Here is a 72,089-nt window from a genome sequence, read left to right on the forward strand (position 1 = left end):
CTCCTTTATAAACTGTAGATTATGAGACACTCAACAAGGTCTGATTTCATTATTACTGAAACAGGATCCAAGTGGTAAAAATAAAGATCCAGTCCATTGAAAAAAATGGAGTCCTCTTATACTTAAGTGTTGGGATGCAAAAATTCTAGCAAAATGCTTAGCACATATAATTAAAAAGTTATTGTTGGGTATTATTAATCCTAATAAGACAGTTTTTTTGCATGGACGATACACTGGCGATAATATAAGACAAGTACTGGAAACAATAGAACACTATGAAAAATATGGGAAACCAGGCCTGGTATTCATAGCTGACTTTGAAAAGGCCTTTGAATATTTCAATTTTGGAGAATCTCTTATAAAATGGGTTAAAGTTATATATAAGGAACCCTATGTGTAAAATAGTAAATAATGTCTACTTGTCAGAAAGTTTTAAATTGTCAAGAGGAGTAAAACAAGGTTGCCCACTATCGGCATATCAATTTATTATGGCCATCGAAATGTTAGCTGTTAAAATCAGATACAACAATAATATTAAGTGGTTAGAAATCCATGGTTTGAAAACCAAGTTGTCATTGTATGCTGATGATTTATGTTTTCTTTTAAATCCACAATTTGGATCCCTCCACAGCCTCATAGTTGTGGTCACTAGTGGTCAGTTGTTGTGGTCAGTAGTTTTATGGCTGTGGTCAGTAGTTGTGTGATTGTGGTCAGTAGTTATGTTTAGGAGTTGTGTTCATGAGTTGTGGTGAGTAATTGTAGTCAGTAGTTATGGTCTGTAGTTGTGTTGTTGTGGTAAGTAGTTGTGGTCAGTAGTTGGGTGGTTGTGATCAGTAGTTGTGGTCAGTAGTTGTGTGGTTGTAGTCAGTAATTGTGATCAGTAGTTATGTTTAATAGTTGTGTGGTTGTTGTCAGTAGTTGTGTGGTTCAGTAGTTGTGTGGTCAGTAGTTGTGTGGTTGTTTTAATTGTCTAAACTACAGCTGTTGCATGTCAAAACTGAAAGAAATGTGATGAGAAGTGATCAGGTGAAATATTAAGTGATTGAACAGAGACAGGTTTGCTCTATCCAGCCAGAACAGCAGTATCAAAGTACAGCCACCGTTCTCTTTACAGACAGACAAACCAGCCAGTTGAGATATTTAGAGCACGGGTCACGATCCAGAGAAGGAGGACGAAGCTAGTGATCATTAGAAGTCTTCTCTGTATCATTCCAGGTCGTCCAAACCAGGGTAGCATTAAAAAAAATTAGGGCTCGCTGTTCGGTCCAAAACAGATTCACAAATCATGGGAATTTATTGCCCATGAAGAAGTTGTCTCCCTCTGAGGCATGTGGCGCTAGGCAACAGTTGCCTTGGCAACCCGGCTCCCTCCTTGGCTAAAGCCAGTGTGAGACACATGTTAACAAACATTTGTGCAATGAAAGTAAATACTGCACATTGACCCACAAAAAGTGTTTGCTAGATTCCTGATAGTGGGTTAGACAAAGCAAGGAAAGTGAACTTCAAAACGTGATGTAGTTTTATTGGAATTTGTTGGTAAGTATTGTATCTGCTCGCTTCGGACATGATTTACTGAATCGATGAAGAAAGCAGTTGAGGATTGCTAAAACAGCTTTCCCATTGATTACTTATTAGAAGTGATGTCATAATGGGGCCTTTAGAATGCTGAAAAAAATCCCATGAAAGTGAATGAAGATTGACAAAAAAGACCAAAAAGCTTAATAGTTTAAAACGTATAAAATATATATTAAAAAAAAAAAATTAAGAAACTCGATCCACACCAGTCTACACATTTGTAAATTTGAACAGCATTTCTAGATTAAACGGTGTAAGAGGAGTAGCATTCCAAATAATAACAATAAGAAGTATGTTGAATATTTAAAAGTGGGGCTCTTGCTTTGCAAGCCCCATTAATTATGAAAGTCGTTTTTTGTTGTTGGAGCACGTGCTCCCTGAAAGGTCTGTACATGGCCTTGTAACACAGCCAGAAAGGAAACAGAAAAATAGGTCAAACACTGAAAATCTTTATTTTCTACCAAAGATCATAACAAATCACATTGTCAGAGGAGAAGTAACATAAGTCCATTCCACATAATGCAAGGAGAGGTTTGTCATAAAATACAGCATTGCTAAATGAAAATGTTTGTGAGCAAGACAGGCTACTGCTGGCTATAGCTGGCTTGTGCCTTTGCGGGGCACTGAGACACATAACAAAAGCGTTGAAAGTCTGAAACAAGATATATCATATTAACACACACAAACGAAAACTCATAGTTTCTATCTAATTTCACATCTCTCACAGTTTAACATCATAGCTCAGTTTATAGATTTTATTATAAACTTTAGTTGAAACTTTCAAAACTTTATTTTACAAACTCTTCTGTATGACCATATTTTTACTGTTATTACATTTTTTCTTACTGTATTTCAAAACTTTAATGATAAATGTTAACATACAAGATGTGAGGATATACATACATGTAATTGGTATATAAAATTTTATTGCGTTAAATCCTTTTTGGAATAGGGGGCAGCATTTTCACTTTTGGATGAATAGCGTGCCCAAACTGAACTGCCTCCTACTCAGTCCCATATGCTAATATATGCATATTATTAGTAGTATTGGATAGGAAACACTCTAAAGTTTCTAAAACTGCTTGAATGATGTCTGTGAGTATAACAGAACTCATATGGCAGGCAAAAACCTGAGAACAAATCCAAACAGGAAGTGAGAAATCGATTTTCAAAACAGTGCCTATAGAAATCACATTGTGATATGGGTGAGGTTGCACTTCCTAGGGCTTCCACTAGATGTCACCGTCTTTAGAAACAGGTTTGAGGATTCTACTATAAAGGAGTGGTCTGTCAGAGAGCCTCGGTCTCATGACGTTCACTCCCGACAGAGTTTGCTCTCGTTCCAATGCTTTTCTTCAGACAATGAAATTTTCCAGTTGGAACCTTATTGATGATTTATGTTAAAAACATCCTAAAGATTGATTGCATACATCATTTGACTTGTTTCTATGGACTGTAACGGAACTTTGAGTTTTTGTCTGGAGGAAGTACTCACGCTTCATGAAGATGGATAACTGGGCTGAACACACTAACAAGTGGCTAAATTATGGGCTTTATGGAACAAATCAGTAATTTATTGTTGAACTGGGATTCCTGGGAGTGCCTTCTGATGAAGATCAAAGGTAAGTGAATATTTAGTGTTTTTTCTAGCTTCTGTTGACGCCAAAATGGCGGCTATTTCTTTGGCTGGATTGGGCTCTGAGCGCCGTTCTCAGATTATGCTTTTTCCGTAAAGTTTTTTTTTTAATCTGACACAGCGGTTGCATAGAGGATAAGTCTATCTTTAATTATGTGACTAACACTTGCATCTTTTATCTATGTTTATTATGAGTATTTGGAATCAAGACATTACTGCACGTAAGGCGCCAATGTAAACTGAGATTTTTGGATATAAATATGCACATTATCGAACAAAACATACATGTATTGTGTAACATGATGTCCTATGAGTGTCATCTGATGAAGAGCATCAAAGGTTAGTGATTGATTTTATCTATATTTCTGCTTTTTGTGACTCCTATCTTTGGCTGGAAAAATGGCTGTGTTTTTTTGACTAGGCTATGAGCTAACATAATCATATGTTGTGATTTCGCTGTAAATCATTTTTGAAATCAGACACCATGGGTAGATTAACAAGATGTTTATCTTTAATTTGCTATATTGGACTTATTGTGTGAAAGTTACATATTTAAAAATATATATTTTTGAATTTCGTGCGCTGCCTTTTCAGAGGAATGTTGTCGTGGGTAAAAGGTTAATACAGGAACAACATCCTTTTCAAATTACAAACTGAAATGGTATACCTCGTCGGCTCAGTGAGGTAACATTTTAGTGTGTATTTAGTAGTTTTTTTACACTAAATATGTTCAAAGTGTACCAAATGTTTCAATACACACAAAATGTAACACAATGACACAAAGTGTTGACATTAGATATTTCAAATGAAGAATTGTGTCGAATAAAATGTGATTTTATATCCTGAGTTCTGTTGAAATCATTTGTATAATGGGTAAAAATGTAAGCATTCCAAATTTCCACAAGAAATGTCACTGACGTGTAGAAAAAATGTAAATAAACAACTTGCTTAAAAAATGATGAATAATCTTATAACAAAGGGGAGCTGTTGTATTGTTTTTGTGCATGTCTGAGCAATGTCCTTTCGATTGCCGTTTTTATTTTTATGTTTTCATATGTATCTGCACTATTGTAGATATCAATATTTCATATTTTCTAAAATATTCCAGATTGAGCATGGAGCCTGGTGGCCCTAAATATTTTCTTAATGACGATTAGTGCTGGTGTGTCCCAATGTAACTACATTTGTTTTTAAAAATATATATATTTATTTACAGGCTTCTTGATTCTTATTCGAGGAGACACCGTTTGGCATTCGGAAGTTAGGATTATTTTGAGCGAATAAATGTTGTTATAGCCAATCATGGATGTAGTATTTTGAGGGAATAAATGTTGTTTTAGCAGATTATGGATGCAGTATTTTGAGGGAATAAATGTTGTTTTAGACGATTGTGTCCAAACCAAGGCTGAAACGCATTGTGTTACCAGCCACTAAGGTCAACAAAAAAACTGTTCACAGACTTGTGGTTAAATGCAAAATATATATACAATATGAAAAGATATCAAATAAACTACATATTGACTTTCAGAAAAATTACATAAAAATGTTAAGTGATGTATGTTTTTTTTCTATTTTTCTATTTATAGAAACTTACAAATAGATAGAAGAAAACAATCTGGTCTAATATGAAATCTTCACTAAATAGATTCATTTTTTAAAACTGAACCAAAAAAACGTTCTCCACAGTCTAAGTTCTGCTGCGGCGCATGGATCTGCGAACAGGTGTTGGTTCCATGCTTTTTCTCTTCCGGAGGTTTCTCTTTTCCACAGGGCTCTCTTCCTGCTCTTCATCTGATGAAAGCATGCCCACCTCAGGCTCGACCTTCTCAGGTGTAACTATTTTGCTGCGTTTTGTGGATGTACGCTGCTGTGGTGTGGGTTTGGCCATGGGCGTGGCAGTTAACCTCACTCTCAGAACTCTCGATACCACAGGCTGCTTCTCCGTCTCCATGACAACAGCAACCTCAGGCATCGGGGCCCCTTCCTCCTCTTTTTCTTTTTTCTCCTCCTCTACTACGCTCGCCTCTTCTGCCACTACATTATCCTCCCCTTCTACCACTGTGGGTTCATTTCCTGTTTCCTCTTCCTCTGCATCCTGTTCCTTATAATCCACAGAAGACTTGCTTCGTAAGGACTTTCGTTTGGGTGTGACTGGTGCAACTGTTTTTGTCCTGCTCCTCATTGCTCTAGTTTCCACAACTGGAGGAACTTCCACAACTTCCTCAAGGCTCTCTGCTACCACTTCCTCTTGGCTTGTTGTTGTCGTTGTGCCCTCTTCCTCAACAGCTTTGTCCTGGACTTTGTCTTCTACTTCCTCTGTCGTTTCTTCTGTTTTCTCTGCCTCTTCCGCTTCCACCGCCAGAGTTTCTCCCTCCTCGTCCTCTGAAGCTTTACCAGCTACTTCCTCTTGAGTAGCAGAAGTTACTGTTGCCTTGTCAGTATTTTTTACCACATTGGTGGTGTCTCCTTCTTCCTTCTCTACTGCTTTATCTGTTTCTTCATCAGCTACCTTTTCTTCTTCTGTTTCAGCAGTGTTCTTTACTTCTTCCTTCCGCTCTGTTTGCTCTGCCACCACCTCTGGCTGCTGTGCGATGACTTCTGCCTCTTTTGTCTCTGAAGCAGCACTCTCTGCTGGCTCTTCAACCTTTTCTTCTTCCTCCATCTTATTCTCCTCAACCACCATTTTCTCCTCCAATGTGTTTTCCTCCTCTACATTTTCCTCATTTTCCTCTTCTTCAGGTTCTTTGCGGGCTCGTTTGGATTTGCGTCTTGGTGTGGCAGGGGCAGATCTCCTTCCTCTCCACAGAACATTGGCTTCCACTAATGGTGCCTCATCTTCCTCAGCTGCCACCTCATTTTCCTCCACAGCTTCCGGCACATGCTCAGCCACCTTCTCCTCCTGCTCCTGTTCCTCCACAGCTTCCGGCACATGTTCAGCCACCTCTTCTACTTCTTCTTCCTCCTCCTCATTTTCCTCAGCTTGCTTGCCTCTTGGTGTGAACCTACGTTTTGGAGGATTAACAGGTGTGTTTTTTCCCCCTCGCCTTAGGACCCTTATTTCTACAACAGGAGTCTCTGCTTCTTCCTCAGGTCGTGAGGTCTTCTCTTCCTCAACTGGCTTTTCGACTGCAACACTTTTCATCACTGTTGCCACCTCCTCCACTTGTTCAGCCTCCTCTACCACAGCCCCCGCAGTTGTTGCTTCTTCCACCTTTTCTTCTTCCTCAGTGGTTGCTTCTTCCACCTTTTCTTCTTCCACAGTGGTTGCTTCTTCCACCTTTTCTTCTTCCACAGCTTTTGTTTCCTCTTCAACCTTTACTTCTGCCTCCAGTTCATTCACTTCCTCCAACTTGTCTTCCTCCATACTCTTCACTGTTGCAGCCGCAGCTTCCTCCAACTTTTCTTCATCCACACTCTCCACTGTTGCAGCCGCATCGTCTACCTTTTCCTCTTCATTGTCCTCTTTCTCTTCTTCAGGTTCTATGCGGGCTCGTTTGGATTTGCGTCGAGGTGTGGCAGGAGCAAGGACAGATTTCCTTCCTTTCCTCGTAACTCTGGTTTCCACTACTGGTGCTTCTTCATCCTCTGGCTCCTCCATGCTTTCCTCTTCCTGGACTTGTTTGCCTCTTTTTGTGGACTTAAGTTTTGGAGGAGAAACTGGAACACTTTTTCTTCCTCTCCTCAGAACTCTTGTTTCTACAACTGGAGCCTCCTCTTCCACCTCAGGTAGTGAGGTCTTCTCTTCTTCCTCAGGGGGTGAGGTCTTCTCTTCTTCCTCAGGGGGTGAGGTCTTCTCTTCTTCCTCAGGGGGTGAGGTCTTCTCTTCTTCCTCAGGGGGTGAGGTCTTCTCTTCTTCCTCAGGGGGTGAGGTCTTCTCTTCTTCCTCAGGGGGTGAGGTCTTCTCTTCCTCCTCAGGGGGTGAGGTATTCTCTTCTTCCTCAGCAGGTTCCTCAACTGGATTTTCTACCACTTCATCTGCAACACTTTCCACTGCTGTTACCTCCTCCACTTTTTCTGCCTCTAAAACAATCTCTGCTAGTTTTTCTACAGCCATTTCAACAATTGTTTCCTTTTCTGCATTCATCTCTTTCTTCTCTTCCTCAACTTTCTCCTCTTCCTCAGTTGTTTCCTCTTCCACCTTATCCTGTTCAACTGGTTCAGTTTCAGCTGCAGCTTTAGCTTCTTGAACCTTCTCTTTTACCACAATCTGCAGTTCCTTCTCGTCCTCCACAATTTCTCCTTTCTCCTCCACTGCTTTTACTTCCTCCACCTTTTCTTCTGCAACACTCTCCTCTTCCACCGGTGCTGTTTCAGCTGCAGCTTCCTTTTCCTCCTCCATAGCTTTTTCTTCCTCCACCTTTTCCTCCATCGCTTCTAGTGCAGGTTCAGCAACTGCCTCCACATCCTCCTCTTCCTCAGGATGCCTGCTGACTCGTGTGGATTTGCGTCTAGATGTAGCAGGGGCAGTTGTAGGGGCAGATCTCCTTCCTCTCCTGAGAACTCTGGCTTCAACTATGGGTGCCTCTTCTTCCTCCACAGCTGCCTCTTCCTCCTCTGGCTCCTCCAGCTTCTCGTCTTTCTCAGGCTGTTTACCTTTTCCTCTCAACTTGCGTTTTGGGGGAGAAACTGAAACACTTTTTCGTCCTCTCCTCAGAACTCTTACTTCTACAACTGGAGCTTGTTCTTCCTCATCTACCTCTTCCTCCTCAGGGGGTGAGGTCGTCTCTTCTTCCTCAGGGGGTGAGGTCTTCTCTTCTTCCTCAGGGGGTGAGATATTCTCTTCTTCCTCAGGGGGTGAGATATTCTCTTCTTCCTCAGCAGGTTCCTCAACTGGCTTTAATGCCACTTCATCTGCAACACTTTCAACTGCTGTTGACTCCTCCACTTGTTCTGCCTCTTCACCTACATCTGCTAGTGTTTCTACACCCATTTCAACAATTTCTTCCTCTTCTGCTTCCACCTCTTTCTTATCTTCCTCAACTCTTTCCTCTTCCTCAGTTGTTGCTTTTTCCACCTTTTCTTCCTCTGTGGGTTTTGCTTCTTCCTCCACTTTTTCTTCTGCAACACTCTCCTCTTCTACTGGTGCAGTTTCAGCTTCAGCTTTCTTGTCCTCTTCAACCTTTTCCTCTTTTTCGGGTATTTTGTCTTCCACCCTTTCTTCCACAGTAGCAGTTCTCTCTTCCTGAGTCGTTTGTCCCTCCACCACCTTTTGTTCAGCAACACTCTCCTCTTCCAACGGTGCAGTTTCAGCTTCTGCTTCATCCACTGCTTTTTCTTCCTCCAATTTTTCCTCCACAGCATCCTGAACAGGTGCAACCACCTCTGCCATCTTTTGCTCATTTACCAATTCTGCCTCCACCTCCTCATCCTTCTCCTCAGGCTGTTTGCGGGATCGTGTGGATTTACGTCCGTGTGTGGCAGGGACAGGAGCAGAACATCTTCCTCTGCCTCCTCTCCTCAGAGCTCTGGTTTCCACTACTGGTTCCTTTTCTTCCACAGCTGGGTCTTTCTCCTCCGCTTGCTTGTCTCTTCTTGTGGACTTGCGCTTTGGAGTCGGAGTAGCTGGAATACTTTTTCTTCCTCTCCTCAAAACTCTTGTTTCTACAACTGGAGCATCCTCTTCCTCCTCTAATGGAGCTTGCTCTTCCTCCTCAACTGGCTTTGCTTCATCTTTCTCCTCCACTTTTTCTGCCTCTATCACAGAAACTTCCTCAGATAGTTGTTCTACAAGTAGTTCAATAAGTGTTTCCTCTTTCTTCTCTTCCACTTTTCCCTCTTCCTTTTTCTCCTCTGTGGCTGCTGCCTCCTCCTCCATCTTTTCTTCCACACCAATAGTTTCAGCTGCAGCTTCCTCAATATTTTCTTGTTCCACTCTCTCTGCTTCCTTCTCTTCCTCCACTTTTTCCTCTTCTTCAGTTGTTGCTTCTTCATCCACATTTACTTCTGCAACACTCTCCTCCTCCACTTTTGCAACTTCAGCTTCCTCTTCCTTCTCTTCCTCTACCTTTCCGTCTTCCTCAGTTATGGCTTCCACTGCCACCCTTTCTTCCTCCACACTCTCCACTGTTGCAGCTTCCTCCGCCATGTCCTCTTCATCCATTAGTGTGGCTTTCTCCTCTGCCCTTACCTCCTCCACTGATTTCACTTCCTCTTTTTTATCCACAGCTTCCCGAACAGATTCAGCCAACTCCTCCTCTTCAGGTTCTTTAGTGGCATGTGTGGATTTGCGTCTAGGTGTGGCAGAAGCAGATTTCCTTCCTCTCCTCAGAACTCTGGCTTCCACTACGGGAGCCTGTTCTTCATCTTCCTCAGCTGCCTCTTTTTCCTCTGGCTCCTCCACATTCTCTTCTTCCTCATGCTGTTTGCCTCTTCTTTTGGACTTGCGTTTTGGAGTCGGGGTAAATGGAACACTTTTTCTTCCTCTACTCAGGACTCTGGGTTCTACAACTGGAGCCTCCTCTTCATCCTTAGGTGGCGAGATCTCCACTTCCACAGCAGGTTCCTCAACTTCGTCTTCATCAGTTCCTGCCACATCCTTTGGAGCCTCCTCCTTCACCTCCTCTATCTCTGAGGCCACATGTTCAATCCCCACTTGTGGTTGCAAGATTTGTTTCAAGTCCACCAGCACCACAGTGGCTTTCTGAAGCTTGAGTGTCTGTGTTGTAATAGTTTCTGCAATCTCCTTTTCTTCCTCTACCTTTTCCTCTTCCTGAATTGTTTCTCCCTCCACCACCTTTTCTTCTGCAACACTCTCCTCTTCCACTGGTACAGTTTCAGCTGCAGCTTCAGTTTCCGCTTCCTTCTCTTCCTCCACCTTTCCCGCCTCCTCAGTTCTTAGTTCCTCTGCCCCCCTTTCTTCCCCCACACTCTCCACTGTTGCAGCTGCTGCTTCATCCACTACTTCCAAAGCTTCCTGAATAGGTTCAGCCACCGCCTCCATCTTTTCCTCCTCTTCCTTTTCTACCTCCAACTCTTCTTCCTCCTTCTCCTCTTCCTCAGGTTTTATGCAGGCGTGTGTGGATTTGCATGTGGGCGTGGCAGAAGGAGGGGCAAGAGCAGAAAATCTGCCTCCATTATCGCTCTTCAGAACTATGGTTTCCACTACTGGTGCATCTTCCTCCTCAGCTGGCTCTTCCTCCGCATCTTTCTCTTCTTCAGGTTGTTTGCCTCTTCGTGTGGACTTGCGTTTTGGAGGCGTTACTGGAATGCTTTTTCTTCCTCTCCTCAGGACTCTTGTTTCTACAACTGGTGTCTCTTCTCCATCCTCAGGTAGTGAGGTCTTCCCTTCCTCAGCAGGTTCCTCAACAGGCTTTAATACCACTTCATCCGCAACACTTTCCACTGCTGTTACCTCCTCCACGTGTTCTGCCTTTTCAACTACCTCTGCTAGTTTCTCTACAGCCATTTCAACAATTGTTTCCTTTTCTGCTTCAACCTCTATCTTGTCTTCCTCAACATTTTCCTTTTCCTCAGTTGTTGCTTCCTCATTTTCATTCACTGGTGCAGTTTCTGCTGCAGCTTCCTCAACATCTTCTTCCACCATCTCCGTTTCCTTCTCTTCCTCCACCTTTTCCTCTTCCAGAGTTGTTCCTTCTCCCTCCACTGCTTCCACCTTTTCTTCTGCAACATTCGCCTCTTCCACTATCTCCACTTTCTTCTCTTCCTCCATCGCTTCTGGTGCAGGTTCAACAGTTGCCTCCACATCCTCCTCTTCCTCAGTTTGTTGGCAGGCTCTTGTGGACTTGCGTCCGTGTGTGGCAGGGGCAGGAGCAGACCATCTTCCTCTGCCTCCTCTCCTCAGAACTCTGGCTTCCACTACTGGTTCCTTTTCTTCCACAGCTGGGTCTTTCTCCTCCGCTTGTTTGTCTCTTCTTGTGTACTTGCGCTTTGCAGTCGGAGTTGCTGGAATACTTTTTCTTCCTCTCCTCAAAACTCTTGTTTCTACAACTGGAGCATCCTCTTCCTCCTCTACTGGAGCTTGCTCTTCCTCGAGTGAAGTCTTCTTCTCTTCCTCAACTGGCTTTGCTCCCTCTTTCTCCTCCACTTTATCTACCTCTTCTATCCCAGCAACTTCTTCAGCTAGTTTTTCTACAGCTAGTTCAATAACTGTTTCCTTTTTCTTCACTTCTTCCTCTTCCTTTTCTTCAACTGTGGTTGTTGCTTCGTCCTCCACATTTTGTTCCACACTAATAGTTTCTGCTGCAGCTTCCTCAATATTTTCTTCTTCCACTCTCTCCGCTTCCTGCTCTTCCTCAGTTGTTGCTTCTTCATCCACATTTTCTTTTGCGACACTCTCCTCCTCCACTGTTGCAGTTTCAGGTGGAGCTTCAGCTTCCTCTACCTTTCCATTTTCCTCAGTTATGGCTTCTGTTGCTACCCTTTCTTCCTCCACACTCTCCACTGTTGCGGCTTCCTCCACACTCTCCACTGTTGCAGCTTCCTCCACACTCTCCACTGTTGCAGCTTCCTCCACACTCTCCACTGTTGCAGCTTCCTCCACACTCTCCACTGTTGCAGCTTCTTCCACCATGTCCTCTTTATCCATCAGTGTGGCTTTCTCCTCTGCCCTCTCCTCCTGCACTGGTTTTACTTTCTCCTTATCTTCCACAGCTTCCCGAACAGATTCAGCCACCTCCTCCTCTTTAGGTTCTTTAGTGGCATGTGTGGATTTGCGTCTAGGTGTGGCAGGAGCAGAAGCCGATTTCCTTCCTCTCCTCAGAACTCTGGCTTCCACTACTGGTGCCTCTTCTTCTTCTGGCTCCTCCACATTCTCCTCTTCCTCATGCTGTTTGCCTCTTCTTTTGGACTTGCGTTTTGGAGTCGGGGTAAATGGAACACTTTTTCTTCCTCTACTCAGGACTCTGGGTTCTATAACCGGAGCCTCCTCTTCATCCTCAGGTGGCGAGATCTCCACTTCCACAGCAGGTTCCTCAACTGTTGGCTGCTCCTCTTCCACTGTCTCCTCAGCCTCAACAGGTTTTGTGATACGAGTGGATCTTGGTCTGCCTGTTTCTTCGTTGTTCTCTCCTTTGTCTTCATTGGTTCCTGCCACCTCCTTTGGAGCCTCCTCCTCCACCTCCTCTATCTCTGAGGCCACATTTTCTACCTCCACTTGTGGTTGCAAGGTTTTCTTCAGGTCCACCAGCAACACAGTGTCTTTCTGAAGCTTGAGTGTCTGTTTTGCAACAGTCTCTCCAATCTCCACTCCAAGCTCAGGCTCTACTGCTGTGTCCTCTGTGGCTGTGTGAACAACATCCTGTCAATTATTGAAAAAAGAAAAGAGTGTGTCACTTAAGACTCTTTACTCCTGGACACTTGAAAAACAAATATGTTTACCAATAGTATGAATCACATACATTAGGATTGTGACAAATGAGCAATTTTGTTTTTACGTGTAAGATAACTTTTATTTTGTTTTTCAAAAAAATCCATGTGTATTCACAAAACAGATGGTCTACATCACGCTTTCCGTGGATAGATTACATTTGTGACCGACTCAGTATGTCGCAAGTCACGACTTCACAGGAGAGCTGTTTGAAAGTGATTTTTATTTTATTCATATCAAAATGTGTTTTTTGGGAGAAATTCCTTCTCGAACATGTGAACTTCCATGTGCCTTAACATCAAACTTGTATGCCATCTGTAAGTACAAATAACATCATTAAATTATGAGCCTAATTGGCCACAGAAAAAGAGAGCAACCTTCCGACTAGCCATGATTGGCTGAGATAATGAGTGGGCTGGCCATGCCAAGAGATGAGTTTGGATTGGTCTACCATATAGCAAGCATCTGTCTATTGGAGCTGGTCAGTATGTTTAGGTACTCATGTTGAACACAGCTTTTTTTTATGTATTGCGTAGTAAAACTGCATAAGTTAAAGTGTACTGTTAGCTAACTAACGTTAGCTGGATAGCTCACTAGCTAACGTTGTGTGTATGCTCTCCACTTTCTGGAGGACCTAGTTTTGAAAATCAGTGGAATTTGAGTATGATAGCTAAGGAGATGAAGAAAACACCAGTCTGGATTACATCGTCAAACTAAGGCAACCATGCATGGCATCAGACAGGAGACGTGTCCAACCATGTTGTATACTGGTAAGATTACACGTTTCTAATTTTGACAGAAAGTGGCTTCATTTCAAGTGTACTGTTAGCTAGCTAACATTAGCTGGCTGGGTCGCTAGCTAACGTTGTGTGTATGATCTTATTATTTGTATCTCAGACACATTTGCTTGACTAGTTATAGCCATATAACCTGGTTGGTTAGCTACCTGCAGATTCATGCAGGGTATGAGTTGTGATTATGGTCCATTGTTTAACTAGCTAGCTGGATGTCTTTAAACAAAAGACAACTGAACACTGGAACAAAATAATAAACGTGAAGAAATGAAACAGTCCCGTGTGGTGACAAACACTGACACGGAAGACAAAAACCCACAATCCAAAACTGAAACCCAGGCTACCTATGGATGATTCTCAATCAGGGACAACAATTGACAGCTGCCTCTGATTGAGAACCATACTAGGCCGAACTCAAAAACCAACGTAGAAAAACAAACAGACTGCCCACCCAACTCATGCCCTGACCATACTAAAACAAAGAGAAAATAACAGAACTATGGTCAGAACGTGACAACTTTTAACGATTCATCCTTTAAAAGTTGTCGTACTGCAGCACACCTTGTGGGCTGCCTCAGAATTCTATGGCACGTTATTTAAGTGTCAGCCATTGTTGCCATTAATGCTAGTTAGTGCTAGTTTGACCACCAAAGGGCATCTTTGAGAAGCATTTAACTTTTTTTAATATTGGCTGTTGGAGAGAATTTAAAACATTTTTTTGTAAGAAAATAGTATACGGGATTGATTTTAAGAAGTGTAGCTTAATTAATTTGATTAATATTATGATGTTTCTATTCCAAGAAAAACAAAACCCCCATAGTATCAGTTAACCTCTTGATGCTATGGGGGCGCAATTTCATTTTTGGATGAAAAACGTTCCCGTTTTAAACAAGATATTTTGTCACAAAAAGATGCTCGACTATGCATATAATTGATAGCTTTCGAAAGAAAACACTGACGTGTCCAGAACTACCAAGATATTTTCTGTGCGTGCCCTAGAACGTGAGCTTCAGGCAAAACCAAGATGAGACGGCATCCAGGAAATGAGCAGGATTTGAGGCTCTGTTTTCCATTGTCTCCTTATATGGCTGTGAATGCGAGAGGAGTAAGTCTGCCCTTTCTGTTGTTTCCCCAAGGTGTCTGCAGCATTGTGACGTATTTGTAGGCATATCATTGGAAGATTGACCATAAGAGACCACATTTACCAGGTGTCCGCCCGGTGTCCTGCGCCGAAATTGGTGTGCAAAAGTCAGCTGCAAGTATTTTTCCATGGAATTTAGAGAAGAATGCAAGCTTCCACGAACGATATATCAATGAAGAGATATGTGAAAAAACACCTTGAGGATTGATTCCAAACAAGGTTTGCCATGTTTCGGTCGATATTATGGAGTTAATTCGGAAAAAGTTTGACGTTGTAGGTGACTGAATTTTCGGTTCGTTTCGGTAGCCAAATGCGATGTACAAAACGGAACGATTTCTCCTACACACAGACGCTTTCAGGAAAAACTGCGCATTTGGTATGTAACTGAGAGTCTCCTCATTGAAAACATCCGAAGCTCTTCAAAGGTAAATGATTTTATTTATTTGGTTATCTGGTTTTTGTGAAAATGTTGCGTGCTAAATGCTACTCAAAATGCTAAGCTAGCTTAGCATACTCTTACACAAATTAGTCAATTTCTATGGTTCAAAAGCATGGTTGAAAATCTGAGGGTTAAGAAAATATGGCACTGTACAACGTGACCGGTCGGGAGTAGGCTACTGTACTAAGAGCAAAATAATCCTAACATTTACGCACCCTCCTTTTTTATTTTACCCTTATTTAACTAGGCAAGTCAGTTATTTTCAATGACGGCCTAGGAACAGGGGGTTAACTGCCTTGTTCAGGGGCAGAACGACAGATTTGTATTTTGTCAGTTCGGGGATTTGAACTTGAAACCTATCGGTTACTAATCCAACGCTCTAACCACTAGGCTATGCTGTAGTCGATCCAATACCCAAACGGAGATTCCGTGAAAATAAAATCAATACCAGTCCCCATTTTTGCCTCGGTGCTGAAACAGTTGACCACATTCCCATAGTAATTCGTTATGGATCCATAACGAAATAAACATCTGCATTACAATTATAATGCATTTATATATTTGTAAGGGTTTATATATTTGTAGGGGTTGATGCATTTTTTTGTTGGGGCAAATCTGGTTTTAGAGTACTTAAAACAGTGCATATGGTGGACTCACTGATGGTTGAAGATGCTGAGCGATCGGCAAAGGCAATCAACATCGCTCTAATCACAGTCAGAAGACAGCTGAAGACCGGTCGGGAGTAGGCCTAGGCTACTATCAACTGCGAGTGAAGAGCAAAATAATCCTAACATTTCCAAATAAAAATCTGATTGATTTATCAAGACCAGTCCCCATGCGATGTCATTCAGTGATATTTATTCCCTATTGTCCTGCTGATAGTTGAAATAAACAGCTGCATTTTGAAAGAGTATTTTTACCATTATTTTATTAAGGAAAGCATAAATACTGTACAGTATGTGCTTTATCTGACATTTTGCAGTTGAATGAGGTTTGGAGATATAAATGTAGAGTACTTAATAATGTACATTGCAAGTTGGGGGGGGGGGTTCACACCTACAGTAGCCAAGCTATTAGACTATTCTTTGTAAAGGTTGAAGAGTCTATTGTCCTGCTAATAGCCCATTCGAGAAATGTGGTTTGCAGAATTCACAGCCTGCTACGTTTGTTTTCTCTACCTGTTTTTACCATAAGCCTACCGCACCGAAACCATAAGCCCACCGCCCGCCCCTGTGCGGCGCCTCATGGGTCTCCCGGTCGCGGCCGGCACGGTATCGAACCAACATCTGTAGCAACGCAGTTGCACTGCGATGCAGTGTCTTAGACCGCTGTGCCGCTCGGGAGGCCCCATCCAAAGTTTTTAATGCTGATTAATTGCCTTGGATAAAGTATCAAAATACTAAAATACAACTTTAACAGGACTCTTAAAGAATTTAATTTAAATGTTCATTTGATATTTTGATCACAGAAACATTGAGAAAATATGGAAAAATAAATAATGTAATGTTGATTATATCAAGCAGGCCGTGAAATCATCTGCCAGAGAGTCGCCACAATCGGCCCGAGCCCCAAGTGATACATTTGTGCCAGATAACTCCCACCGGAATCGGCCCGAGCCCAATCATCATCAAGAGACAAGCTGGACCCTGTCAGAGGGGTGTTTTTGGAACCACATCATGTCTACTGTCCTGCTAATAGCCCTTGTGAAAACATCTTTTCCAGGGCCGACAGAGAAGTTCCTTACTCCCCCCTTTCACTGCCTCTTCCATTCATTCCCATAGTCATTTCTTATGGTTTGCATTGCAAATGAGGGCATAAACTGGGTCAAGACGCCAGCAAAGTAAGTGGACCTTTACGTAGTAGAAAAGGTTAAATAAAAATAAGACCTACAACACTTTTAACAGCACATTACTCAACACTAGTGAGACTCATGTCGCCTATGGTTAGGCCTACAGTATATCTAAAAAATATTTGTTTCATCTCTACATGGTGTCCTTATTTGAACCCGATCGAACTTGTTGCAACTAAAATGTAGTTGAAATAATCATCTGCACGTTTGCCTGGCATGGATTGTGACTCCATTTCGTTCCTCACCCTCTTCAACTCCGCCAATGCTGCCTGACTTTCCAATGAAGTGGGCCTTCGCCAATAATTACATTTAGAGGATTGGAGGATTCTAAATTAATTTCTAAGGGGCATTTTTTGTTATGGGAAATCTGATCTCTGAGAATATCTAAGGGGCTTTTATATAATTATAATGCAGGGTTAATAATAATAATAATCGCTATGTTTAAAAAATAATGATATTGGAGATGATTTAATTTCAAATAACCAAAAGTGAGCGATTGTAATCTGAATAAAGGGAAAAAAGCCCGTTTGGAACATGTGGTGAGTCATTCTTACTCATTTGTAAATAAAGCCAGTTTGTTATTGAGAATGATTTATTTCTGTTTTTAAAGGGAGAGAAACCAAAAGTCCACCGTGCCTATTTTATTTTATTCTCAATCCACATGTCAAGTGATATTCCCCCATTGTATTACACAAGTTCTCGCGTAACTCCAGGACCACCAACAGTTTTTGCCGTTCTTGCCTGATGCAGGACTCTAGTGCCAGTGGAGAGACTCTCAGACTGAAAACGCATCCATTAATTGCCACAGTTTAGACTACCGATAGATCAGGGTTCTAACTCCCCCTTGTGATGCAATGACAGAATGCCACCATCTACCACTAACAGTCGCAGCATAAAACTCTGAACTTTTAAAGGAAGAACCACTGTACCTGTTCCCTGACACCCAAAAGTACTTGTTACAGTTTGAATGCTGGACTGGAAATTGTCCAATTCACACACATATCAACAGAACATCCCTGGTCATCCCTACTGCCTCTGATCTGGCAGACTCACTAAGCACAAATGCTTAATTTGTAACTGATGTGTGAGTGTTGGAGATAGTCCATGGCTATCTGTAAATTAAAATAACATGGAAAATGGTGTCGCCTGGCTTGCTTAGCTATCCAGCAAGCTAGCGCTATCTTAACTAGCTTCTCTCGGTTTGATGAAGTCAAGACAGGTACTATGTAAATACATGATACGTTAAATAACTCACAATAAGTTAGCGCGAGTCGACTTGGTTTCTATCTCTCCCCCTAATCAACAGAGCTGATGCTCTGTTTGGAGACTTTCACACTCCCTGGTGCATTACAACTCTGGTTAACAAAGTAGCTCAAAATAACCTTTTTTCCCTCCTACCAACGTTACCACATTGTTGCCTTTAGGTATTTGTTTTAATTGAAATTTTCACTTCATGATGATGATGATCGGGACAAGTTAGTTGTTGTTTTGTGATAACTGCACTGTGATTCGAATTTTGTGAGGAAAAATATTATATTGTTTATCGGTTAGGGATTTTGTCTTATTAACTAAGGAAACCCAATTTCGTTGAAATGTTTGAATGTTTAAACGTTCACCACCCATAGTATACATACCTCAGCTAACTCCTCTTTGTCGGATTCAGCAGCAGCAGAAGCATCTTCTTCTTCTTTATTCTGTTGCTGATGCTCTGCCTTCTCTTTAGGAGTCTCCCCCTCGATCCTATACCACACAGAAAGAGACTTATTTCCCTCACCAACTTTAAACATCTGCTATCTGAGCACCTAACCGATCGCTGCAGCTGTACATAGTCCATCTGTAAATAGCCCACCCAATTTACCTACCTCATCCCCATACTGTTTTTATTTATTTACTTTTCTGCTCTTTTGCACACCAGTATCTCTACTTGCACATGATCATCTGATCATTTATCACTCCAGTGTTAATCTGCTAAATTGTAATTATTCACCTACCTCCTCATGCCTTTTGCACACAATGTATATACTCCTCATGCCTTTTGCACACAATGTATATAGACTTTTTTTTCTACTGTGTTATTGACTTGTTTATTGTTTACTCCATGTGTAACTCTGTGTTGTCTGTTCACACTGCTATGCTTTATCTTGGGCAGGTCGCAGTTGTAAATGAGAACTTGTTGTCAACTAGCCTACCTGGTTAAATAAAGGTGAAATAAAATAAATAAAAATATATATCCTCAATCTTAAACCACCCAGACATGCCAAAGTGAATTACCTTAAATTAGACAATAGCTATTTAACTGAAATAGCTATGAACACAAAAAAAGCAATATTCCCATTCTCTGTTACCTGATGACTTTCTCTGATTTGTGTTCCTCAGGCTGCTTCTCCGTCTCCTCAACAACAGCAACCTCAGCCACCGGGAACCCTTCCTCTTTTTCCTCCTCCTCTACTACACTCGCCTCTTCTGCCTCTACATTATCCTCCCCTTCTTCCACTGTGGGTTCATTTCCTGTTTCTTCCTCCTCTGCATCTTGTTCCTTATAATCCACAGAGGACTTGCTTCGTAAGGACTTTCGTTTGGGTGTGGCTGCTGTGACTGTTTTTGTCCTGCTCCTCTTAGCTCTAGTTTCCACAACTGGAGGAACTTCCACAACCTCCTCAAGGCTTTCTGCTTCCTCTTCCTCTTGGCTTGTTGTTGTTGTTGTTGTAGCCTTCTGCTCCTCGTTCACCGTCTCCTCCTCAGCCTCTACAGGTTTTGTGAGATGAGTGGATCTTGGGCATCCTCTTCTTTTCTTTTCCTCGTCAGAGGGATCTTTGGCTGTTTCTTCTCTGTCTTCATCGGTTCCTGACACCTCCTTTGGAGCCTCGTTTTCCTCCTCTATCTCTGAGGCCACAGTTTTTTTCAAGTCCACCAGCACTGCAGTGGCTTTCTGAAGCTTGAGTGTCTGTGTTGTAATAGTTTCTGCAATCTCCTTTTCTTCCTCTACCTTTTCCTCTTCCTGAATTGTTTCTCCCTCCACCACCTTTTCTTCTGCAACACTCTCCTCTTCCACTGGTACAGTTTCAGCTGCAGCTTCAGTTTCCGTTTCCTTTTCTTCCTCCACCTTTTCCTCTTCCTCTGTTATTGCTTCCTCTGCCCCCTTCTCCTCCCCCACACTCTTCAATGTTGCAGCTGCTGCTTCATCCACTGCTTTCTCTACCTTTTCTTCCAAAGCTTCCTGAACAGGTTTAGCCAACTCCCCTTCCTTCTCCTCCTCTTCCTCAGGTTCTTTGCAGCCTTGTGTGGATTTATGTCTGGGATGAGCAAGAGCAGAAAATCTGCCTCTCTCTCTCTTCGGAACTATGGTTTCCACTACCGGTGCATCTTCTTCTTGCTCAGCTGGCTCTCCCTCCCCCTCCTTCTCTTCTTTGGGTTGTTTGCCTCTTTGTGTGGACTTGCGTGTCAGTGTCAGTGTAGCTGGAACACTTATTCTTCCTCTCCTGAGGACTCTTGTTTCTACCACTGGAGCCTTTTCTTCCACAGCTGGCTCTTTCTCTTCCTCCTCATGCTGTCTGTCTCTTCGTGTGGACTTGCGTTTTGGAGTCGGGGTAGCTGGAACACTTATTCTTCCTCTCCTCAGGACTCTTGTTTCTACCACTGGACCTGCATCTTCCTCGTCAGGTGGTGAGATCTTCTCCTTTCCCTCAGCAGGTTTCTCAACCGCTGGCTGCTCATCTTTCACTGTCTCCTCCTCAGCCTCAACAGGTGTTCTGAGATGAGTGGATCTTGGTCGTCCTCTTCTTTTCTTTTCCTCCTTAGAGGGTTCTTTGGCTGTTTCTTTTTCATCTTCATCGGTTCCTGACACCTTCTCTGGAGCCTCTTCTTCCACCTCTACCTCCACTTGTGGTTGCAAGGTTTTCTTCAGGTCCACTAGTACCACAATGGCCTCCTGAAGCTTGAGTGTCTGTGTTGTAACAGTCTCTCCAATCTCCTCTCTAACCTCAGGCTCTACTGCTGTGTCCTCTGTGGCTGTGTGAACAACATCCTGTCAATTATTGAAAAAAGAAAAGTGTGTCACTTAAGACTCCTTACTCCTGGACACTTGTTTACGAATCGTATGAATCTTATTTGTACCTCAGCTAACTCCTCTTTGTCAGATTCAGCAACAACGTCTTTATTCTCTTGATGATGCTCTGCCACTGGCTTCTCTTTGGGAGTCTCCACCTCGGTTTCAATATCCTCAATCCTAAACCATACAGATATGCCAAAGTGAAAGACCTTAGTTTAGGCAAGAGTTACAATACCTTCAGAAAGTATTCACACCCCTTGACATTTCCAACATTTTGATGTGTTAGACTCAATTTAAATTTGGTAACACTAACCTAACTGACTGTCACACCCTGATCCGTTTCACCTGTCTTTGTGATTGTCTTCACACCCCTCCAGGTGTCGCCCATCTTCTCCATTATCCCCTGTGTATTCATACCTGTGTTCTCTGTTTGTCTGTTGCCAGTTCGTCTTGTTTGTCAACCCAATCAGTGTTTTTGTGTCAGCTCTTGCCTTTCCCCAGTCTCTTATCTCGTCCTCCTGGTGTTTGACCATTGCCTGTCCTGACCCTGTACCCGCCCACCTGACCACTCTGCCTGCCCTGACCTTGAGCCTGCCTGCCATCCTGTTCCTTTGCCCCTGTTGCTGTAATAAACATTGTTACCTCAACACGGTCTGCCTCTGGGTCTTACCTTGATTCCTGATTCTGACAGAGTGAAAAGAAGAAAGCAGGTACAGAATAAAAAATATTCTGTTTACAACAAGGCACTAAAGTAACACTTAAAAGAATGTGGCAAAGCAATTCACTTTTTGTCTTCAACACAAAGTGTTATGTTTGGGGCAAATCAAATACAACATATTACTACCACTCTGCATATTTTCAAGCATAGTGGTGGCTGAATCATGTTATGGGTATGGTTATAATTGTTAAAGAACTGGGGAGTTTTTCAGGCAAAAAAACTGAATGGGGCTAAGCACAGGCAAAATCCTAGAGGAAAACCTGGTTTAGTCTACTTTCCACCAGATATTGGGAGATTAATTCACCTTTCAGCAGGACAATAACCTAAAACACAAGGCCAAATCTACAATGGAGTTGCTTACTAAGAAAAAATGTGTATGTTCTTGAGTAGCCGAGTTACAGTTTTGACTTAAATCTGCTTGAAAATATATGGCAAGAATTGAAAATGGTTGTCTAGCAATGATCAAAAAACAATTTGACAAAGCTTGAAGAATTTTTAAAACCACAATGTGCAAATATTGTACATCCAGGTGTGCAAACCTCTCAGAGACTTACCCAGAAAAAGACTCACAGCTGTCATCACTGCCAAAGGTGATTCCAACATGTATTGACTCAGGGGTGTAAATACTTATATAAATTAGATATTTCTGGATATAATTTTCCATAAATGTGCTAAAATATCTAAAAACATGTATTCACTTTGTCATTATGGGGTATTATGTGTAGATGGGTAAGAAATGTTTTTATTTAATACATTTTGAACCCAGGCCGTAACATAAGAACATGTGGAACAAGTCAGCAGGTACGAATACTTTCTGAAACCACTGCATTTAACTTTTCATATGTTGTACTGTATTCCATAAACACTTGAAACAAATCAATATTCCAATTCTCTGTTACCTGATGACTTTCTCTGATTTGTGTTCCTTAGGCTGCTTCTCCGTCTCCTCAACAACAGCAACCTCAGCCACCGGGAACCCTTCTTCTTCCTCTTTGTCTTCCTCCTCTACTACGCTCACCTCTTCTGCCACTACATTATCCTCCCCTTCTTCCACTGTGGGTTCATTTCCTGTTTCTTCCTCCTCTGCATCTTGTTCCTTATAATCCACAGAGGACTTGCTTCGTAAGGACTTTCGTTTGGGTGTGGCTGCTGTGACTGTTTTTGTCCTGCTCCTCTTAGCTCTAGTTTCCACAACTGGAGGAACTTCCACAACCTCCTCAAAGCTTTCCACTTCCTCTTCCTCTTGGCTTGTTGTTGTTGTTGTAGCCTTCTCTTCCTCTTCGCTTGTTGTTGTTGTAGCCTTCTCTTCCTCTTCGCTTGTTGTTGTTGTTGTTGTAGCCTTCTCTTCCTCTTGGCTTGTTGTTATCGTTGTAGCCTTCTCTTCCTCAACAGCTTTTTCCTGGACTTCGTCGTCTACTTCCTCCTCTGTCGTTTCATCTGGTTTTTCTGCCTCTTCCACTTCAACAACAGTTGGGGTGGATTTGCGTCTAGATGTGGCAGGGGCAGGAGGAGGGGCAGATCTCCTTCCTGTTCTCAGAACTTTGGCTTCCACTACAGCTGCCTCTACTCCCTCAGCCAACTCTTCCTCATTCTCCTCTTCCACAGGTTGTTTGACTCTTCTTGTGTACTTGCGTTTTGGAGTCGGGGTAGCTGGTACACTTTTTATTCCTCGCCGAAGGACTCTTGTTTCTACCACTGGAGCTACCACTTTCTTTTCAGGTGGTGAGATCTTCTCCTTGACCTCAGCAGGTTTCTCAACTGCTGGCTGCTCTTCTTTCACTGTCTCCTCCTCAGCCTCAACAGGTTTTGTGAGGCTTCTTTTCTTTTCCTCCTGAGAGGATTCTTTGGCTGTTTCTTCATCGGTTTCTGCCACCTCCTCTGGAGCCTCCTCCTCCTCCACCTCCTCTATCTCTGAGGCCACATTTTCTACCTCCACTTGTGGTTGCAAGGTTTCTTTCAGGTCCACCAGCAACACAGTGTCTTTCTGAATCTGAAGTGTCCGTGTTGTAACAGTCTCTCCCATCTCCTCTCCAAGCTCAGGCTCTACTGCTGTGCCCCCCATGGCCGTGTCAATGACATCCTGTCAGAAACATTTTGAAAAGAGAGAGTGTGTCACTTAAGACTCCTTACTCCTGGACACTTGAAAAACGAAGACGAATTGTATTTGTACCTCAGCCAACTCCGCTTTGTCAGATTCAGCACCAACGTCTTCATTCTCTTGCTGATGCTCTGCCACTTGCTTCTCTTTGGGAGTCTCCCCCTCTGCTTCAATATCCTCAATCCTAAACAACACAGACATGCCAAAGTGAGTTGCCTTCATTTAGGAAATATCTATTTAACTGTTCATGTGTTTTACTGTATTCCATGAACATTTGAAACCAAGCAATATTCACATTCTCTGCTACCTGAGGACTTTCTCTGATTTGCTTTCCTCTAAGATCTTCTTGCGTTTGAGGCCGCTGCTCCTTGCTCTGGTTGTAACCGGCATTTCTTCATTCTCTGAAAACATTCACCACAAATTGGCATTAGGAAGAGAAGTCTATTGTTAGATTTTGTATGTTATCGCGAAGATCCAGTAAATGACTCCAACCAATACTTGCCTTTTGGCACCCTGACCAGTGTAACTTCCTCCTATGAACAGAGAAATGTGATTGTAGACCATGTGTTAAGAGTGAATAAGGTATCATTTTATGAAAGAAAAACATAATTCCATTGTACACATTGATGTAGTGGTACAAAAATATATATGTGTGGGTTAACTCGGATCGCCGGACGCAGCAGAAAATGTATACCCCCTGTAACTTTCAATGCACTTTTTCCCCAAAAGGTGGGTAAACTGTCTTGTAAAAAAAAAGTGGGTACTCTGAGTTTACATTTACATTTAAGTCATTTGGCAGACGCTCTTATCCAGAGCGACTTACAAATTGGTGAATTCACCTTATGACATTTACCATGCGTTTACCCTCCACTACACTAATTGATTGTACATAAGTAAATAATACAATACAAAAATTAATACTGAACAAAATACAGAATATTAGCACAATATTTTATTTTTTTTAAAGGTAAGGATGCCACACAGTTTGCTCACTATCGCCTTATCTTTGATAAACACTGATATTAAACTGGGTTTTTTTTGTCGTCCCATCTCGAGATTTAATTACTGAAAATTGGTCCACACGGACTCAAGCGGGTTTTTAAAAAGCATTTATCCTTGGAAAATCTCTGACTATTACATATCTTAGATGCCTCATCAGAAACAACAGCTGTTATTATCTCTCAATGCTTTTTGATAGACTAGAATAGACATATCTCTTGTCTGTCTTGGAACATATGAGTATTGGTTCCAACTTCATTAGAATGATTAGAATTCTATATGCCAATCCCTCAGCCATGGTTATAACAAGCAATATCTGCTCTGCTCTGTTCAGAACCACTAGAAGCAGCAGAAAAGGCGATCCAATTTCACCTTTGCTTTTCTTATTATACCCATGCCCAGGCAATTCCTCAATCAAAGGAAATAACACCAGTGTACAGATCACTTCATCTCATTATACGCAGACAATATTTGACTAAATCTCTACTGGTGCAGGGTGCTATACCGTATTTGACTATATCTCTACTGGTGCAGGATGCTATACCGTATTTGACTTTATCTCTACTGGTGCAGGATGCTATACCGTATTTGACTATATCTCTACTGGTGCAGGGTGCTATACCGTATTTGACTATATCTCTACTGGTGTAGGATGCTATACCGTATTTGACTATATCTCTACTGGTGCAGGATGCTATACCGTATTTGACTATATCTCTACTGGTGCAGGGTGCTATACCGTATTTGACTATATCTCTACTGGTGCAGGATGCTATACCGTATTTGACTATATCTCTACTGGTGCAGGGTGCTATACCGTATTTGACTATATCTCTACTGGTGCAGGATGCTATACCGTATTTGACTATATCTCTACTGGTGCAGGGTGCTATACCGTATTTGACTATATCTCTACTGGTGCAGGGTGCTACACCGTATTTGACTATATCTCTACTGGTGCAGGATGCTATACCGTATTTGACTATATCTCTACTGGTGCAGGGTGCTATACCGTATTTGGCTATATCTCTACTGGTGCAGGGTGCTACACCGTATTTGACTATATGCCAGTGTTGAGGTATGGAACTGTTGTTTTTACTCTACCTTCTATAACGGTATTTGAATGTTTGGTTTGTTAAATGTGATACACAACTGTGGCGCATATATTGTCCGTTTTTATACTTTACTCCATTTGCTACTTGAGTCATCTCTCTCCCTCTTGCTGCTGCATGCCCACTACAAACCACACCAAGCCCTGCCTCCTGTCACTCAAGGGGAGAGAAGTTGTTCGCCCACGGAGTCACGAGTACCTTCTTGCCGTTCACTCTGCATGGTCAGTTGGATGCAACGATGCTGGCATGCCTCTGCTCCCACTATTCCTATTCCCCCCCAGCGCTCAAGGGCACCAGGCTGCCCTGCATTACGCACTCCTGCCACCATCATTACGCACACCTGCCTTCCCTCGTCATGCCCATCAGCTAATTATTGGACTCACCTGGACTCAATCACCTGTTTATTACCTCCCCTATATGTGTCAGTTCCCCAGCTCTGCTCCCCACTGCTGTACTGATTGTCTTACGTCTGTGTTTTACTCTGTTCTGACGCTGTTCCTGTCCTGTTTTCATGTCTGTTCTGATTAAACGTTGACTCCCTGTACCTGCTTCTCTTCTCCAGCGTCATTCCTTACAGATGCTAGTTTGTCTTTTCTTTCATTTTGTTATCCTGTCAAACAACAATGTATTCTATGTGCTTCTATAGAATTAGAACAATCATTCTATTTTCATGATTCCAACAGTAAAATATTGTGATATGTCCATATCGCCCAGCCCTAATCTCTTTCTTCAAATCAATTGAATCCAACCTCAGTAGATGGAATAATATCCCAGTTTCTTTAACCGGCAGAATATCTATTGTCAAAATGAACATATTGCCACGACTGTATTTCTGTCGTTCAACGCTTCCCATGGCTCCCCCTTCTGGCTATTGGGATACAATTCATAGTGCGGTTTCAAAATGTATATGACAAGGTAAACCATCCCGGATAAAATTAACACATTTACAAAGAGGGAAAGATGTACAGTAGGAGGACTATCGTCCACCAAACTTTTAAATTGTATTTCCAGTCACACTTTTGGACACAAATAAACTGTCTGGGCTCCCCAAAGGACTGATCACTATAATATATAAACAACTTTTGTATTTGCTCATATTCTGAGATTCTGAGCCATTAAAACAATATGGTCAACATATCTAATTGAATCTGAATAACCCTTCAAGTGGAACAGAATCTGGAAAAACATGACCTTGGCATCCCGTAATCCAAACCATCAACATATACATTTTAAATTTGCTCACAGGCTGTAATTAACACCAAGGAAACGTTTTATGATGAAATTGGCCCCAACTCCCACTGTTCACCGTGTCCTCTACATCAGGTAGGCACATTCCTTCATATGATGAGATAGTACCCTGCAGTTAAATGCTTCTGGGGCAAAGGTACAAAATTCATTTAGAAATGCATTGATTTAGGCCTCCCGAGTGGTGCAGCGGTCTAAGGCACTGCAGTGCTTGCAGTGCTTGAGGTGTCACTACAGACTGGAGTTTGATCCCTGGTCTGTAGTGAGCAGTTCATGATCCTAGGGTAGCAACACATACATTATGTGATTTCAATCTGGCTTTCTCCTTTCTGTTTTGTTTTATTCCTTTCAATCCAACTTCAAACAAAAAAATAAGCATTTTCATGAATTTCTGCATTTCATGCACTTTTGTTATCATTTCCACACTGTGCTACACAGGGCTGCATGATATGGGCAAACAAATATAGGGCTAGGTAATTGTGAACTTCTGGAATCATGGAAATAGAGTGATTATTCTAATTCTATAGTTTGAATATAGTGGGCAGCACCTTGAATACATTGTTGTTTGACATGACAATGAATGAATTAGCCAATTATTGACATGGTAGGAACCAAATTGTTGGTCTGTGTTTCCACATGACCGTAATTAGATGTTGCTTTACATGTTTTCTTACCTCATGTAGCTAGCTAACATTTTCATGCTTTGCCTATTTCTCTTTGACTTCGAAGACAGTGTTGTATAAACAAAATGCTTATCTATGCCTACACCTGCATTGGTACAAGGCTGTATTAGATAGCTGTGTTTGCTCTGACTCTAAGTACATTTAGCAAGCCAGCTAATTAGCATTAGGCTAACAATATTTATTTTAGACACAACTTGCTAATAAAAGACAAACTAGCAGTAAAAAAAAATAATAGTGTAATTATAGAACACATGTCACCAACATCTTGTTGCATCTATCCGACCATGCATACTGACTGCGCTGCAGAGTGAACTGCAAGGAGGTGCTTGTGACTCCATGGTTGAGCAACTGTTCTCTCCTTGAGTGACAGGGGGCAGGGCTTGGTGTGGGAAGTGGCGTGCAGCAGGAGAAGAGGGAGAAAGACGACTCAAGTAGCAAAACGGAGTAAACTATAAAAAGTAGTAAACTATAAAAAATGACATTACACATGCTGGAGTTGCATATCACATTTAACAGACTAAACATTGACATAACATTATAGGAGTTCAAATGAAAACCCAAAACGGTCCGTGCATCAATACCGATATAAAGTAAAACGGTATACCGCCCATCCCTACTTATTTACTTGAAATCTTTTGTTAGATTTATAAAACATACCACAATTTCAACGGTGTACTCCATGGCTTCCTGTTCCTGTAAGTGTGAAGTCACTTCCTCCATAATCACCTCGTTTTCAACCACGTCACGGTTCACTACAGAGTGCTCCGTAAAAGACAGGTTCTTGGATAAGGCTGAGGGAAGAAATTCCATTGTTTTGTTGAGAATTGTCTATGTTTAAGGCATATAATGAGGAGCCAATCTAGCCACCTAAATACAGAAATCAAGACACTTAGGGGACGTGCACATCTTCCATTTGAAATCTGTGATAAACATACTGCTCATGGCCATGGCTTGGATCTTGTTGGCTATGTTGGTCCTCTGGCTGGGTCCTCCAACACTCTCCACTTCCCACAGTAGGTCTCTGTGGGCTGGGTACAGGCTCAGATACTTCCCACACACTGGAGAACAATACAGAGCAGTTGTTAGGAAAGTGGACTTGTATTGTAGGCTGATGGCCGCAAGTTAGGGAAGTCTGGGAAGTCTGGGAATTCTGGGATGTTAGAGAAGTCTGGGATGTTAGGGAAGTCTGGGATGTTAGGGAAGTCTGGGATGTCAAGGACGTTTTGAGATCTTTTATTTTATTTTATTTTTATTTCACCTTTATTTAACCAGGTAGGCTAGTTGAGAACAAGTTCTCATTTACAACTGCGACCTGGCCAAGATAAAGCATAGCAGTGTGAACAGACAACACAGAGTTACACATGGAGTAAACAATTAACAAGTCAATAACACAGTAGAAAAAAAAGGGGAGTCTATATACAATGTGTGCAAAAGGCATGAGGAGGTAGGCGAATAATTACAATATTGCAGATTAACACTGGATTGATAAATGGTCATGTACAGGTAGAGATATTGGTGTGCAAAAGAGCAGAAAAGTAAATAAATAAAAACTGTGGGGATGAGGTAGGTGAAAATGGGTGGGCTATTTACCAATAGATTATGTACAGCTGCAGCGATCGGTTAGCTGCTCAGATAGCTGATGTTTGAAGTTGGTGAGGGAGATAAAGGTCTCCAACTTCAGCGATTTTTGCAATTCGTTCCAGTCACAGGCAGCAGAGTACTGGAACGAAAGGCGGCCGAATGAGGTGTTGGCTTTAGGGATGATCAGTGAGATACACCTGCTGGAGCGAGTGCTACGGATGGGTGTTGCCATCGTAACCAGTGAACTGAGATAAGGCGGAGCTTTACCTAGCATGGCCTTGTAGACGACCTGGAGCCAGTGGGTCTTGCGACGAATATGTAGCGAGGGCCAGCCGACTAGAGCATACAAGTCGCAGTGGTGGGTAGTATAAGGTGCTTTAGTGACAAAACGGATGGCACTGTGATAAACTGCATCCAGTTTGCTGAGAAGAGTGTTGGAAGCAATTTTGTAGATGACATCGCCGAAGTCGAGGATCGGTAGGATAGTGAGTTTTACTAGGGTAAGCTTGGCAGCGTGAGTGAAGGAGGCTTTGTTACGGAATAGAAAGCCGACTCTTGATTTGATTTTCGATTGGAGATGTTTGATATGGGTCTGGAAGGAGAGTTTGCAGTCTAGCCAGACACCTAGGTACTTATAGGTGTCCACATATTCAAGGTTGGAACCATCCAGTGTGGTGATGCTAGTCGGGCAAGCGGGTGCAGGCAGCGATCGGTTGAAAAGCATGCATTTGGTTTTACTAGTGTTTAAGAGCAGTTGGAGGCCACGGAAGGAGTGTTGTATGGCATTGAAGCTCGTTTGGAGGTTAGATAGCACAGTGTCCAATGACGGGCCGAAAGTATATAGAATGGTGTCGTCTGCGTAGAGGTGGATCAGGGAATCGCCCGCAGCAAGAGCAACATCATTGATATATACAGAGAAAAGAGTCGGCCCGAGAATTGAACCCTGTGGCACCCCCATAGAGACTGCCAGAGGACCAGACAGCATGCCCTCCGATTTGACACACTGAACTCTGTCTGCAAAGTAATTGGTGAACCAGGCAAGGCAGTCATCAGAAAAACCGAGGCTACTGAGTCTGCCGATAAGAATATGGTGATTGACAGAGTCAAAAGCCTTGGCAAGGTCGATGAAGACGGCTGCACAGTACTGTCTTTTATCGATGGCGGTTATGATGTCGTTTAGTACCTTGAGTGTGGCTGAGGTGCACCCGTGACCGGCTCGGAAACCCAATTGCATAGCGGAGAAGGTACGGTGGGATTCGAGATGGTCAGTGACCTGTTTGTTGACTTGGCTTTCGAACACCTTAGATAGGCAAGGCAGAATGGATATAGGTCTGTAACAGTTTGGGTCCAGGGTGTCTCCCTCTTTGAAGAGGGGGATGACTGCGGCAGCTTTCCAATCCTTGGGGATCTCAGACGATATGAAAGAGAGGTTGAACAGGCTGGTAATAGGGGTTGCGACATTGGCGGCGGATAGTTTCAGAAATAGAGGGTCCAGATTGTCAAGCCCAGCTGATTTCTACGGGTCCAGGTTTTGCAGCTCTTTCAGAACATCTGCTATCTGGATTTGGGTAAAGGAGAACCTGGAGAGGCTTGGGCGAGGAGCTGCGGGGGGGCCGGAGCTGTTGGTCGAGGTTGGAGTAGCCAGGCGGAAGGCATGGCCAGCCGTTGAGAAATGCTTGTTGAAGTTTTCAATAATCATGGATTTGTCAGTGGTGACCGTGTTCCCTAGCCTCAGTGCAGTGGGCAGCTGGGAGGAGGTGCTCTTGTTCTCCATGGACTTCACAGTGTCCCAGAACTTTTTGGAGTTGGAGCTACAGGATGCAAACTTCTGCCTGAAGAAGCTGGCCTTAGCTTTCCTGACTGACTGCGTGTATTGGTTCCGGACTTCCCTGAACAGTTGCATATCGCGGGGACTGTTCGATGCTATTGCAGTCCGCCACAGGATGTTTTTGTGCTGGTCGAGGGCAGTCAGGTCTGGAGTGAACCAAGGGCTATATCTGTTCTTAGTTCTGCATTTTTTGAATGGAGCATTCTTATCTAAAATGGTGAGGAAGTTACTCTTAAAGAATGACCAGGCATCCTCAACTGACGGGATGAGGTCAATGTCCTTCCAGGGTACCCGGGCCAGGTCGATTAGAAAGGCCTGCTCACAGAAGTGTTTTAGGTAGCGTTTGACAGTGATGAGGGGTGGTCGTTTGACTGCGGCTCCGTAGCGGATACAGGCAATGAGGCAGTGGTCGCTGAGATCCTGATTGAAGACAGCGGAGGTGTATTTGGAGGGCCAGTTGGTCAGGATGACGTCTATGAGGGTGCCCTTGCTTACAGAGTTAGGGTTGTACCTGGTGGGTTCCACCCTTGTATTTCTATGTGTGAACAACTAGTATAAAAGGTTGATGATTACCTTTGTACATAGCTTGTGAAAGGGGGTATCTCAACCCAAGGTATTCCTCTTTGAAACTGTCAACGAAGTTCTCCAGCATCTGGAGACCCAGACCGTTGCCACGGTGACACTTCCTGACAAATATGGAATCCATGACAGGAATGTGATAGCATTGGGTTAAGAAGGAACTGCACAAGCTGCCTATAGGGAAAACAAATGGAGATGACATGTCAAGATAGCCAGACATACAGTATGTATAGAAGTACAGACAGCATACATACAGTCAGTGGTATTGTTACAGTGACAGGTATCCCGTGTGTGTATTTCTTTTCTCTCCTTATCCCCTCCTCACAGGTGGCAATCATCATTCCCTAATCAGTCACCAATCAGTCGCTAATCAGAAGACACACCTCCTATTTCATTACCCAATCACATCCCCTTTCCCTTGGTTTAAAAACCCTGTCAGTTGTTTTCTCTAGAGCTCAACCTCTCTGTCATGCAATTGCTCTGTAAATTTCACTTTTCTTTTAACACCTGCATATCACTTTGTCCCCACCTGTGAGTATTGTTGTTATTTTGTTGTTGTGGTGCCTGTTTGATGGTGGGAAAAGGGGGAACCAAGACAAGTTGAACATGGGCATACATTACCAGTAGGACTACTTTGTCTAAGAACACTAGTTAGAACTGGGCGGACCTTCCACTTTTTGGTTAGTTAGTTAGCTGTAGGCTAGTCTAACTTAGGGGTGTTTTTGGATATTTTGTCCCCCCCCCCCCCTTACCGCGTGTTTTCATATAAACCCTGAGTGTTTGACGGTAATTAAGTTGTCTGTGGGTTTTTTTTGTTCGCGCTGTTACTTTGTCACTACACTTTGCATGAGTTATGTTACGGGTCTTGTTACCACCCCCCCCCCCCCTAGACTGCTGGGCCAAAGGGATTTGTAATGGGTATAGTGTTCTTATTTATTTTAGGTGAGGGGGGGCCTTTTTAATTAAATTGTCAGTTCTCAAAGGTTGTACCAACAGATGTAACCTATTGAATATCATTCTAGAATAGGTCTATGCATAAAATGCATCCTCCAATTGCAACCGCTTTCTATTCCCACACCGATTGCCAGCAGAAAATGTTATATTTTTAATACCCTCAAACACCAAGTTTGGCATACCTCATTTCAAAATAGGCCGTCATCACTGTCAATTGTGAATGATAATTCTTCATGTTTTACCGGTGAAAATTATTCACTTTTCTTGTAGGCCTATTTAGTTTCAATTAAAACAGGCCTGATCAGTGTTGCATGCTATTGAGGTTTGGCCACATGAGTGTTATGTGGTTCTGTTATTGATTCATTAGTTGGCCTATTTTCATTCTGATCTTGCGAGATATTGATTCGGCTTTGAACTTTATTAAAGGAGCACCAGTGTGAGAAGTGGGGATCTTCTATTTGTAATAAAACTAATAAGTGATGAGTATGACTATTAAACGTAGGCAGCAGATCTTGTTGAGGGTTATATTAAGCGATTTAAGCACCCTTTAAATGGTGGTTAAAGGACAACACCATTAACCAAGTGTCCTGTCCCAGAATGCAGTGTGGGTCACATTGTTCTGGGTTCCACTGCACAAGAGGAGGTCCATGGAGTTTTATAAACATCAAGGCAGACACATGGTGAATTTGGATCCTAGATCTCGTTGGTGTGATAAGGTTCATGCAGGGAATCAGTTTGTCTGCGTACGCTATAGAGTGGGGTACGTTTCTGTAAGCCAAGCACTCGGAGAGTAGGGCAAGTGATCTCTAAGTCCATTACAAATTGTTTTTGAAGACAAGACATTTTAGAAACCGACCTCTAGCATAGGTATTTACAGTATTTAGTATGCCGTTCTATCGTTTTGATTGCATTTGAGTGGTAATGAAATGTAATTTATTTAGAATTGATCAGAGCACATTATCCAGAAACATCTCTACCAGCTCCATGTCTGTAGCACCGTCCCCGCGGGCTACAGCAGCACTACAGCCCTGCATACAGTACGTACGTAGCCAATGTTCACTTCTCATAGATATTTCTATGTGAGTTAAGCATTATCTGTGTTATACAACGCACACACATGATCTTCAGTATCTGAAAAATGAATTAACGGTCAACCATAGTTTATTTAACAGCACCATAACTAACACTTAAAGTACATAACCTCAGTGCTACCATGTAATATCGCATAAGTGATGAGGATTCTAGCCTAAGATGGGTGCCATGCATCACCCAGAAAGGTGGTACTTAGTGGAGGTGGATGATGGTTCGTTACTCACAACAATAAAAGCTGTTTCGTACCTGAAGGTTTGACTGAGTAGAAGCCGACAGCCTGTCCGTCTTTCCAAAGGATCTTGGCGTAGTCGTTCTCTCCGTGGCACAGGAAAGGCAGTTCGCCTGAACTGATCTCCTTGACTCTGTACACCACACGGTTCAAAACGTACAGAGCTATCCGCTCCCCTATGGTCTCCACCTGAAGATAAACACACTTAATGGTGCTGACATGGTTGTGTTTTTCTGTGCATCTTAATTCACTGACCCATACTGTCACATTCTCCAATAAGATATGATCATATATATATATATATTTTTTTTTTTGAGCTATCTTGGATGCATCTTATTTTCAAACTATTTAACTTTTTATAATTGTAACTTATACAAAATGGCACGTGCATCAGTTTTCACTATTGTTGTAAATCTCTACAACCGGGTCGTCTAATTCCAACAAACAGCAGTTATTTTGTTTTCAAAGGAGAGGTAACTAATCATACCTTCACAGCTCCATCTTTGGCAGAGTTTGTTGTTTTTAAGATATTCTCCAGTGACCACCATTGATCCAACAGGTACAGCCCCACCGCTAAGAGAAAATACATAAACAGTAGATAAATACAACATATCAACTATATATAAACTCCTTTTAAACATTTGGGGTGGCAGGTAGCCTAGTGGTTAGAGCGTTGGGCCTGTAACCGAAAGGTTGCTCGTTCAAATCCCGGAGCTAACAAGCTAAAAATCTGTTCTGCCACTGAACAGGCAGTTAGCCCACTGTTCCTAGGCCGTCATTGAAAATAAGAATTTGTTCTTAACTGACTTGCCTAGTTAAATAAATGTGTATATATAAAATAGTTAATTATTCAATTTGGTAAATAGTTAGGTCCACAATTATTTGCACCCTTGATAAAGATGTGTAAAATGGAGAGAAATATATTTGTCCTAACGCAATTGCTCAGAAAATGAGCTTTGGTTCATTGGCAGCACACCTTGCAAGGAGCCTTATTCTAAAATGTTTTGAGGTTGGAGAACACATTGGGAGGGATCTTATACCTTGATATCCTTTGTCTGTGCTTATGGACTGCCCTCTTCAATTCAAACCACAGGTTTTCAATGAGGTTCAAGTCCGGAGACTGAGATGGCCAAATGTTGATTTTTTTTTTGTGGTAAATTAACCATTTATTTGTGGATTTTGATGTGTTGCTTAGGATTATTGTATTGCTGGAAGATCCACTTGCTGCCAAGTTTCAGCCTCCAGAGACAACCAGGTTTTTGGCTAAAGTGTCCTGGTACTGGGTCAAGTTCAACAAGGGCCCCAGGACCAGTGGAAGCCCCATAACATCAAAGATCCACCACCATATTAAACGGTAGGTATGGGGTTATTTTCTGCCTAAGCATTCCTTCTTTCAACGTGAAACCCATCACTGGTGTGCATTGCCAAAGAGCTCTATTTTCATGTCATCTGACCATAGCGATGGTTCCATTGCCATTTAGCAAACACCCAAGGCATTTACATTTTGTTGCATGATAGGAAAATAGCGCTATTTGGTTTTTCGTTGAAAGAAGAATGTGATAAGCATAATGTGTCTCCATACCTACTGTAAAATATGGTGGTGGATCTCTGCTGTTATGGGGCTATTTTACTCAGTATCTTTGCTGTTATGGGGCTATTTTACTCAGTATCTTTGCTGTTATGGGGCTATTTTACTCAGTATCTTTGCTGTTATGGGGCTATTTTACTCAGTATTTCTGCTCCTCATTTGTCAAGGGTGCCAATAATTTTGGGCGTGTGTGTGTGGCAAGTTGTTCCTGAAGACACAAAACATAGATTGGGTCATTACACAATTATTTGTTAGGAGAGAAGATTTGAACAAACCATGTTTCAAACTAAACTAGCCCAGTTTAACCATGAGCATTTTGTGTCAACACCAGCAACACTTTCCCCATAAAACAGTGTGAGTGACTCAGTCACCTGTAAACTGGTCCTGTTGGGAGAACAGGGCGAGGACTTTCTGTCTCATGTTGTCTCCATATAGAGGAACGAAACCCACATTGGAAAGACCAATGGGCACCTGGGAGAGGACATGAGCACAAGGTCAAAGTTCAATCATTAGCTTATAGTATCAACGTGACAGAATATTTCAAATTACATGAATTATATCATATTATATTTGCCACTCCTGTCCCTGAATGTCTACAGCTGGTTTCAAGACAACATACCCTTCTGTTGAATCTGACAATTAACCTTGATGGTTGTACAGCCGTCTCAAATAAAACTGTGAAGGACCTCTGTGTTACTCTGGACCCGGATCTCTCTTTTGACGAACACATCAAGACTGTTTCAAGGACAGCTTTTTTTCCATCTACATAACATTTCAAAAATCAGAAACTTTCTGTCCAAAAATGATGCAGAATCTAACGCTTTTGTCACTTCCAGATTAGACTACTGCAATGCTCCACTTTCCGGCTCCCTGGATAAAGCACTGAATAAACTTCAGTTTGTGCTAAATACGGCTGCTAGAATCTTGACTAGAACCCAAAAAAGCCTCCCTACACTGGCTTCTGTTAAGGCAAGGGCTGATTAAGGTTTTCCTGCCGTACTTACACACACGCTACGGTCACAAGAAGCAGGTCTCTATATTGTTCCTAGAATGTCTAAGTAAACAGCTGGAGGCGGGGCTTTCTCCTATAGAGCTACATTTTTATAGAATGGTCTGCCTACCCATGTGAGAGACGCAGACTCGGTCTAAACCTTTTAAGTTATTATTGAAGACTCATCTCTTTAGTAGGTCCTATGATTGAGTGGAGTCTGGCCCAGGAGTGTGAAGGTGAATGGAAAGGCACTGGAGTGACAAACCGCCCTTGCCGTCTCTTCCTGGCTGGTTCCCCTGTCTGCACTGGGGTTCTCTGCCTCTGACCCTGTTATGGGGGCAGAGTCACTGGCTTACTAGTGCTCTTCCATGCAGTCCCTAGGAGGGGTGCGTCACTTAAGTGGGTTGAGTCACTGACGTGATCTTCCTGTCCGGGTTGGTGCCTCCCTTGGGTTCGTGCCGTGGAGGAGATCTTTGTGGGCTATACTCAGCCTTGTCTCGGTAGTAAGTTGGTGTTTTGAAGATATCCCTCTGGTGTGGGAGCTGTGCCTTGGCAAAGTGGGTGGGGTTATATCCTGCCTGGTTGGCCCTGTCCGAGGGTATCGTCGGAGGAGGGGTCGGGGGACACTGTGGCCTCTTGTCTCAGTATTTATGCTGCAATAGTTTGTCTTGGGGGCTAGGGTCAGTCTGTTTTATATTTGGAGTATTTCTCCTGTCTTATCAAGTGTCCTTTATGAATTTTAGTATGCTCCCTCTATCTCTGTCTCTTTCTCTCTCTCGGAGGACCTGAGCCCTAGGACCACGCCTCAGGACTACCTGGCCTGATGACTCCTTGTTGTCCCCAATCCACCTGGTCGTGCTGCTGCTCCAGTTTCAACTGTTCTGCCTGCGCCTATGGAATCCTGACCTGTTCACCGGACGTGCTACCTGTCCCAGACCTGTTTTCGACTCTTTCGACTCTCTCTCTCTACTGCATCTGCTGTCTGATCAGCTAAGAAAAGCCAACTGACATTTACTCCTTAGGTGCTGACCTGTTGCTCCCTCTACAACCACTGTGATTATTATTATTTAACCCTGCTGGTCATTTATGAACATTTGAACATCTTGGCCATGTTCTGTTATAATCTCCACCCGGCACAGCCAGAAGAGGACTGGCCACCCCTCATAGCCTGGTTCCTCTCTAGGTTTCTTCTTAGGTTCCTGCCTTTCTAGGGAGTTTTTCCTAGCCACTGTGTTTTTACATCTGCATTGCTTGCTGTTTGGGGTTTTAAGCTGGGTTTCTGTTTCTGTAGAACTTTGTGACATTGGCTGATGGGGGGGGAATAAAGGGCTTTATAAATACATTTGATTCGATGTTGTGCAGCACTGGATCCAAGCTTCTCAGCCACAGCACAGGACTTTGTTGTGACTATGGAATTGTTAGCTAGCTAGCTTTAACTGTAACACATGGAAAACACGAAACAGATATATTATCTGTTTCATCTGGTTTAGTTACCGGTGTTAGAGTGACAGTGAGGGTTTATTTACATGTGTAGTCTGACAGTGAGGGTTTATTTACATGTGTAGTCTGACAGTGAGGGTTTATTTACATGTGTAGTCTGACAGTGAGGGTTTATTTACCTGGGTAGTCTGACAGTGAGGGTTTATTTACCTGGGCAGAGTGAGGGTTTATTTACCTGGGCAGAGTGAGGGTTTATTTACCTGGGTAGAGTGAGGGTTTATTTACCTGGGTAGAGTGTGGCAGAGTGAGGGTTTATTTACCTGGGTAGAGTGAGGGTTTATTTACCTGGGCAGAGTGAGGGTTTATTTACCTGGGTAGAGTGAGGGTTTATTTACCTGGGCAGAGTGAGGGTTTATTTACCTGGGTAGAGTGAGGGTTTATTTACCTGGGTAGAGTGAGGGTTTATTTACCTGGGCAGAGTGAGGGTTTATTTACCTGGGTAGAGTGTGGTAGAGTGAGGGTTTATTTACCTGGGTAGAGTGAGGGTTTATTTACCTGGGTAGAGTGTGGTAGAGTGAGGGTTTATTTACCTGGGCAGAGTGAGGGTTTATTTACCTGGGCAGAGTGAGGGTTTATTTACCTGGGTAGAGTGAGGGTTTATTTACCTGGGCAGAGTGAGGGTTTATTTACCTGGGTAGAGTGTGGCAGAGTGAGGGTTTATTTACCTGGGTAGTGTGGTAGAGTGAGGGTTTATTTACCTGGGTAGAGTGTGGCAGAGTGAGGGTTTATTTACCTGGGTAGAGTGTGGCAGAGTGAGGGTTTATTTACCTGGGTAGTGTGGCAGAGTGAGGGTTTATTTACCTGGGTAGAGTGTGGCAGAGTGAGGGTTTATTTACCTGGGTAGAGTGTGGCAGAGTGAGGGTTTATTTACCTGGGTAGTGTGGCAGAGTGAGGGTTTATTTACCTGGGTAGAGTGTGGCAGAGTGAGGGTTTATTTACCTGGGTAGTGTGGTAGAGTGAGGATAAAGACTGAAGAACAGCTTCTATCTCAAGGCCATCAGACTGCTTAACAGCCATCGCTAACTCAGAGGCTGCTGCCTACATGGAGACCCAATCACTGGTCACTTTAATAAATGGATCACTAGTCACTTTAAACAATGCCACTTTAATAATGTTTACATATCTTACATTATTCATATCACATGTATATACTGTATTTTATATCATCTTTCACCTTGCCTATGCCGCTCGGCCATCGCTCATCCATATATTTATATGTACATATTCTCATTCACCCCTTTTTAGATGTGTGTATACGGTAGTTGTTGTGAATTTGTTAGATCACTTGTGAGATATTACTGCCGTGTCGGAACCAGAAGCACAAGCATTTCGCTACACTCGCATTAACATCTGCTAACCATGTCTATGTGACCAATCAAATTTGACTTGATTTGATATTTACCTGTGTGGAGTGTGGCAGAGTGAGGTTCTATTTACCTGTGTGTTGTTTGCGAGGGTGAGGTGTTGGGGTGAGTCAAGGGGGCTGTGGAGAAGGCTGTTCATGTAGTCCTGGGCTGACCTCTCCAGGATCTCCTGGCTCACGCTGACCAGGCCGTCCACAGGGAACTCCATCCCTACAGGAACACAGAGCTCCGTTCACAGACAAGCAGAGTGTGAAGACACGCACACATTTTTGTCCTTTTATATAATCCTACATTTCGTTGTCATGGGACTGGGGGACTTTGAAAAAGGCAGTGACACGGGCATGATGCTTATTTTGGGAGTACACTAGTTCAACTGTTTGGAACTGAGCAATACGTCCTTTTCATATATGCAAGTTGCAGATTGACATGCAGCTCTAATGGTATCAGGCAGTACAGGGTATCATTGATGTGACCTGCCTCCATCCCTGCAGGCATAAACTGTGTGCCAGTGTGCAAAACATGCTCTTTCCATGACACAGCCTGACCAGATGAATCCAAGTGAAAGCTATGATCCCTTATTGATGTCACTTAAGTCCACTTCAAATCAGTGTAGATAAAGGGGAGGAGACAGGTTAAAGAAGGAACTGCAACGCTGCTGGGTTTTTCAAGCTCAACAGTTTCCCTGTGTGTATCGAATGGTCCACCACCTAAAGGACATCCAGCCAAATTGACACAACTGTGGGAAGCTTTCGACACCTTGTAGACCCCAAAGCACACGCATCCCTGGGTCGCACCTATTTTCAGTTCTCTGCAGCTAGCGACTGGAACAAGCTGCAACAAACAGTCAAACTGGACAGTTTTATCTCAATCTCTTCATTCAAAGACTCAATCATGGACACTCTTACTGACAGTTGTGGCTGCTTTGCGTGATGTATTGTAGTCTCTACCTCCTTGCCCTTTGTGCTGCTGTCTGTGCCCAATAATGTTTGTACCATGTTGTGCTGCTACCCTGTTGTCATGTTATGTTGCTGCCTTGCTATGTTGTCTTAGGTCTCTCTTTATGTAGTGTTATCTCTCGTGTCGTGATGTGTGTTTTGTTATTTATATATATATATTTTTATCCCAGCCCCCGTGGTGGCCTTTTGGTAGACAGTCATTGTAAATAAGAATTTGTTCTTAACTGACTTGCCTAGTTAAATAAAGGTTCAATAAAGAAAAATAGTCCATGCCCCAACGATTTGAGGCTGTTCTGAGGGCAAAATGGAATGTAACTAAATATTAGGAAATAGTTCCTAATGTTTTGTACACTCAGTGTACACTTAAAGACTACAGAGCAGTGGTCCTAAAAAAAACAATATCTCCCAAAGTGCAAGAGAATCAAGTAGGCCTTTGGTGGATGAGCTGATGTAGCTCCAACTAGCTGATAGTTTAATTCTTACTACTTGTTGACTAGCAGTTTGCAGACTGTGACAGATCTTCAGAAAGTGACTGCAGTTTTGGGCCTTTCACAACAAAAGGAATGCAGTCATCTGTGTGTCCTATAACATTCTATTTTGTAATTAAATGATGTGCTGTTATCTATTTTTTTATTTTATTACATTAGTCTATTGAAGTCTATTATAATTATATCAGTCTAATGAATTCCTCATGACCATCTGAACAGCCCAAAGTAGATTACGTTATTAGGACAATAGCATTTTGGAACAAAGAAAACATATCTCTACCACCAGCCTTGATCATTCAGTTTGTATATTGTATATACAGTACATTCAAACAATAGTCTAGACTAGCGTGGTTTCATCTGTCATCTGTTTCAGCTGTCATTGTCATCTAATCCACTTGTCACAACAAATACCAATAATCCTGCTTTGATCTTTCTTTTTTGTGTGTCCAACTAACAGGCGGTCAAGGTCATTTCTGCTTCATATAGACAACAGAAGAGGAAGTAAATAAACAGTAGATACTAGAGTCACATTGACTTGGACTTGAGTCTGACGCAAGTCACAAATTTGATGATTTGAGACGAGATATAAAATAACTTGAGACTTGACATGGACTTGAGACTGATGACTTTAACTGATCTGGCCAGTTTTTGTAATGTTTTATTTGAACATAGTATGAATAAACAATGTCATGTAATCTCAGTGAATTACGTGAGGTTTTTCCCATCCTGTACAGAGAAATTAGCCATTGATGTAGCTTACATTTCCCCCATAAATTAGTCTTAAGGCCAGGCAAAACTGAAATTACGTTTTTACCGATTTAGAATTTTAACAAATACATTTAAAAAACTTTATGAAAATGTATATTTTCTTTAGTTTGTCATACTACCGTCATCAACATTTTCATGAATTTTAACCACTTTAAAATACAGCAATTTCAAAGCTCATAACATTAAATTACACAATTTTGAAGACCATTTCATAGAGAATGTTAAAACTGGACTATGTTTAGTAACTATCTTTGAAGAGATTGGGTCAAGATATCTAATTTACATACTTTTATTTGCCATTATGTAAATGTACTGTATGTGAACCCTTTGGAATTTCTGCATAAATTAGTCATACATTTTGATCTTCATCTTAGTCACAACAATAGACAAACACGGTGTGTTTTAAACTAATAACACACAAATAATTGTATTTTTCTTGTCTATATTGAATACCTAATTTAAACATTCACAGTAGTGTAGGTTGGAAAAAGTATGTAAAACCCTTGCATTTAACAACTGGTGATCTGACCTTGCAGATAATTGTAAGTGTAGGATACAGAGAAGATGTAGTCATTCAGAAATTATATTCAACACTATTATTGCACACAAAGTGAGTCCATGCAACTTATTAAGTGACTTGTTAAGCACATTTTTACTTCTGAAATGATTTAGGCTTGCCGTAACAAAGGTGTTGAATACTTATTGACTCAAGACATTTCAGCTTTCCATTTTTAATTAGTTAGTAAAAATTTGAAAAACATAATTCCACTTTGACATTACGGGGTATTGTGATGTCACGATGGGGTATTGTGATGTCACGATGGGGTATTGTGATGTCACGATGGGGTATTGTGATGTCACGATGGGGTATTGTGATGTCATGATGGGGTATTGTGTGTAGGCCAGTGACAAATAATCTCTATTTAATCCATTTTAAATTGAGGCTGTAACACAACAAAATGTGGAAAAATTCAAGGGTCTGAATGCTTTCTGAAGGCACTGTAGATAACATTTTATTTGGGGAAAAAAATATGTATTATTTTACAGATAGAAAGATTTTAAAAAGTATTTATCCACAATCTGCTCTGGACAAAATGCAACCAAAATATTTAGGCTGACTTCATCCAGTGTCCAGAAAAATGTATTTGTGCGATATGCAAATATGTGCATATTTAATGAGCTATTGCCTCATTTGCATGTTGTAATACAATATTTCATAACATGTTTAACCCTATTGCCCTATGAGTGTGTTGCCTGGCCTTAAAGTACTAGGTTTTGCCCACTAGATGCTGCTGTTTTTGCTACTGCCACACCCTTTTATCAACGTTGCTTGTCTCATGAGCACAACATTTTCTTTACAACTTTGGGTAAAAAAAACAATCGCTTTAGCTCATGTTGAAAATAATAATAATGTCATCCTCAATTCAAGCCAGTCCTCCATGAAACCAAAGCAGTTTGTCCTTCTCTTAGGCTTAATCTAGGTCCAGGAAATGGCCCCTGTGTTTGTGATTTATTCCCTTTAAAAAAAAAAGGTCTGGATTAGACCTTACCTGGTGAACAAGCAAATCATTAGGCTACAGCAGATATAATGGCTTCAATGTTATGGTCTCTAAAGGTCTTCAATGGTAAAAGTCCAAAGCACATACTGTATAGTGTTTTACAATGGTAATGGGTTTGATGGTAAATTACACTAACGACATATAAAGAGCTGTTTTAATACTTTTGTTGACAAACAGAAACCTGCAACCTCACTAGTCCATTTCTCAATAGATGTGTTTGGGGTTGTAGGAAAAGTCTTCATATGAGAATTTCACCATCGGCATAGCCCTCTCAAAGAGCTGCCATTTGTTGGACTCTTCAAGGTGAGTTGGGTTGAAGCATTAAGCTGCTAAGAGAAGGAAAAACTCAATTGCTTTCATGGAGTACTGGCTTGACTTGAGGATAACCACACAATTTATTTGAATTAAAAGCAAAAGCTATTGGTATTCTACCCAAAGTTGTAAATGTTGTGATCCATTGAAAAATGCAAGAGACCAGCAAAATTGATAAAAGGGTATGGCAGTAGCAGAAACAGTAACATCTAGTGGGCAAAACCTGGTAATTAGCAAAAATGTAACCGGTCATATGCATCTATTAACCATTGCCATACTAATACTACAAACAAACTGAACACGTTTGTCTGACTTAGAGGCACACCAAACTGCCCCCGAAGCTAACATTGTAGGCTAACATCTCAAATCACTTTACATTACCATTTTCTTTTAAACAGTTTTGTCATTTAGCAGATTCTCTCATCCAGAGCGACGTACAGTTAGTGCATTCATCTTAAGCTAGCTAGTTGAGACAACCACATATCACAGTTGTAGTCAGTACATTTTTCCTCAATAAAGACGTTATCAGCAGAGTCAGTGCTATTAGGAAAATAGGTTTAAAAATGCATGTGGTGAGATAAGACTGATATGTTATTTATTTATAAGTTTATTAGTTTATTAGTTATTATTTAAGATGACCTTTGAAGAGGTAATCACACCCTGATGAGGAGCCCTAAGCTAATGTTAACACTATGCTAATGTTCCAAACTGCTCTGAGAGAAGAACTGCCAAGGGAATAACAACAGGCCACCACATGCTGAGAGAGAGAGAACACTAAATCTGTGTTCAGTTATAACAGCAGAATGGATCTACTGTCAGAGTTCCAAACCTCACGACCAAGAGACAGTGACTTCTTAAAGATGTAATTAACTCAAGATGTTATAACGCCAGTTGGATCATTTGATAACGAGTTCTTCTCAATCTGTTTTTGCTTCCTCAACACTTGTTGAGAACCAGAAAGAACACTAAGTTCTAGCTAGCATTTCTCCAACAGGAAACACAAGTTCTGCAAGTTGATTATCCTGTTATGACATAAGACCAGCCTATGTTTAAATCTACCTATAGACTGTCTAAGACAAGTCAACTAAACTATGATGCAAAATGTAGTACACACTGAACTGAAGTAACAATGGACAATAACTGGTTAGGATCTCCGTTTGTGACCTTCAGTACAATTAAATCAACAATATACTGAGTTTGTCAACAAAGCAGGCATTTATGTATAAAAATATAAACGCAACATGTAAAGTATTGGTTCCATGTTTCATGAGCTGAAATAAAAGAACCCAGAAATGTTCTATATGCACATAAAGCTTATTTCAATCAAATTTTGTGCCGACACACGTGCTTAAATCCCTGTTAGTGAGCATTTTTCCTTTGCCAAGATAATCCATCCACCTGATTAAACAGCATGAGCATTACGCAGGTGCACCTTGTGCTGGGGACAATAAAAGGCCACTCTAAAATGTGCAGTTTTGTCAAAGCCACAGAGGTCTCAAGAGTGTGCTATTGGAATGCTGACCACAGGAATGTCCACCAGAGCTTTTGCCAGATAATTAAATGTTCATTTCTCAACCATAAGCCACCTCCAATGTAGTTTTAGCAGTATTTGGCAGTATGTCCAACCGGCCTCACAACCGCAGACAATGTGTAACCACACCAGCCCAGGACCTCTACATCTCCCCTATGCACTCAGGGTGAATTGTGGAGTGGTAACGTGCTTAACTATGCCACTGCTAAAAACTCTGGGTTTAAAATGGTGTAGTTCACACATATTTAAGAGTTGAGAAATAAATATAGTAGGAATGGAAAGCTGGGATCCCCTCTTTTAACAAAGACCATAAAAACTACTATTTTGCCGGCGATTGCAGGAATTGTTGTGCATTGACAGCTTGTCAGAATACATGTTTCTCTTCCTGTGGCACTCGTAACTTACATGCGCCTCAAGATAAATATTTATCTTGAATAAAACACACAACAACGAGCCAACTAGGTAATTAAATAAACTATTCTACTGTGGGGTTGTCAGATTGTTGTAGTCATCACTCGTTTTGTTTGCAGAGGACTGTTCTACCATCTTCAACCTGCTCCTCAACGCAGCACCACAGCTACACGACAGCAGCGGAACCCCTGGTGCACAGATATCTGCATACACAACGGGGGAGAACGGCTCAAAATAATGGAACGTAGCAAATAGAATGGCATCAAACACCTGGAAACCATGGAAACCATGTGTTTGATGTATTTGTTACATTCCACTGATTCCGCACCAGTCGTTACCACGACCGCATCCTCCCCAGTTAAGGTGCCACCAACCTCCTGTGATACACACAGGAAGACACATGAAGAAATAAACACACTATATAAGCATGCACACACACTATTGTGCACACACACATATGCACCAGTGAACATACGCACCAGTAAGCATACGCAAATAAACATGCACACACAAGGCCATATAAAAACAATCAATGTATGTATAGATTCAAAACATAAACAACACACAAACGCAAACAACAAACAAACATAAACAACAAACACAAACAACAAAGCCTAACAAACATAAACATAAATCACAAACATAAACAACAAACACAAAACACAAACAACATACATAATCAACAAACACATACATAAACAACAAACAAAAACATGTATGGACACCTGAATAAATATAAACACAATAATGGACCACAGTCTCTGGTATGAATTTACACATACAGTGCCTTGCGAAAGTATTCGGCCCCCTTGAACTTTGCGACCTTTTGCCACAATAATTTTGCACGCCCAATTTTTCAGTTTTTGAAATATCCAATAAATGTCGTTCCACTTCATGAATGTGTCCCACTTGTTGTTGATTCTTCACAAAAAAATACAGTTTTATATCTTTATGTTTGAAGCCTGAAATGTGGCAAAAGGTCGCAAAGTTCAAGGGGGCCGAATACTTTTGCAAGGCACTGTATATACACATTAACACTTTCCATGTGGTTTGTTCCAGTCCATGTTCCAGTGCATACCCCCCCCCTCTCTCTCCTCAGTCCCTGTTCCAGTGCATACCGCTCTCTCTCTCCTCAGTCCCTGTTCCAGTGAATACCCCCCCCTCTCTCTCCTCAGTCCCTGTTACAGTGCATACCCCTCTCTCTCTCCTCAGTCCCTGTTCCAGTGAATACCCCCTCTCTCTCTCCTCAGTCCCTGTTCCAGTGCATACCCCCCTCTCTCCTCAGTCCCTGTTCCAGTGCATACCCCCTCTCTCTCTCTCCTCAGTCCCTGTTCCAGTGCATACCCCCTCTCTCCTCAGTCCCTGTTCCAGTGAATACCCCCCCCCCTCTCTCCTCAGTCCCTGTTCCAGTGAATACCCCCCCCTCTCTCTCTCCTCAGTCCCTGTTCCAGTGCATACCCCTCTCTCTCTCCTCAGTCCCTGTTCCAGTGCATACCCCCTCTCTCTCTCCTCAGTCCCTGTTCCAGTGCATACCCCCTCTCTCTCTCCTCAGTCCCTGTTCCAGTGCATACCCCCTCTCTCCTCAGTCCCTGTTCCAGTGCATACCCCCTCTCTCTCCTCAGTCCCTGTTCCAGTGAATACCCCCCCTCTCTCTCTCCTCAGTCCCTGTTCCAGTGCATACCCCGCTCTCTCTCTCCTCAGTCCCTGTTCCAGTGCATACCCCCCTCTCTCTCCTCAGTCCCTGTTCCTGTGCATACCGCTCTCTCTCTCTCCTCAGTCCCTGTTCCAGTGCATACCCCCCTCTCTCTCTCCTCAGTCCCTGTTCCAGTGCATACCGCTCTCTCTCTGCTCAGTCCCTGTTCCAGTGAATACCCCCCCCCTCTCTCTCCTCAGTCCCTGTTACAGTGCATACCCCTCTCTCTCTCCTCAGTCCCTGTTCCAGTGAATACCCCCCTCTCTCTCTCCTCAGTCCCTGTTCCAGTGCATACCCCCCTCTCTCTCTCCTCAGTCCCTGTAACAGTGTATACCCCCCTCTCTCTCTCCTCAGTCCGTTCCAGTGCATACCCCCCTCTCTCCTCAGTCCCTGTTCCAGTGCATACCCCCTCTCTCTCTCCTCAGTCCCTGTTCCAGTGCATACCCCCTCTCTCTCTCCTCAGTCCCTGTTCCAGTGCATACCCCCCTCTCTCTCTCCTCAGTCCCTGTTCCAGTGCATACCCCCCTCTCTCTCTCCTCAGTCCCTGTTACAGTGTATACCCCCTCTCTCTCTCCTCAGTCCGTTCCAGTGCATACCCCCCTCTCTCTCTCCTCAGTCCCTGTTCCTGTGCATACCGCTCTCTCTCTCCTCAGTCCGTTCCAGTGCATACCCCCCTCTCTCTCTCCTCAGTCCCTGTTCCAGTGCATACCCCTCTCTCTCTCCTCAGTCCGTTCCAGTGCATACCCCCCTCTCTCTCTCCTCAGTCCCTGTTACAGTGCATACCCCCCTCTCTCTCTCCTCAGTCCCTGTTACAGTGCATACCCCCCTCTCTCTCTCCTCAGTCCCTGTTACAGCGCATACCCCCCTCTCTCTCTCCTCAGTCCCTGTTCCAGTGAATACCCCCCTCACTCTCTCCTCAGTCCCTGTTACAGTGCATACCCCTCTCTCTCTCCTCAGTCCCTGTTCCAGTGAATACCCCTCTCTCTCTCCTCAGTCCGTTCCAGTGCATACCCCTCTCTCCTCAGTCCGTTCCAGTGCATACCCGTCTCTCTCTCCTCAGTCCCTGTTCCAGTGCATACCTCTCTCTCCCCAGTCCCTGTTACAGTGCATACCCCTCTCTTTCTCCTCAGTCCGTTCCAGTGCATACCCCCCTCTCTCTCTCCTCAGTCCCCGTTCCAGTGCATACCCCCCTCTCTCTCTCCTCAGTCCCCGTTCCAGTGCATACCCCCCTCTCTCTCTCCTCAGTCCCTGTTACAGCGCATACCCCCCTCTCTCTCTCCTCAGTCCCTGTTCCAGTGAATACCCCCTCACTCTCTCCTCAGTCCCTGTTACAGTGCATACCCCTCTCTCTCTCCTCAGTCCCTGTTCCAGTAAATACCCCCCTCTCTCTCTCCTCAGTCCCTGTTCCAGTGCATACCCCCCTCTCTCCTCAGTCCTTGTTGCAGTGCATACCCCTCTCTATCTCCTCCGTCCCTGTTCCAGTGAATACCCCTCTCTCTCTCCTCAGTCCGTTCCAGTGCATACCCCTCTCTCTCTCTCCTCAGTCCGTTCCAGTGCATACCCGTCTCTCTCTCCTCAGTCCCTGTTCCAGTGCATACCTCTCTCTCCCCAGTCCCTGTTACAGTGCATACCCCTCTCTTTCTCCTCAGTCCGTTCCAGTGCATACCCCCCTCTCTCTCTCCTCAGTCCCCGTTCCAGTGCATACCCCCCTCTCTCTCTCCTCAGTCCCCGTTCCAGTGCATACCCCCCTCTCTCTCTCCTCAGTCCCTGTTCCAGTGAATACCCCTCTCTCTCTCTCCTCAGTCCCTGTTCCAGTGCATACCCCTCTCTCTCTCTCCTCAGTCCCTGTTCCATTAAATACCCCCCCCCCCCTCTCTCTCCTCAGTCCCTGTTCCAGTGCATACCCATCTCTCTCTCCTCAGTCCCTGTTCCAGTGCCTGTTCCTGTTCCTCTCTCGCCCCTCAGTCCCTTCAGACATAAAGTTCAGCAGCAGACGCACCATAAAGTTTCCTGTACTTGCACAACTGGTTTCCTCAATCTCTGCCCTTCTTTATTGACAGAATGTGCACTTTCACATGGCGTCTGTCAATGAGTTCATACTATATGTTTGACAACAACAGTCAAATAAATTCACGTGACAAATCTCACTCAATATATTCCTCCTCACATCTTAGCCCTACACTATGAAACAGGCCTGTAAGAAGAGACGCAGGAGACGAAAAGCAGGTACAGAGAGTGAAGGTTTAATAGCTGACGGACATGAAACGGAACAGGAACAGCGTCTGGACATGAACACTTAACAACAATTAATGGGGACACAGGGAACACCACAGAGGAACAGACAGATATACAGGGGGTTATCAACCACGGAAGGAGTCCAGGTGAGTCCAATGAGCGTTGCTGCGCATAATGATGGTGACAGGTGCGTGTAGATAAGAGTAGCCTGGTGCCAGGGAGGGGGAGGGGGAGCAGGCGTGACAAGTAAACATTCACAGGACCAGACGGATTACCAGGACATGTACTAAATTACTTCTATGCTCGCTTCGAGGCAAGCAACACTGAAGCGTGCGCGAGAGCATCAGCTGTTCCAGACGACTGTGTGATCACGCTCTCCGTAGCCGATGTGAGTAAGACCTTTAAACAGGTCAACATTCACAAGGCCGCAGGACCAGACGGATTACCAGGATGTGTACTCCGAGCATGCTCTGAACAACTGGAAAGTGTCTTCACTGACATTTTCAACCTCTTCCTGACCAAGTCTGTAATACCTACATGTTTGAATCAGACCACCATAGGCCCTGTGGCCAAGAACGCCAAAGTAACCTGCCTAAATGACTACCGACCCGTAGCACTCACATCTGTAGCCATGAAGTGCTTTGAAAGGCTAGTCACACCATTATCCCAGAACCCCTAGACCCATTCCAATTAATATACCGCCCAAACAGATCCACAGATAACACAATTGCTATCGCACTCCACACTGCCCTTTCCCACCGTGACAAAATGAACACCTATGTGAGAATTATTTTCATTGACTACAGCTCAGCATTCAACACCATAGTGTCCTCAAAGCTCATCACTAAGATAAGGACTAAACACCTCCCTCTGCAACTGGGTCCTGGACTTCCTGACGGACCGCCCCCAGGTGGTAAGTGTAGGCAACAACACATCTGCCACGCTGATCCTCAACATGGGGGGCCCCTCAAGGGGTGTGTGCTTAGTCCCCTCCTATACTCCCTGTACACCCATGACTGCGTGGCCAAGCACGACTCCAACACCATCATTAAGTTTGCTGACGACACAACAGTGTTAGGCCTGATCACTGACAAAGATGAGACAGTCTATAGGGTGGAGGTCAGAGACCTGACAGTGTGGTGCCAGGACAACAACCTCTCCCTCAATGTGAACAAGACAAAGGAGTTGATGGTGGACTACAAGAAAAGGCGGGCTGAACAGGCCCCCATTAACATTGACGGGGCTGTAATGGAGAGGGTCGAGAGTTTCAAGTTCCTTGGTGTCCACATCACCAACAAACTATCATGGTCCAAACACACCAGGACTATCATGAAGAGGCCACAACAACACCTTTCACCCCCCAGGAGAGAGAGAAGATTAGTCATGGGTTGTCATACTGTTATAAATGATTCGGGAGACAGGTGCAGGAATGTGTAATATTTTTTTTTTTATTAAGCCCAAATTACGGCATGCCGTGTAAAGGCACAGGGACGAAGACCAAACAAACACATAACAAAACACAGGGTAGTAATCCTAACAAAAGAGCGAGGAGTACCTCGAATAAATAACACAAGCGCACAATGATTATCATACGGGACGAGACCCGTAATCATCTGTGCAATCCACAAGGGCATGAAAGCCCAAAACACACAGCACAGGTCCTCACAGTACCAACGGATATAGTAACAATAATCGACAAGACTATGGTAAACAAAGGGCACCTATATTTTTTTATTTTACTAAACAAGTCAGTTAAGAACAAATTCTTATTCTTATTATCAATGACATTTGGTTAACTGCCTTGTTCAGGGGCAGAACAACAGATTTGTACCTTGTCAGCTCAGGGGTTTGAACTTGCAACCTTCCGGTTACTAGTCCAACACTCTAACCACTAGGCTACCCTGCCGCCCCATATACAAATACAATCAGTGGCAATACGGGCCAGGTGTGCACAATGAAAGTTCCAGAGGGATCCGTGACATGGATCCCCAGATCCTAAAAAGGTTCTACAGCTGCACCATGGAGAGCATTCTGACTGGATGCATCACCGCCTGGTATGTGCTTGGAATCTGACCGTAAGGCACTACAGGTGGGTAGTGTGTACAGCCCATTACATCACTGGGGCCAAGCTTCCTGGCATCCAGGACCTACAGTTGAAGAAGGAAGTTTACATACACCTTAGCCAAATACATTTAAACTCAGTTTTTCACAATTCCTGACATTTAATCCTAGTAAAAAAAATCCCTGTCTTAGGTCAGTTAGGATCACCACTTCATTTAAAGAATGTGAAATGTCAGAATAATAGTAGAGAGAATTATTTCTTTCAGCATCTATTTCTTTCATCACATTCGCAGTGGGTCAGAAGTTTACATACACTCAATTAGTATTTGCTAGCATTGCCTTTAAATTATTTAACTTGGGTCAAACATTTTGGGTAGCCTTCCACAAGCTTCCCACAATAAGTTGGGTGAATTTTGGCCCATTCCTCCTGACAGAGCCAAGATTGTAGGCCTCCTTGCTCGCACACACTTTTTCAGTTCTTCCCACAGATTTTCTATAGGATTGAGGTCAGGTCTTTGTGATGGCCACTCCAATAACTTGACTGTGTTGTCTTGAAGCCATTTTGCCACGGGATGGTGTTCTTCGGCTTGCAAGCCTCCCCCTTTTTCCTCCAAACATAACGATGGTCATTATGGCCAAACAGTTCTATTTTTGTTTCATCAGAACAGAGGACATTTCTCCAAAAAGTACGATCTTTGTCCCCATGTGCAGTTGCAAACTGTAGTCTGGCTTTTTATGGTGGTTTTGGAGCAGTGGCTTCTTCCTTGCTGAGTGGCCTTTCTGGTTATGTCGATATAGGGCTTGTTTTACTGTGGATATAGATACTTAGCTAGTAGTCAGCTAGTCACTGCTAGTGGGGTCATCAGCTACCTCTAGCATGGAAACTTTCGCCAGCGCGACTCAAACCAGGACATATCTGACTTATTTTTCTCCATATCTCCGGATTCCTACCGCAAGCTCTGAACCGTTTTCATTTTTTCTTCACCTGGATCATCGCAGCTAGCTAGCTGCTATCCGAGTGCCCACTCCTGGCTAACGTCCCTGTCTCGAAGCAAGAACCAATTAGCCTGGAGCTATCCTTGCCAGGCCAATCTGCTAAGCCAATCTCACTCAATTTCTTTGGCCACCATACCTATTTTGCCAATTGGCCTGGTTTACCACACGGAGCCCTGCTGATACGTCTGCCGACGTAATAGCACGAGTGGGCCACAACGGACTTTCTTCCGTCGCGACGTCCCTCCAAGGCCCTTTTTCTGCTAGCTTGCTTGCCCTGGCCCGCTAACTGCCTGAAGCCACTTCGCCACCATGGCCTATTTATTGCCTTACCTCACTGTATATAGACTTTTTTCTTTTTTCTACTGTATGTTTTGTTTATTCCATGTGTAACTCTGTGTTGCTGTATGTGTCAAACTGCTATGCTTTATCTTGGCCAGGTCACAGTTGTAAATGAGAACTTGTTCTCATCTAGCCCACCTGGTTATATAAAGGTGAAATAAAAAATAAAAAAACTTTTGTACCCATTTCCTCCAGCATCTTTACAAGGTCCTTTGCTGTTGTTCTGGGATTGATTTACACTTTTTGCACCAAAGTACATTCATCTTTAGGAGACAGAACGCATCTCCTTCCTGAGTGGTATGACGGCTGCGTGGTCCCATGGTGTTTCTACTTGCGTACTATTGTTTGTACAGATGAACGTGGTACCTTCAGGCGTTTGAAAACTGCTCCCAAGGATATAACAGACTTGTGGAGGTCTACCATTTTTTTCTGAGGTCTTGGCTCATTTCTTTTGATTTTCCAATGATGTCAAGCAAAGAGGCACTGAGTTGGAAGGTAGGTCTTGAAATTCATCCACAGGTACACCTCCAATTGACTCAAATGATGTCAATTAGCCTTTCAGAAGCTTCTAAAGCCATGACATAATTTTCTGGAATTTTCCAAGCTGTTTAAAGGCACAGTCAACTTCTGACCCACTGGAATTGTGATACAGTGAATGATAAGTGAAATGATCTGTCTGTAAACAATTGTTGGAAAAATAACTTGTGTCATACACAAAGTAGATGTCCTAACCGACTTGCCAAAACTATAGTTTGTTAACAAGACATTTGTGGAGTGGTTGAAAAACGAGTTTTAATGACTCCAACCTAAGTGTATGTAAACTTCCGACTTCAACTGTATATACTGGTGACTCGTCGGTGTCAGAGAAAAGCCCAAACCCTTGTCAAGACCCCAGTCACCTAAGTCCTAGACTGTTTTCTCTGCTATGGCAGGGCAAGCGGTACTGTAACGCCAAGTCTGGGACCAAAAGGCTCCTTAACAGCTTCTACCCACGAGCCATAAGACTGCTGAACAATTCATCAAAATGGCGACCGGACTATTTATATTCACACTCCCCTCCTTCCATTTCTTTTTTACTTTGATGCTATGCTGTTTATTATCTATGCATAGTCACTTCACCCCTACCTAAATCTATAAATTACCACGACTAACCTTTACCCCCGCACACTGACTGAGTACTGGTACCCCCTGTATATAGCCTTGTTTTTGTTATTTTATTGTGTTACTTTTTATTATTTTTTACTTTAGTTTACTTGGTAAATAGTTCTTGAACTGCAATGCTGGCGCATGTGACAAAGTTTGATATGATTTGAACTTCCATTCTCTCAGGCACAGGGTACAATGTATGAATTTATAATTGGATCAGAATCCCTGTTGTAATTATTGGCCATTACAGAGAATTAAGTATAACCACAAGTCCAAATCCCTATCTCCATCCATGGCTAATTTTGGAACGATTTTACCTAGCTAACAAGCCACAATGAGATGCAAAAATTCAAGTTTTCTGTCATTGTCGTTTGCCTTCTGATGTGATTGGTCTGAAGCCAAATCCAAACTGACTTCCCTTGACACTTTTTTTGGTGTGCCAGGACCATTCACAGCTGAGCTCTCTCTGTTTAGCTCAATGCTGATTGGCTATTATTTTATTTTAAAAATATATATAGGAGGCCAAATGCTCGCTGGCTTCCCTTGCATTCAGTGCTACAGGCAGCAACAATGTCATACTCTTTTTGACCAGATATCAGAGCTGGAATGTGGATCTAACTAACGCTAGTTAGCTTCAGTAAACCCTGAGTAGATTTAGCTAGCTTTGTAGTTCACCCCTCCGATATCATAAGAAGGCTATAATAATAATAGGTCTTTAGTAAGGAGGAAACTCACCTCATCCACCACCAATGTGCAGCACCCACTTGTACACAACTTGACTCATCACAATGCTACTTGTGTCTGGGTTATCAAGAACAAGTTAGAAGCTATATGTTTGTGCTACTTCCTCCACAACCAAGAAAGCAGAATCTACACACAGAATGCAGTGTGTAGATATCTATGTTTTGTGTCACTGCCTCACAAACATCCGTGTAACATCACATATTATGAACGGAGAAAACAGGGCTGTTATATAAAACTGGTCGTTATATAGAGTCGAGTGTATAGAGCTCCAGCTGTGTGTGTGTTTTCATTTGAACTGAATGGTGACGGTCTCAATTCCCTTATTTCTGTCTGTCAGTCTGTCTCATCCACGGCCATCACTGTTTCTGCTGTCAGAGGCCATTAACAGCCAAGCATAAAGTCTGTGATGTGTGTTGTGTGTGTTTGAGAGAGAAAGGAAGTATGACGGCGAGGCAGACCAACATGTCTGTAAGTGAGAGAAGGCCAAAGTAAGTACGGGCCCGATTCAGACTTTATACCTTTCTGACGCACTTCTCAGTAGTTGGTGTTCAGACTTACCTTATGAAGGTACGTAACAGGCTTCGCAGGGCGTGGTTCCTTGGTAACGCTGAATAAATCAATTCAATCACTTAAAAACTTCACACTTACTGGCCAAACAGATTTTCTAGGGGAGTTTTCATTCAATATGGTTTTCAGTACATTTATCTTAAGCCGTCCATTTAGATACGGTTTACCTTTAATTAGAATTGTCTGTACTCAATAGAATACACGGAGAGAACAGGTTGAGAATATTATGGACCAATGAATGAAAGCCATCTTAATATATGCATATTAGTCTCTGTTTCAGAACCAACAGGTAGATTTAAAAAATACTCTGATTTTGTAGATTATTTAGGATTATGAAAGTATTTATGAGTCATAAACAACTGGTTTGGAGAGCCGTTATACACAACAACAACAACAAATTATGGTTTGATTAATTTTGAAAATGTCCATTCCTTAATCCATGGTAATGTTGGAAGATTAGTGTACATAGAATACAATAGGGAGAATAGTGTACAATAGTAGACTATACCCTCATCTATTTCCTGTGCTAAGCATACACAGCTAAGTATTGCACCATGCGCTGGGTTCACACTGTTATGACTTGGTCTGCGCTCCACAACCATTTAATTAGACTACATGTCTTTTTTATATCATCACCTGTTACTAATGATCCTCAGCAACAACCACATGACACACTGTGCTCATGCTTAAGCTCAAGGTCAGAATATACATAGAAAGAAAAGAGCATAAAAAGAGAATTACGTTCCATTTAAGCGAGTTTAACTCGGGTCGGAATCAGGCCCAATGTGTATAATTCCATTGAAACCCAGATGTGCTCCACTCCTCCCTCCCTCCCTCCACGCCCCCAGGACAGGGTGTTAGTAGGGAATACTGTTCTCTCTCCCTCTCTCTCCCTCCCTCCTCGCCCCCAGGACAGGGTGTTAGTAGGGAATACTGTTTTCTCTCCCTCTCTCTCCCTCCCTCCCTCTCTCTCTCTCTCCCTCCCTCCCTCCCTCCCTCCCTCCCTCCACGTCCCCAGGACAGGGTGTTAGTAGTGAATACTGTTTTCTCTCCCTCTCTCTCTCTCCCTCTCTCCCTCCCTCCCTCCCTCCCTCCACGTCCCCAGGACAGGGTGTTAGTAGTGAATACTGTTTTCTCTCCCTCTCTCTCTCTCCCTCTCTCCCTCCCTCCCTCCCTCTCTCCACACCCCCAGGACCGGGTGTTAGTAGTGAATACTGTTTTCTCTCCCTCCCTCCCTCCCTCCCTCCACACCCCCAGGACAGGGTGTTAGTAGTGAATACTGTTCTCTCCCTCCCTCCCTCCCTCCCTCCATGCCCCCAGGACAGGGTGTTAGTAGTGAATACTGTTTTCTCTCCCTCCCTCCCTCCCTCTCTCCCTCCCTCCCTCCCTCCCTCCCTCCACGCCCCCAGGACAGGGTGTTTTTAGTGAATAGTAGAGTGATCTATCCTCCTTCCGTCGGTTGGGGGTCCTGCACACTCTGGGCATTACTGACTCAAATGAACGAAATTAGTTGAAAGATTTGACTCTTTTGACTGAATGAGTGGAATAGATCAGAGTCAGCAAAAAGAGCCTAACTTCCCATCACTAGTATCCAAATAAAATATTAAGTCAATTTAGGAGAGAAAGTGATATCTTGAAGACAACATAACTAAAGTACCTAATAGTTGGGCAACATGCTCTATATCACTTTTACGTAACATCAAACCAAATATGGAGTTGTTTTCAAGTGACCCCCCCCCCCTTCACATCCATAGAGTTCTAGCTAGCGGTGGCTAAAATTAGCTACATTTGTAGTGGTTGTTTAAAAAATACATTTAAAAAAGAACACTGGATTACAATTTCTCATGGCCCATAGACTACTTTTATGGTAGGATAAATCTAACATCATGTTGTAAAAGAGTGGACTACCCCTTTAGCCATTGCCATTGCATTGGGTACAAACAGGGTGGAGTGGGGCATTGCACATTCAATTTCACATGTAACAAGTACAGTGAAATGCAGATAACATTTGAAATACCAACAGGTATTGTCTCTTTTTTTCCCTACTTCACGTAACATTTCACATTTATTGTGCATTTTGGGACCTAAACCGTTTGAATCACAATAAAAAAATCAAATGCTTCTTCAAAATAGGCTACACAGTTGAACTGCCGTCGAGCTAAATCCAAAAGTAACCAAGTCAACATGAAAATCAAACCGAAGAGTATTCCTAGAATGTAACTAAATGTTTCCAACGCAAAAAAAAAACAAAAAACAGAACTGCATAAAATGCTGACTACGCAGTTATCTCGCACACGTTTGCATAGGTGGCGCGCAGAAATATTGAAATCCTGTTCTTTCACGATATGAAGGCATAACATTTGCAATGATTATTCACAACTTTCTTAATATACCAGCATTGCTAGGCTATCCCTCACGTTTGGAAAAAAAAGTTCAACAACAGAATGGGGAAACCAAGAAAGAGAGAGTGAGAAGAAAGATGGGGGGGGGGGTATTTTTTGCGAACACAAAAGAGTGGGTGTGTACTCTACTCTGCCTTGTAGCCATGCTGTACGACTAGAATCCAAGGATTGCAACCACGAGCCACCAACACACACACACACACACACACACACACACACACACACACACACACACACACACACACACACACACACACACACACACACACACACACATACATACATACATACTACTCGAAAAAGAAGTTCTGAAATAATGATCCAAATAAAGCCAAGCAAAGACCATTGTGAAGCAAGTGGTCGGTCTACTTCATTCGAACCTGTCAACCAGCTGATCACACAGAAATCAAGTAGTGCAAGTTGAGAGGCTTGTTGTATTTACTGTATTTCGCACGACAATACATTCGATCTTTAAACGAATTCACAAGGAAAACATAGGTCTACTGCCCCATTAATAAACCAATACATTGGCCGAATATAGGCTTTATCTAAACATAACAATCTAACGAATTTACATTTAGCCTATGGAACCAACTTGGCGGGAGAGCGACATGCATTTTACCTTTGCTAGACCTGGGTTGCGAAATTACCGTCGTTTTCCATAGCATTAACAACTGAACTCTATTACCTAAATGCCCTCCGTTCCGCACCACTTACATAACGTCTTGTGCAACATACTTCCCATGGATTCGGGATGAAATCACGGTCTGATGGACATTTAACAAAGTCTACGTCCTGAAATTGGAACATTTTGTTCTCGACCTATTGAGGTCATATATTCTCTCTGCAAGTAAAAAGCTTTGATCTAAGATACATTCAGCTGTTTATAAAACCTAGTGGGGGCTCCGTTTGTTTTGAAAAAGCTTTCTGGAGTGACTGGGTTCAAACAATCCCTAATCCAACCAGTGCGTCCGAGATGCTGATCAAACTTGCTCAATAAACGCACAATAAAACTACCGAATTATTCACCCATACAAAACGAGTGCGGCGCGTAAAAGAGCCGTAAAATAACAATATAACTCACGTTCGTTCTGTTGAAGAATGTTTTCTCCGCGAATAAGTATTTTATTTATTTAAATTCCGTACGTAAACATCAGTGATGGTATTATTATGTGTTGGGCCTACGTAAGTCTGTGCTTGCTTTAGCGCATGCTCGCCTCACATTGCCCGGTGCAGTTACCCATAATTGCGTGCCCAAGCAGCCAACTGGAGATGAGTGCGCACGCACAATCTCGTTACATAATCGACTTTGCCTGCAGTCAAAATATATTTTAAAACATTTAAATGGCCCCAAAAGACAAGACTTATTTTACTTATTTTCTGTTTGATGAATTATCAGACTAATAGTCTATTGAATTAGAAAATATTAAAATTAAAATATTTATATAGGCTGTTAATGTCACAACATATAAACTATTCCGCGAAATATTTTGTAAATTGATACATTGTTAAACCTCTCTAGCAGATCAGCATCGCCTATTACTTGACGATAGCCTGCCTTTTCGGTGGGGGTAATATCTGATGTGTCAAAATAATGATTTCTGATTATGTCATTACGATGTAATTAAAATGCGAATTAATTCAGTCATCTCTTCAATGAAGGTATTTAAAAAAGGCTAAAATAGCCGAGAAAAGAATCCAATGAAAGCGGCGTACATAGCAACACATTTGAGTGACCTGAGTCTGCCGATTCCTGAACAGAGAAACAGGAGAGACAACACAACAGCGAAAAGGTTGTTGTTTTCTAAATGACAAGAAAAATTGATCAACACATGTTTCCATGTCAGATGTTATTGATGGGTTTTCTCTAAATCAGTTAAACTGTGTAGGGTGGCAAATACTAGTTGTTAAAAGCGTTGTTCCAGTAACCCGAAACGTCGCTGGTTCAAAACTCCTGTAATCGCTCTGGATTAGAGCGTCTGCTAAATTACTCAAATGTAAATGAACGCAACTATAACTTCCTGTTAACACACATTTATTCTATTTAAATGGAATTGATCAATGATCAATCACACAAACTTCTCATTTTCATGTTTGAGAATATTTCAATGTCATTATTCCTTCATCACCAAACTTTACAGTTGGCACTATGCATGGTCCACCCACACAGACAGCGTGGTGAAGAAGGCGCAGCAGCGCCTCTTCAACCTCAGGAGGCTGAAGAATTTTGGCTTGTCACCAAAAACACTCACAAACTTTTACAGATGCACAATCGAGAGCATCCCGTCGGGCTGTATCACAGCCTGGTACGGCAACTGGTCCTCCCACAACAGTAAGGCTCTCCAGAGGGTAGTGAGGTCTCCACAACACATCACCGGGGGCAAACTACCTGCCCTCCAGGACACCTACACCACCCGATGTCACAGGAAGGCCATAAAGATCATCAAGGACAACAACCACCCGAGCCACTGCCTGTTCACCCCGCTATCATCCAGAAGGTGAGGACAGTACAGGTGCATCAAAGCTGGGACCAAAAGACTGAAAAACAGCTTCTATCTCAAGGCCATCAGACTGTTAAACAGCCATCACTAACATTGAGTGGCTGCTGCCAACATACTGACTCAACTCCAGCCACTTTAATAATGGAAAAATTAATGTAATAAATGTATCACTAGCCACTTTAAAATGGCACTTCATATAATGTTTATATACCCTACATTACTCATCTCATATGTATATACTGTACCCTATACCATCTACTGCTTCTTGATGTAATGTATCACTAGCCACTTTAAACAATGCCACTTTGATATGTTTACATACCCTACATTACAGGTAACGGTCTCCTGGTATCCGCCAAACCCATATTTGTCCATCAGACTGCCAGATGGTGAAACGTGAGTCATCACTCCAGAGATTTCAGGAAGCTCTCGACGAACAGTTATTGTGCTGACGTTGCTTCCAGAGGCAGTTTGGATCTCGATAGTGAGGGTTGCAACCGAGGTCAGACGATTTTTACACTCTACACGCTTCAGCACTCGGCGGTCCCGTTCTGTGAGCTTGTGTGGTCTACCACTTCGAGGCTGAGCCGTTGTTGCTCCTAGACGTTTCCACTTCACAAGAACAGCACTTACTGTTGACCGGGGCAACTCTAGCAGGGCAGAAATTGGATGTACTGACTTGTTGGAAAGGTGGAATCCTATGACGGTGCCACGTTGAAAGTCATTGAGCTCCTCAGTACGAGCCATTCTACTGTCAATGTTTGTCAATGGAGATTGCATGGATGTGTGCTCGATTTTATATACCCGTCATCAACGGTTGTGGCTGAAATAGCTGAATCCACTCATTTGAAGGGGTGTCCACATACTGCTGTAAATATAGTGTATCACATGATTACAACAGTATGTAATTGGTATACAATGAACCATTGCACACCACTTCAGCATAAACTAATACATTTGAGGGATGAGGGTTGCGAGGGAAATTAAACCCCACTCAAATTCATGGACAGCTCTCCAGATACAAGACTGTAAAGAATTTAAATAACCGTTGAACAAATTCCCAAGTCCCAGACTGTAGCTTTAATAATTTGTAACGGTCTGTTAGTTTTTCTCTGTTTGATCCTGAAGACTGTATAAAAAAAGGTTACCACAAGATGGCAGCACTGGCATGAAGCTGGCCCGTTTGCAGGTGAAGAACGACCAACAGACAAGCCGCCTCTCTGCCAACAGGTGGGGATGTCGATCCAACAGTTGAAAGGCTACAGAACGTTAACTCAGCATTGGCGTTGTTCAGACTGTCAGTCTCAGCTCGAGTCTCAGTACGTCTCCCTTCACCTCGTCCCCACAAAAGGAAACATATTCTGTGAATATAAACCTTGAAAATCACATCTCTCTGGTGTCTCATTACTTAAATTTTTAGGGTTGTGTGTGTGTGTGTGTGTGTGCGTGCGTGCGTGTGTGTGTGTGTGCGGAGACACAGAGAACGACATTCAATGGAATTCTGAAGAACTTTTTCTAATTCCTGGATTAAATTACCTGCATTTCATGGAATAACATTTGGGGACCACTGCCTTTATGCCACAGTTACCATAATGTAGTTGACAAGGGCAAAGCACAACATTTCATTTGTGAAATACAAATAACTGAGAATAAATTGAGAGTAGATCCAACCACCTCATGTTGGTACAGTAGACCTGTCCACAGCAACATCATTAGAACTGTCCATAGCAACATCAATAGACCTGTCGATAGCAACATCATTAGCCCTGTCTATAAGAACATCATTAGACCTGTCCATAGCAACATCATGAGACCTGTCCATAGCAACATGATTAGACCTGTCTATAGCAACATCATTAGATGGGTCTATAACAACATCATTAGCCCTGTCCATAGCAACATCATGAGACCTGTCTATAGCAACATCATTAGATGGGTCTATAACAACATCATTAGACCTGTCCATAGCAACATCATTAGACCTGTCCATAGCAACATCATTAGACCTGCCCATAGCAACATCATTAGACCTGTCTATAATAACATCATTAGACCTGTCTATAGCAACATCATTAGCCCTGTCTATAAGAACATCATTAGAACCTGTCCATAGCAACATCATGAGACCTGTCCATAGCAACATCATTAGACCTGTCTATAGCAACATCATTAGATGGTTCTATAACAACATCATTAGACCTGTCTATAACAACATCATTAGACCTGTCTATAACAACATCATTAGACCTGTCCATAGCAACATCATTAGACCTGCCCATAGCAACATCATTAGACCTGTCCATAGCAACATCATTAGACCTGTCTATAGCAACATCATTAGACCTGTCCATAGCAACATCATTAGACCTGTCCATAGCAACATCATTAGACCTGCCCATAGCAACATCATTAGACCTGTCCATAGCAACATCATGAGACCTGTCCATAGCAACATGATTAGACCTGTCTATTGCAACATCATTAGATGGGTCTATAACAACATCATTAGCCCTGTCCATAGCAACATCATGAGACCTGTCTATAGCAACATCATTAGATGGGTCTATAACAACATCATTAGACCTGTCCATAGCAACATCATTAGACCTGTCCATAGCAACATCATTAGACCTGCCCATAGCAACATCATTAGACCTGTCTATAATAACATCATTAGACCTGTCTATAGCAACATCATTAGCCCTGTCTATAAGAACATCATTAGAACCTGTCCATAGCAACATCATGAGACCTGTCCATAGCAACATGATTAGACCTGTCCATAGCAACATCATTAGACCTGTCTATAGCAACATCATTAGATGGTTCTATAACAACATCATTAGACCTGTCTATAACAACATCATTAGACCTGTCTATAACAACATCATTAGACCTGTCCATAGCAACATCATTAGACCTGCCCATAGCAACATCATTAGACCTGTCCATAGCAACATCATTAGACCTGTCTATAGCAACATCATTAGACCTGTCCATAGCAACATCATTAGACCTGTCCATAGCAACATCATTAGACCTGCCCATAGCAACATCATTAGACCTGTCCATAGCAACATCATTAGACCTGTCTATAGCAACATCATTAGACCTGTCCATAGCAACATCATTAGACCTGCCCATAGCAACATCATTAGACCTGTCCATAGCAACATGATTAGACCTGTCTATAGCAACATCATTAGATGGGTCTATAACAACATCATTAGCCCTGTCCATAGCAACATCATGAGACCTGTCTATAGCAACATCATTAGATGGGTCTATAACAACATCATTAGACCTGTCTATAACAACATCATTAGACCTGTCCATAGCAACATCATTAGACCTGTCCATAGCAACATCATTAGACCTGTCTATAATAACATCATTAGACCTGTCTATAGCAACATCATTAGCCCTGTCTATAAGAACATCATTAGAACCTGTCCATAGCAACATCATGAGACCTGTCCATAGCAACATGATTAGACCTGTCCATAGCAACATCATTAGACCTGTCTATAGCAACATCATTAGATGGTTCTATAACAACATCATTAGACCTGTCTATAACAACATCATTAGACCTGTCTATAACAACATCATTAGACCTGTCCATAGCAACATCATTAGACCTGCCCATAGCAACATCATTAGACCTGTCCATAGCAACATCATTAGACCTGTCTATAGCAACATCATTAGACCTGTCCATAGCAACATCATTAGACCTGTCCATAGCAACATCATTAGACCTGCCCATAGCAACATCATTAGACCTGTCCATAGCAACATCATTAGACCTGTCTATAGCAACATCATTAGACCTGTCCATAGCAACATCATTGGACCTGTCTATAGCAACATCATTAGATGGTTCTATAACAACATCATTAGACCTGTCTATACCAACATCACGAGACCTGTCCATAGCAACATCATTAGACCTGTCCATAGCAGCATCATTAGATGGGTCTATAACAACATCGTTAGACCTGTCTATATCAACATCATTAGACCTGTCTATATCAACATCATTAGACCTGTCTATAACAACATCATTAGACCTGTCCATAGCAACATCATTAGACCTGTCCATAGCAACATCATGAGACCTGCCCATAGCAACATCATTAGACCTGTCCATAGCAACATCATGAGACCTGCCCATAGCAACATCATTAGACCTGTCCATAGCAACATCATTAGACCTGTCTATAGCAACATCATTAGACCTGTCCATAGCAACATCATTGGACCTGTCTATAACACCATCATTAGACCTGTCCATAGCAACATTATTAGACCTGTCCATAGCAACATCATTAGACCTGTCCATAGCAACATCATTAGACCTGTCCATAGCAACATCATTAGACCTGTCTATACCAACATCACGAGACCTGTCCATAGCAACATCATTAGACCTGTCCATAGCAGCATCATTAGATGGGTCTATAACAACATCGTTAGACCTGTCTATAACAACATCATTAGACCTGTCTATAACAACATCATTAGACCTGTCCATAGCAACATCATTAGACCTGTCCATAGCAACATCATTAGACCTGTCTATAACAACATCATTAGACCTGTCCATAGCAACATCGTTAGACCTGTCCATAGCAACATCATTAGACCTGTCTATAGCAACATCATTAGACCTGTCCATAGCAACATCATTGGACCTGTCCATAGAAACATCATTGGACCTGTCTATAACACCATCATTAGACCTGTACATAGCAACATCATTAGACCTGTCCATAGCAACATCATTAGACCTGTCCATAGCAACATCATTAGATGTGTCTATAACAACATCGTTAGACCTGTCTATAACAACATCATTAGACCTGTCCATAGCAACATCATTAGACCTGTCCATAGCAACATCATTAGATGGGTCTATAACAACATCATTACACCTGTCCATAGCAACATCATTAGACCTGTCCATAGCAACATCATTAGACCTGTCCATAGCAACATCATTAGACCTGTCCATAGCAACATCATTAGATGGGTCTATAACATCATCATTAGACCTGTCTATAACAACATCATTAGATCTATACCACCAGACGGAGTATCTAATACTACACCGCCAGAGGGAGTATCTAATACTACACCGCCAGAGAGAGTATCTAATACTACACCGCCAGAGGGAGTATCTAATACTACACCACCAGAGGGAGTATCTAATACTACACCACCAGAGAGAGTATCTAATACTACACCACCAGAGAGAGTATCTAATACTACACCACCAGAGAGAGTATCTAATACTACACCGCCAGAGGGAGTATCTAATACTACACCGCCAGAGAGAGTATCTAATACTACACCACCACAGGGAGTATCTAATACTACACCACCAGAGGGAGTATCTAATACTACACCACCAGAGAGAGTATCTAATACTACACCACCAGAGAGAGTATCTAATACTACACCACCAGAGAGAGTATCTAATACTACACCACCAGAGGGAGTATCTAATACTACACCGCCAGAGAGAGTATCTAATACTACACCACCACAGGGAGTATCTAATACTACACCACCAGAGGGAGTATCTAATACTACACCACCAGAGGGAGTATCTAATACTACACCGCCAGAGGGAGTATCTAATACTACACCGCCAGAGGGAGTATCTAATACTACACCGCCAGAGGGAGTATCTAATACTACACCACCAGAGAGAGTATCTAATACTACACCGCCAGAGGGAGTATCTAATACTACACCACCAGAGGGAGTATCTAATTACTACACCACCACAGGGAGTATCTAATTACTACACCACCACAGGGAGTATCTAATTACTACACCACCACAGGGAGTATCTAATACTACACCACCAGAGGGAGTATCTAATTACTACACCACCAGACGGAGTTGGCATGAGGGGTCATTTCTGGTCACATGTGGTTGTCATCATGTCATCAATGCTGAATATCCTGTCAGGCTTTGTGTGTGTGTGTGTGTGTGTGTGTGTGTGTGTGTGTGTGTGTGTGTGTGTGTGTGTGTGTGTGTGTGTGTGTGTGTGTGTGTGTGTGTGTGTGTGTGTGTGTCTGGTGCTGCTGCTGACTGAGGCTGGAGGGGTAACTGGAGCTTCGCCTACCTCATGACACCCACACCACATCCCATATGGTATATGGCATTCCCCTGTTAGGCTACTGTCTGTTAGGCTACTGTCTCTTACTGTCTGTTAGGCTACTGTCTCTTACTGTCTCTTAGACTACTGTCTGTTAGGCTACTGTCTCTTACTGTCTCTTAGACTACTGTCTGTTAGGCTACTGTCTGTTAGACTACTGTCTCTTACTGTCGCTTAGACTACTGTCTGTTAGGCAACTGTCTCTTACTGTCTGTTAGGCTACTGTCTGTTAGGCTACTGTCTGTTTGGCTCCTGTCTGTTTAGCTCCTGTCTGTTAGGCTACTGTCTCTTACTGTCTGTTAGGCTACTGTCTCTTACTGTCTGTTAGACTACTGTCTCTTACTGTCTCTTAGACTACTGTCTGTTAGACTACTGTCTCTTAGACTACTGTCTGTTAGACTACTGTCTGTTTGGCTCCTGTCTGTTTGGCTCCTGTCTGTTAGGCTACTGTCTCTTACTGTCTGTTAGGCTACTGTCTGTTAGACTACTGTCTTTTAGACTACTGTCTGTTAGGCTACTGTCTGTTAGACTACTGTCTCTTAGACTACAGACAGTCTGTTAGGCTACTGTCTCTTACTGTCTATTAGGCTACTGTCTGTTAGGCTACTGTCTCTTACTGTCTGTTAGGCTACTGTCTATTAGGCTACTGTCTGTTAGGCTACTGTCTATTAGGCTACTGTCTATTAGGCTACTGTCTGTTAGGCTACTGTCTATTAGGCTACTGTCTGTTAGGCTACTGTCTATTAGGCTACTGTCTGTTAGGCTACTGTCTCTTACTGTCTGTTAGGCTACTGTCTATTAGGCTACTGTCTGTTAGGCTACTGTCTCTTACTGTCTGTTAGGCTACTGTCTCTTACTGTCTGTTAGGCTACTGTCTCTTAGGCTACTGTCTGTTAGGCTACTGTCTGTTAGGCTACTGTCTGTTAGGCTACTGTGTCTTACTGTCTGTTAGGCTACTGTCTCTTACTGTCTGTTAGGCTACTGTCTGTTAGGCTACTGTCTGTTAGGCTACTGTCTCTTACTGTCTGTTAGGCTACTGTCTCTTACTGTCTGTTAGACTACTGTCTCTTACTGTCTCTTAGACTACTGTCTGTTAGACTACTGTCTCTTAGACTACTGTCTGTTAGACTACTGTCTGTTTGGCTCCTGTCTGTTTGGCTCCTGTCTGTTAGGCTACTGTCTCTTACTGTCTGTTAGGCTACTGTCTGTTAGACTACTGTCTTTTAGACTACTGTCTGTTAGGCTACTGTCTGTTAGACTACTGTCTCTTAGACTACAGACAGTCTGTTAGGCTACTGTCTCTTACTGTCTATTAGGCTACTGTCTGTTAGGCTACTGTCTCTTACTGTCTGTTAGGCTACTGTCTATTAGGCTACTGTCTGTTAGGCTACTGTCTATTAGGCTACTGTCTATTAGGCTACTGTCTGTTAGGCTACTGTCTATTAGGCTACTGTCTGTTAGGCTACTGTCTATTAGGCTACTGTCTGTTAGGCTACTGTCTCTTACTGTCTGTTAGGCTACTGTCTATTAGGCTACTGTCTGTTAGGCTACTGTCTCTTACTGTCTGTTAGGCTACTGTCTCTTACTGTCTGTTAGGCTACTGTCTCTTAGGCTACTGTCTGTTAGGCTACTGTCTGTTAGGCTACTGTCTGTTAGGCTACTGTGTCTTACTGTCTGTTAGGCTACTGTCTCTTACTGTCTGTTAGGCTACTGTCTGTTAGGCTACTGTCTGTTAGGCTACTGTCTCTTACTGTCTGTTAGGCTACTGTCTCTTACTGTCTGTTAGGCTACTGTCTCTTAGGCTACTGTCTGTTAGGCTACTGTCTGTTAGGCTACTGTCTCTTACTGTCTGTTAGGCTACTGTCTGTTAGGCTACTGTCTGTTAGGCAACTGTCTGTTAGGCTACTGTCTGTTAGGCTACTGTCTGTTAGGCTACTGTCTGTTAGGCTACTGTCTCTTACTGTCTGTTAGGCTACTGTCTCTTACTGTCTGTTAGGCTACTGTCTCTTACTGTCTGTTAGGCAACTGTCTGTTAGGCTACTGTCTGTTAGGCTACTGTCTGTTAGGCTACTGTCTGTTAGGCTACTGTCTCTTACTGTCTGTTAGGCTACTGTCTCTTACTGTCTGTTAGGCTACTGTCTCTTACTGTCTCTTAGGCTACTGTCTGTTAGGCTACTGTCTCTTACTGTCTGTTAGGCTACTGTCTCTTACTGTCTGTTAGGCTACTGTCTGTTAGGCTACTGTCTGTTAGGCTACTGTCTCTTACTGTCTGTTAGGCAACTGTCTCTTAGGCTACTGTCTGTTAGGCTACTGTCTCTTACTGTCTGTTAGGCAACTGTCTGTGCTCACGCCTCTCAACACACACCGCCAGAGACATACAAATAAAACAGACAGACAGACAGACAGACAGACAGCTTTTGAATGGATCCCCCACATGAACATTCTTAATTGGGTGATGATTGAGGGAGAGCGATAGATTGATAGATAGATAGATAACACCAAATTGAGACTCTGCACGCAGAATTCTGCAAAAATATCCTCCATGTACAACGTAGAACACCAAATAATGCATGCAGAGCAGAATTAGGCCGATACCCACTAATTATCAAAATCCAGAAAAGAGCTGTTAAATTCTATAACCACCTAAAAGGAAGCGATTCCCAAACCTTCCACAACAAAGCCATCACCTACAGAGAGATGAACCTGGAGAAGAGTCCCCTAAGCAAGCTGGTCCTGGGGCTCTGTTCACAAACACACCCTACAGAGCCCCATGACAGCAGCACAATTAGACCCAACCAAATCATGAGAAAACAAAAAGATAATTACTTGACACATTGAAAAGAATTAACAAAAAACAGAGCAAACTAGAATGCTATTTGGCCCTACACAGAGAGTACACAGCGGCAGAATACCTGACCACTGTGACTGACCCAAAATTAAGGAAAGCTTTGACTATGTACAGACTCAGCGAGCATAGCCTTGCTATTGAGAAAGGCCGCCGTAGGCAGACATGGCTCTCAAGAGAAGACAGGCTATGTGCTCACTGCCCACAAAATGAGGTGGAAACTGAGCTGCACTTCCTAACCTCCTGCCCAATGTATGACCATATTAGAGAGACACATTTCCCTCAGATTACACAGATCCACAAAGAATTCGAAAACAAATCCAATTTTGAAAAACTCCCATATCTACTGGGTGAAATTCCACAGTGTGCCATCAGAGCAGCAAGATTTGTAACCTGTTGCCACGAGAAAAGGGCAATCAGTGAGGAACAAACACCATTGTAAATACAACCCATATCTATGCTTATTTATTTTATCTTGTGTCCTTTACCATTTGTACATTGTAAAAACACTGTATATATATATATAATATGACATTTGTAATGTCTTTATTGTTTTGAAACTTCTGTATGTGTGATGTCTACTGTTAATTTTTATTGTTTACCTTACTTGCTTTGGCAATGTTAACACATGTTTCCCATGCCAATAAAGCCCCTTGAATTGAATAGATAGATAAAGAGAGAGAGAGAGAGAGAGACAAAGAAAGAGAGACAGAGAGAGAGAGAGAGAGACAGAGAGACAGAGAGAGAGAGAGAGAGAGCGTGCGTGGGGACAGGACACACAAGACTTACAATCAATTATTAAACTGAAACCCTGCCAGCCTGTTAAATAAATTAATAAAGTAAGTCAGCAGACAATATCCTGTAATTACCCACTAGACTGACTAAACAGAGAGACTTGGGATGCATCTCCAGTGGTACCCAGTTCCGTATAATGCACTAAGTAGGGAAAAGTGTGCTATTTGGGACGCAAGCAATGATCAAAATGGAGACTATGACATTTTGCACCAAACAATCGCTGCAGTGTGTTAGGGAGAGGAATACAAGGTGTTGGGTTACCTTCGGCTGCTCCTCAACGGTGGTATCAAGATAAATGGAGTTATTGCTTTGAAATAGTAATATATTGGCTCTCTTGAAACACAATGCCTTTACTCAAAGTGTGTTTACCAACCATGACATGAGTGAATGGGATCCTTTACTACCCTGGGCTTCGGGTGTGTTACCACAATCCAGACATTCCAGACCGTCCGACGGCCTTCTCTGCGTTGGCTTTGCAAAGGTTTTATCATAAAGAATGTCTCTCGCTGGCCATCAGTGTGTCATGTTCATAATGCCACACTGCAGTAGTCGCAAGACAAGTACAACACAGTGTAGATTTAAACAATAAGGCACCTCGGGGATTTGTGGTATATGGCCAACATACCACGACTAAGGGCTGTTTTTAGGCAAGACGCAGTGCCTGGATACAGCCGTTAGCCGTGGTATATTGGCCATATACCACAAACCCCCGAGGTGCCTAATTGCTATTAAAAACGGGTTACCAATGTAATTAGAGCAGTAAAAATAAAAGTTTTGTCATACACATGGTATACGGCTTCCTGGCTGGTATATACTGGCTTCCTGTCAAGCAAGGGCTGATTTCAATGTTTTACTGCTAACCTACAAAGCATTACATGGGCTTGCTCCTACCTATTTCTCTGATTTGGTCCTGCCGTACATACCTACACGTACGCTACGGTCACAAGACGCAGGCCTCCTAATTGTCCCTAGAATTTCTAAGCAAACAGCTGGAGGCAGGGCTTTCTCCTATAGAGCTTCATTTTTATGGAAGGGTCTGCCTACCCATGTCAGAGACGCAAACTCGGTCTGGCCAAGGAGTGTGAATGTGAACGGAAAGGCTCTGGAGCAACGAACCGCCCTTGCTCTCTCTTCCTGGCCGGTTCCTCTCTTTCCACTGGGATTCTCTGCCTCTAACCCTATTAAAAGGGCTGAGTCACTGGCTTACTGTGGCTCTCTCATGCCGTCCCTGGAAGGGGTGCGTCACCTGAGTGGGTTGATTCACTGATGTGGTCATCCTGTCTGGGTTGGCGCCCCCCCTTGGGTTGTGCCGTGGCGGAGATCTTTGTGGGCTATACTCAGCCTTGTCTCAGGATGGTAAATTGGTGGTTGAAGATATCCCTCTAGTGGTGTGGGGGCTGTGCTTTGGCAAAGTGGGTGGGGTTATATCCCTCCTGTTTGACCCTGTCCGGGGGTGTCCTCGGATGGGGCCATAGAGTCTCCTGACCCCCCCTGTCTCAGCCTCCAGTATTTATGCTGCAGTAGTTTATGTGTCGGGGGGCTAGGGTCAGTTTGTTATATCTGGAGTACTTCTCCTGTCCTATTCGGTGTCCTGTGTGAATTTAAGTGTGCTTTCTCTAATTCTCTCTTTCTTTCTCTCTCTCAGAGGACCTGAGCCCTAGGACCATGCCCCAGGACTACCTGACATGATGACTCCTTGCTGTCCCCAGTCCACCTGGCCTGCTCCAGTTTCAACTGTTCTGCCTTATTATTATTGGACCATGCTGGTCATTTATGAACATTTGAACATCTTGGCCATGTTCTGTTATAATCTCCACCCGGCACAGCCAGAAGAGGACTGGCCACCCCTCATAGCCTGGTTCCTCTCTAGGTTTCTTCCTAGGTTTTGGCCTTTCTAGGGAGTTTTTCCTAGCCACCGTGCTTCTACACCTGCATTGCTTGCATTGCTTGCTGTTTTGGGGTTTTAGGCTGGGTTTCTGTACAGCACTTTGAGATATCAGCTGATGTACGAAGGGCTATATAAATACATTAGATTTGATTTGATTTATGGTGTGATATACTACGGCTGTCAGCCAATCAGCATTCAGGGCTCGAACGACCTAGTTTATAATAGAGTATAACACGGTGTAGATGTCACGACTTCCGCCGAAGTTGGCTCTCCTGCCCATTCGGGCGGTGCTCGGCGGTCGTCGTCACCGTC

The 72,089-nt window shown here is 42.9% G+C and overlaps 1 protein-coding gene across 2 annotated transcripts; it reads right to left on the bottom strand.

The window, feature by feature from the left end:
* Positions 1-2,008: 2,008 nt before the first annotated feature.
* Positions 2,009-58,276, bottom strand: LOC135513758 (titin-like). Of its 2 annotated transcripts, XM_064936665.1 has the most exons (17): positions 58,199-58,276; positions 39,442-39,578; positions 35,885-35,984; positions 34,413-34,498; positions 33,943-34,114; positions 31,645-31,824; positions 28,598-28,720; positions 28,320-28,453; positions 27,955-28,041; positions 24,126-24,156; positions 23,931-24,024; positions 23,696-23,807; positions 22,425-23,605; positions 20,873-20,984; positions 19,105-20,783; positions 18,394-18,499; positions 2,009-12,467 (listed from the first exon to the last, which is right to left on the bottom strand). In XM_064936665.1, exons 1-17 carry the CDS (start codon positions 58,242-58,244, stop codon positions 4,899-4,901), a joined length of 11,949 nt encoding a protein of 3,982 aa, XP_064792737.1. In that variant the 5' UTR covers positions 58,245-58,276; the 3' UTR covers positions 2,009-4,898. The 2 variants fall into 2 exon arrangements, with proteins under 2 accessions (XP_064792737.1, XP_064792738.1); XM_064936666.1 differs by lacking the exon at positions 27,955-28,041.
* Between the last annotated feature and the right edge of the window lie 13,813 nt (positions 58,277-72,089).

Source organism: Oncorhynchus masou, chromosome 25, assembly GCF_036934945.1.
Source record: "Oncorhynchus masou masou isolate Uvic2021 chromosome 25, UVic_Omas_1.1, whole genome shotgun sequence".
Classification (NCBI taxonomy): Eukaryota; Metazoa; Chordata; class Actinopteri; order Salmoniformes; family Salmonidae; genus Oncorhynchus; species Oncorhynchus masou.

Excerpts from the sequence above, each read along its gene's own strand:
- LOC135513758 (XM_064936665.1), bottom strand. The coding sequence starts at position 58,244 with ATGCTATGGAAAACGACGGTAATTTCGCAACCCAGGTCTAGCAAAG. Across the intron at positions 39,579-58,198 it reads GCAACCCAGGTCTAGCAAAG|GGATGGAGTTCCCTGTGGAC; the intron begins GTAAAATGCATG and ends GTGTTCCTGTAG. Across the intron at positions 24,157-27,954 it reads TTCACTCTGCAGCGCAGTCA|GAGGAAGTTACACTGGTCAG; the intron begins GTATGCATGGTC and ends CTCTGTTCATAG.